This window comes from Oncorhynchus mykiss, chromosome 6 (genome assembly GCF_013265735.2).
Source record: "Oncorhynchus mykiss isolate Arlee chromosome 6, USDA_OmykA_1.1, whole genome shotgun sequence".
NCBI lineage: Eukaryota > Metazoa > Chordata > Actinopteri > Salmoniformes > Salmonidae > Oncorhynchus > Oncorhynchus mykiss.
The window spans coordinates 62,990,154-63,062,242 of NC_048570.1; the positions used below are offsets into that span (position 1 = coordinate 62,990,154).

General features: G+C 42.1%; 3 protein-coding genes across 3 annotated transcripts in view; 1 reads left to right on the top strand and 2 right to left on the bottom strand.

The window, feature by feature from the left end:
* LOC110526310 (sulfotransferase 2B1-like) overlaps positions 1–1,842 on the bottom strand; it is a 6,510-nt gene extending 4,668 nt beyond the window's left edge. Inside the window, exons 1-4 of the mRNA XM_036980654.1 lie at positions 1,607–1,842; positions 1,052–1,260; positions 812–938; positions 619–716 (exon numbers count right to left, since the gene is read on the bottom strand). Coding sequence (XP_036836549.1) covers positions 619–716; positions 812–938; positions 1,052–1,260; positions 1,607–1,745 — 573 coding nt within the window. The 5' untranslated portion in view covers positions 1,746–1,842. The remainder of the gene's footprint in view (positions 1–618; positions 717–811; positions 939–1,051; positions 1,261–1,606) is intronic.
* A 13,676-nt stretch (positions 1,843–15,518) lies between these two features.
* On the top strand, positions 15,519–25,384 carry LOC110526311 (sulfotransferase 2B1). Its single transcript, XM_021607149.2, is given in 7 exon segments — positions 15,519–16,232; positions 16,545–16,753; positions 16,873–16,999; positions 17,095–17,192; positions 22,095–22,275; positions 24,778–24,833; positions 24,835–25,384. Coding segments are annotated over 7 exon segments (921 nt in total). The 5' UTR covers positions 15,519–16,093; the 3' UTR covers positions 24,946–25,384.
* Positions 25,385–42,775: 17,391 nt separating this feature from the next.
* Positions 42,776–45,589, bottom strand: LOC118936659 (haptoglobin-like). Its single transcript, XM_036980655.1, has 4 exons — positions 45,453–45,589; positions 45,015–45,124; positions 43,692–43,960; positions 42,776–43,511 (listed from the first exon to the last, which is right to left on the bottom strand). The coding sequence occupies exons 1-4, from the start codon at positions 45,455–45,457 to the stop codon at positions 42,936–42,938; spliced, it is 960 nt and encodes a 319-aa protein (XP_036836550.1). The 5' UTR covers positions 45,458–45,589; the 3' UTR covers positions 42,776–42,935.
* Positions 45,590–72,089: the final 26,500 nt, after the last annotated feature.

Sequence of the window (72,089 nt, forward strand, 5' to 3'; positions counted from 1 at the left end):
TGCCGTCAAGATAGAACTGCCAAATAATAATTATTTCCTCAATAATAATAATCGTGAATTTCAAGAAGGATTTCTCTACGGCTGGCCATGCTTTCCTCCTGGCTACCCCAGCCCCGGCCAACAGCTCCACACCCCCCGCAGCTACTTGCCCAAACCTCCGCAATTTCTCCTTCACCCAAATAGCAGATGTTCTGAAAGAGCTGCAAAACCTGGAGTTGTAAATGAGAACTTGTTCTCAACTGGCCTACCTGGATAAATAAAGGTGAAGTAAAAAAAATAAAAAAATCTGTGAATCTCTACAAAGCATTTATTTTTCCTAAAGCTATGTTCACGTAGTATTTCATAATGTCACTTAAAATAGCATCTCACAAAGGTCTATTTATAATCTATGACTAATATTTTCATGTCTGAAGGATAGCCTATTTCTGTAGTTACACAACCTCAGAGACTCATGAGACTGTAATACAAGTGTTGTGTTCTGATGCGCTTAAATGGACACGTCTACAATATGGTTACGGGTGACTCAACTGCAATGACGAAGAGAGAATGTAATGGGATGTTTGCAATTGATGACAACAACAATACATAGCAGACAGTGATAGACAAGAGTTATCCTACCAGCCACATCTCCTCATAAGAGATATAAAGAACATTTGCCAAGACTCCTGCTTGACTCGTCCAGCCTTTCACATGATCGAACCAGGACCCATAACTCACTGTAAAAAGGGTAAATGTTGGATTAGATCTGACTGTTAACAGTAGGATTAAATCCCAGAAATGCTCAAGGTACAAATCATTAGTGTCAACTCACCTGATCCCTCCAGAAAACTATCCAGAAACTCATCAAATGAATTGGGTTCTGGGAGGAACTTGGCCATTTTATGGAAGTGGTAATATGACACAGCAACATCTTTGGGGTTTCTGGTGACATAGATAACCTGAGAGATGGGGTGGAGATAGTGTCACTAACTACCAATATATTTTTTCCATAGAGTTGCTTTACAAAAGAGGAAATGTCTCACAGCTTTGAGAATAGTCTCTTCAATCCTACCTTAGCTTTGGAACCCTGAAGCGCAGAAGACAGCAGGTTGTAGGGCAGGTGAGTGGTGATGATTCGGTCCCCCTGGGTGGCCTCCAGCACCTTTGCACTGCCATGCTGTTCCAGCCAGGGGGCTCGTGCCCAGTTGGGCACAGTTTTGGAGAGTTGTGGGTCCCCTCTGTTTTTCACAAGAGTGACAATCTCCTGCATCCAGGTAGTCCCTTTAACCAGAGATCACAAAGGGAAAGAAAGAAGAGTTAAAGGGAGAGAACTGTACACCTAATACCTCTGTCTTCATTGAATCCCTGCCTAAACCACTACTTCCATAAAGAAAGATGGTCTCAGAGAAGTGGATCTTGAAAGCAATTAATCATTGACAAGTTAAACCAACAGTAACAATACAATAACCTACTGGAGTCTGTGCATATACAGTTATTAAAACCCTGACCGTTTGCTTCAACTGCAAAGTGTGTGAAAGAAGGAAAAGTCCTGCAGTTGGCTAGTGTTGCAGCATGTCTAATGTGTTGTGACACCGAGCAGGGGTGTGACAGAGCTGTCCTGTCTCACCTGATTTGGGGTAGGTGGCGATGACAGTGTCCCTGTCCTGAAACTGGAAGTGGAGGGCATAGTTCAGGGAGTCCTGGGTGTGAATGTGCCCAGGGAATGAGATGTGATGGAAGGTCTCTGTCACGTCCAGCCTGGCCATGTCTGTCTGCTTGTCTACCTAACTGCCTGTCTCTCTGTCTGTTTTTCTGACTGACTATCTGTGAGGAGGGAAGTATGAGATGATCTGGCTTCCTACAGACCTTAAATAGCCAAGCAGTATGTCATGACGTTGGCCTGTGGGTAACACCAGCCTTAGTAAAGTTGAACATTTATTTTGAGGCCTTTAACTCTACAGCTAAAGCACTCACCAGTTCTCTTCTCAGAAGTCCATAGGTCATCCCTGTAGACTGCCCAAAACTAGTGCCTTACAGCTGTAGACTTATCATATACAGTGGGGCAAAAAAGTATTTAGTCAGCCACCAATTGTGCAAGTTCTCCCACTTAAAAAGATGAGAGGCCTGTAATTCTCATCATAGGTACACTTCATCTATGACAGACAAAATGAGAAAAAAAATCCAGAAAATCACATTGTAGGATTTTTAATGAATTTATATGCAAATTATGGTGGAAAACAAGTATTTGGTCAATAACAAAAGTTTATCTCAATACTTTGTTATATACCCTTTGTTGGCAATGACAGAGGTCAAATGTTTTCTGTAAGTTTTCACAAGGTTTTCACACACTGTTGCTGGTATTTTGGCCCATTCCTCCATGCAGATCTCCTCTAGAGCAGTGATGTTTTGGGGCTGTTGCTGGGCAACACAGACTTTCAACTCCCTCCAAAGATTTTTTATGGGTTTGAGATCTGGAGACTGGCTAGGCCACTCCAGGACCTTGAAATGCTTCTTATTGTCATGCTGAAAGGCCCAGCCACATTTCATCTTCAGCACTTTTGAAATGTACAGCGACAGAATTCAGAACATGGGCCGTTCTTAGTGTTCTCCCTGTACACAAAGTCAGAACCGTAGGCCAAATAAAGGGGGCATATAAGCAGACAATGAAAGCTCTTACAATATTCTATGATTACATTTCTCTAAAACAGATTATAGGCTACATGTGCACCACCAAGTCAGAACACTTGGTGAAATTACAAATGGAAAATATGCCAAATTATTAGGGTGAGGCACATGGGCTACTAACAGTTTAATACACAACATACACTTATATTACTTTATTAGCTACAGTATACATATCCCAAATTACAGCATCCAACTATGATATACATAATACACGTATTATGTAAAGTGCACACTTTATCATCAAGTTTGTAAATATCAACATCAATAACGACATAATTCAACAAGAAGCCATTTGACAGGAAGAACATGATTATTTACCTCTTAATGGAAAAAGAAGCCTTATCATATAAGATAAAAAAAGAGCCTATAGACTGACTACAAGGGTTATGTACTAGCGTTCAGATATCCCACTGCTATATTGATATACAGAGACCAGATTCACTGCCTGTCATTTGAGAAAAGGATTAACGCTGAAAGCCAAATCATTTGATTTATTGAAAATGACAATTCAAAGCAGAACACATACAATTTGAGTTGTGTACATTGCACCTAGTTAATTATCTAGGAGCTGTATGAATTAATTATCTTTCTCATCAAAGGTTAGAGAGCTACCATGAAGCAGAAGCTGTGCAGAGACAGCATAGCAAAGCAAAGTCTGGTTAAATTGTGGCCTAAGAGGGATAAAAGCAAGAATGACAAGAATGTTCCTCTATATTTATAATTTTCACTGAGGGTGCAGAGTTTAACCTTGTGTGAATTGAAGAATTGTGTGTATACTCATGAGCATAAAAAAAGTTTACATTTTTACTATGTTAATTTTGTATATTTTTTCTTCATATTTGTAATTTAGCAGATGCTCTTATCCAGAGCAATTAGGGAAAAGTGCCTTGCTAAACTACACATTGACAAATGTTTCACCTAGTTGGCTCAGGGATTCAAACCAGCAACCTTTCGTTTACTGGCCCAACACTCTTAAACACTAAGCTACCTGTTGCCCTGCATTGTAGAAATTCATACTGAGAGAGACTTTGTCATTTCTTCAAACTATCATCTTTATTTAACATTGATTAATTATTGCAGTAATGAGACTAGTCAACCCAGCAGTCTTGACTTTTCGGCCCAGTAGCCTAGCCTTTACAGACAATGCAGTTTCTATATAGTTGTTACTAAAGATGCTTCACTGCCTCTGGTGTTGTTTCTCAGATGCACGAATGAATAGACACAATAAGGGTTTTGTTCTATACAATAGAATAGAATAAAACTTTATTGTCCATCCAGGATGGACATTTTTCTTTGGCATCACCTTCATTAAAATAATCACATACACTCTCACACATTTAAACCAGTCAGTCCATCATCGGGAGATTGGGAGATTAGGAACCTATCTGGGCTAAAGTGTCTAACCACTAGGCAACGGGGCGGCAGGTAGCCTAGTGGTTAGAGTGTTGGGCCAGTAACTGAATGGTTGCTGGATTGAATCCCTGAGCTGACATGGTAAAAAACTGTCGTTCTGCCCCTGAGCCAGGCAGTTAACCCACCGTTAATGTTGTTGGATGGCAGCCCCCTGCACCTCTCTGATTCAGAGGGGTTGGGTTAAATGCAGAAGACACACTTCAGTTGAAGGCATTCAGTTGTACAACTGACTAGGTATCTCCCTTTCAAGCCAACTTCATTATTATTATTATTAAACAGGATAAATCTGAGGAGGCATGTGCCCCTGTGCATAACGCCTGTGGTTCTGCCCTGGTTTCATGTCAGTCAGTCTGTCTGTCCATCTTCAGAGGCAACAGGTGATAATCCTACTGTAAATTGTACTGTAAATTGTATTGTACTGTACTGTAAATTGTACTGAAGGATATGATTGATTGTAATTTTTCTTGATATCAAAAAATGGTTGTGTAGCAGTGGCAGCTCCCCAGAGGAAGGGGAGGACGTTCCTTCTCAGTGAAATTTCATAAAAATGAAAATAGTGAAACATTTAAAAAGTTATCCTTTTTAGATAAAACTATACTAAATATATTCATATGTCACCAAATAATGTATTAAAAAACACTGTTTTGCAATGAAGGTCGACAGTAACTTCAACAGCACTGTCTGGGGTAGCACCATGGTTTAGCCGGAGGACAGCTAGCTTCCGTCCTCCTCTGGCTACATTGACTTCAATACAAAACCTAGGATGCTCATAGGCCTCACCCCCTTCCATAGATATACATGGTAATTATGACCACGTCCGTGTTCAGTTAGTGTAATTTATTTAAATTTGCTTGCAAACTTCAGTAGCTAGCTAGCTACCAGCACAAGTGTGCAATTTTCTCCGGCAGAATGTTAGAATGGCCAACACTGCCAAAATTTTGTGGACATTTTGTTGAAGAACCCCTTTCATTCTCTGGGATGCAAGGAAAATGTGAGAATTAAAAGTGAGGGTCGACCTCTGCCTGAGATCAGTTTCATGAAGACAGATTAAAAGATGAGGGCATTCAATACTAACTTCAATCACAATTATTGCTGGTTAACAGGGAGCCTTTCACCAGACCGCCTGTATTGCTGGGCTTGCCTGCTTTTTGGAAAGTCTCAGCCTTGGTCGAAGGGGGTGCAGTGACCTTAAAAACATCAATCGTTCAGCTGAGCATTTTGCGTGTGCTCAGGTAGGCTTTCAACGTTCCTCCGTTATTTATTCAGCAAAGATAACACAATCACTCCGGACATACACAAGCAAAAACTCATGACATAAATGTTGCAGCAGCCTAGGCTACACCTAAACATTAGAAATCTGACATGCTGTATCGGATGAAAACGAGCCGATTTTTCAGTCTGATCAACTGTTAAAAATTACCCAACTGCTCTGGAACTAATGGTGCCACCATTCTGCTTGCAGTTGTTATTGTCAGGTATGTTGATGATCAGGGCTTTATCAGGAATGTTTCTTGGGCCACTTTGATGTGTGAAGTGGGCGAGATGCGCAGTCTGTGTTTGACTTTATGAATTTTGAGATGTCTGAGTTTAACTTCACAGAGAAACTTGTTGTTCAAACCTATGATGGTGCAGCTGTAATGGAATGTATCTACTATTTGTATTTACATTTCTCCTGTTCCCTTATTAAGAGGTGATGACTATTCCACTCCACTACCATTGTCAACTTTCTCCTGACATGAACTGAAGCCTCCTCTCATGTGCCCACTCATCCACTGGCACAATGAATATTTCCCCTCCAAGTACTGTGAGTACCCATATCAATTGTCTCTCATTATTGTATGTAGAGTCAATGTTACAAAAACTCACACTCACATTATCACAAATCAATGATTTTACTCCTTGCTCAGCTTTTCACCAAAATGTCTCGAAAGCCTAGCTTGATAGGAGCAATACCTCCCCGTTGTTTAGCAATATACAAGAGACAGCATTTAGGCTAGTATTGTGAGATATCAAATTCTGAACTAAATTGAGCTTCTTGATGTTAGTCTAGAGGGAGACACAATAGGTGCAATATGAATATGTCCATTTGGCTCCACAGTAGGATGTAATATTCTGTAAACTCATCATCACCTACTGTTGAGAACTGAGGAGAACAGAGGAGAGGGCCATTTTGACATAATGAAATTCCAAGAAGGAGGTGCGCTCTTCCGCTGCCACATGTACAAAAATGACTCGCTGTGGTTCTTGGTACTTCAACATCTATCTCTGTTGACAGCAGGTTGTCCAATTCCCTAAATTAAACAGTGGGGTGACGGAACCATTGATCTCAGGAGAATAGAGTAGCTTACCTCAACCCAGAGGCTGTTATGACAGATGGGAAGATTCAATTCATACTTGATCATTGAAAATGTACTTTAGCCACTCTTCTATAATGTAGCTATTTCATTACAAGTGCATGTGCATAGCAACAGGAAATGGTTAACCAATCCTATTCCACTACCAGAATGACTCAACACGATTTCGAAGCCATTTGTCAATGAAAACACAACCTTCATGTTTGAGGATTAAGAAGGCATTTTTAAAGCAATCGGTAACAGAGTGACGTGGTGGGTGCACCTCTGTCAAGTTAAAATATCAATGTCCCTGTCAGGGTACAATACGCTCTACTAGTCTCAGTGTGTGCTTCATGTTCCTGCTGTGCTAGTTATATTAACAGTCCCTCGCCCCCGGATCAAGGGCTAGGCCTCATGGTTTCTTGCAGCACATTGGCGCTTAGACTCCATAGCTTGTTCGTGTCATCACCTTATCCAACACATAGTCTAGCCTAGTCCGGGTTCCTCAGGGGCCTACTGATAAAGTGCTCTCCCTCATCATTGTTACTACGAGACTTGCTCTGTACACTTGACATCTGTGTGATCTTTTGTAATTGTGTTGTCTTTTCTTGCAAGGATACACTGACAAACAACTGCAACACTACAAGTGATGCAACTATTATAAAGAGAACATCAGGCATAATTAGTACTTTGTGTTAAAGTTTGTACCCATTTTAAATACACATTTAAACACAGACAGCAAGTTCTGATATAATCACAGTCTTCTGAACAACTCTGATCTCCTTCATGGTCAACAGTGGAGCCCTTGTGTGCAGCGGTTGGCTTACCATTAGGCAGAAGAGGCAGTTGCGTCAGGCCTCACATATTGTATCATCAAGGGTGAGCTGGGCATAATTGAAAAAATACATTACTTAGGTAAGCAGATATTTTAGTTATCTAATTTCTTCAGTAAAAAGACAGGTGCTGTTGATAATACTGCCATAGTCGTCGAGGCAGAGGCCATGTGTCTGATGCTGTCTGGCCAAAACGAGCACGGCATGTCAAACCTCAGACTGGACTCTGCCTGGAGCCTCCAAATCACCTAGTCCCCCCTGCTTGCATTCAACTCTTTGAGGGAAGGTTCACAGTTCCATACATTACCAATCATGAACTATTGCCCTCTCGCACACAGTTGAAAGCACTACCTCCTACACTTCTGATCCACTAACTGGCCTCTATAACCTTACACGACCTAGAGGGACCTAGACCACAGGGAAGAGTGGGTTTAAAGGCTACTGACACTCACTAGTTTCAATACCAGCATATCCCCACTTTTATAATCAGAGGCTAAGCAACCAAGAGAATTCCTGTGTGTTAAGTATCTGACAATTTGGCCCTGACATTTTTAGACACTGAACAGTGAGTTTTGAGGGTTGAGAAAAGTTCACCAAGTTTATATACAGTGCCTTCAAAAAGTATTCATACCCCTTGACTTATTACACATTTTGTTGTGTTACAGCCTGAATTCAAAATGGATTTAAAAAATAATAATTCTCACCCATCTACACACAGTACCCCATAATGATAAAGTGAATGCATGTTTTTAGAAATGTTTGCAAATGTATTGAAAATTAAGTACAGAAATATTTCATTTACATAGTATTCACACTCCTGTGTCACACCCTAATCTGTTTCACCTGTCTATGTGATTGTCTCCACCCCCCTCTAGGTGTCGCCCATCTTCCCCATTTTCCCCTGTGTATTTATACCTGTGAAGTCTGTTGCCAGTTTGTCAAGTCAACCAGTGTTTTTGTCCTCACCTCATGCTTTTCCCAGTCTCTCTTTTTCTCGCCCTCTTGGTTTTGATTCTTGCCTGTCCTGACTCTGACCCTGCCTGCCGACCTGTCCCTTTGCCCCACCTCTGGATTTTTGACCTCTGCCTACCCTGACCTTAAACCATTGTTTATTCGATGTGTCTGCATCTGGGTCTTACCTCCATACCTGATATCCTGAGTCAATACATGTTAGAATCATATTTGGTAGTGATTACAGATGTTAGTCTCTAAGAGCTTTGCACACCTGGATTGTGAAACATTTGCACACTATTTTTAAATTCTTCAACCTCTGTCAAGTTTGACCTTAGTTTAAAATGTTTCTTCGACCTGTAATATAACTTTTTGAAGTTTTTGTCCGAAGTAATGCTCGACCTGCACGAGTGTTTGGATATGTGTACCTAACGCCCTAAAAAAAGTAGCTACTTGGACATAAATAACGGACATTATCGAGCAAATCAAGCATTTATTGTGGAACTAGGATTCCTGGGAGTGCATTCTGAAGAAGATCATCAAAGGTAAGGGAATATTTGTTTTTTCTGGTTTCTGTTGACTCCAACATGGCGGCTAATTTTATTATTTTTCTGAGCGCCGTCTCAGATTATTGCATGGTTTGCTTTTTCCGTAGAGTTTTTTTGAAATCTGACACAGCTGTTGCATTAAGGAGAGGTATATCTATAATTCCATGTGTATAACTTGTATTATCATCTACATATATGATGAGTATTTCTGTTGAATCGATGTAGCTATGTAAACTCACTGGATGTTTTTGGAACTAGTGAGCGCCAATGTAAACTCAGATTTGTTTTATATTAAATATTAACTTTATTAAACAAAACATACATGTATTGTGTAACATGAAGTCCTATGAGTGTCATCTGATGAAGATCATCAAAGGTTAGTGATTAATTTTATCTCTATTTGTGCTTTTTGTGACTCATATCTTTGTCTGGAAAAATAGCTGTGTTTATTCTGTGGTTTGGTGGTGACCTAACATAATCGTTTGTGGTGCTTTCGTTGTAAAGCATATTTGAAATCGGACACTGTGGTTGAATTAACAACAAGATTACCTTTAAAACGGTATAAGATACATGTATGTTTGAGGAATTTTAATTATGAGATTTCTGTTTTGAATTTGGCACCCTGCACTTTCACTGGCTGTTGTCATATCGATCCCGTTAACGGGATTGCAGCCATAAGAAGGACACATGTATCCTGTCCATTGTTTAGGGAAAGGAATGTTGCTACCTCGCTCTTCAACCAAAGATGATGAATTGAGGCGCAAAGTGAAGAGGAAATATTGTTAAAATAGGCCTATTGCAACCACAATTGGCCACCGATTTAACACAGGGTAATCCATTGTTAAACCATCAATTTGCACAAATCACCCGCACATCTTGTCTCAATTGCAACCAGATTTTCGGGGGGGTAACTATTTGACAATCATTTCATGCAACTGAAATAAAGTATTTCCTCATTTACCATGGAAAATCTACTGTGGCAATTTACCCTACATGTTTTATGAATGGAAAACTCTTTGGTGTAGCCGACTCTGTTCTTTTTGTTCCCATTTATGTAATCGATTTAATTATAACTTGTCTTGAAAAGTTGTGTCATTTCTTATCAAGATCGCGGGGGGGGGGGGAGATATCCCTGCACTCTCCATATTTGAAATGTGTAACTAAATCAACCCAATTGTGATTGAGTGGAATCTATTATTTTTATTAAATTAAAATGTAGTCTAACAAGGTTATTTCAAATGGCACAAATATTATTCGGTCATTTAAGATGAAACGTTTGAATGAAGTGTAAACCTACTAATCCTATACTGGTATTTTACATTCATCAACCTTACGGTTTCCGATCCCCTGATTTCAACTGGGATGGGAATAGATAGCCTAGACTAGGAAAGTTGCAGCTGCCCAGTATCAACGTGAGATCAGCTAAATCGCTGGTTTATGTATGTGGGTTTTGTGTTGCAAATAAGCTTCTTTTAGCAAGTGGTGCATGTAATCTCCCGTTTAGTATCATTTTAAGGCATAATTAACGTTTGACTCAGCTATTCCAGGGTTTTCCGTGGTCTTTTCAAGACCTTTTCTCTCACCCTCTCACTGTTCTACATTGTTAGGCCTATATGGGATCTGGAAGATAGAGGGTTCAGGTCAGGAACATTCAGACATGTTGAGTTTACACATGGAAACTTTTACTGCTAAATAGCACATGACAGGTATTCCTAATAATTCTAAATAGTAAGCCTTAGACAAGTAAGCTTTGTCCAAGCCAGAACGACACATAGGGACAGGAGCAATTACACCCCATGGACATGACGCTAGTCGGTCGCAGGACCTCAACCCATTTCCTTAATGCAGAGTGCCAAGCAGAGAGGCATGAGGTTCAATCCCTGGTCTGACTTGACCATGGATGGAACCCCCAATCTTCCTATCTCAGTGCAGACACTCTAACCACAAGCCCACTGTGTTGGTTTAGTCATTTATGACTGAATTCAGAATATTTATGGATACCATTAGCTTATCACCCTGATTATTGTGAGGATCATCCCATAATAGTCTCTTATTAATGGTTACTTAGAAGTCTACTCTTAAGATAAGTGTTTGGAGGTAAAAGATTCATTTGAATCAGATTACAGTCAGCTCTCTATCAGGAGCAGTAAAGAGAGCCTGGTTTGCATTATGATAATCAACTCTTAGATAAAACATCCTTAGAGCGCCCTCAGGACACTTCGCTCATCATCAACAACTCTCGTCCCTGAGTCAATTAAACAGTGGCAAAAATAAAACTCAACACTAGTATAATCAGGGACCCCAGTCACCCGCGTCATGAATCAAGCAAATCCTGCAGTCTGGCAGAGAGTACTGTAGTATTAAAGCTAGAATCCTTAATGGAAACAATAACAAAGTGGCCACCATGCCTGTGTTTTGGTAAAAATCTGAAGGATGGGCTTGGAGAAATGTAACCACTTTCAAATGTATAGACAGAGCTATGAATGCAAGGATGCATGATATCAAAATGATAGTTTTGGGCTCTATTCAACTTGTATTGCTGAAGCATTACAGATTGCGCAATATAAATGTAAAGGTCATTTCCGATTGTGCCGACATATGCAGTATTTACCGTGAATGCTGTCACCGCTAACGCAGGAACATCACCTTAAATTTCAATCATTCTGTAACACTGAATTTCCACAGAAAGGGTTGAAAAGAGGAGCCCTTAAAGGTCCAATGCAGCTATTTTTTATCTCAATTTAAATCATGTATTGATTACAATTAAATACCTTACTGTGATTGTTTCCTTTTGAACATTTTAATTTAAAACAAAAATAGCTTCTAAGCAAATGGCAAATTCTCAAGCAAGAATTTTGCTAGGTGATGTCACCAGGCAGGTCAAAACTCCATCCCAGCAAAACAGGCAGAGATTTCAGGTGGTCTTTTCAAACAGCACTTACACTTAAAGGGCATTATCATCATTTCTACAATTTCACAGTATTATTCCAACCTCATAGTGTGGAAATATATATAAAACATAGGGGGGAAATATTTCTGCACTGGGCCTTTAACCATGTTTTGAGGCTATATAGTGTTTGTAAACAATGTAAAATAAACCTGTATTTTGGGTTCTGATGGGGTAGGACAGTTGAACTAAGCTCATGATGTCACGCCCTGACCTTAGATATCCCTATTTTTCTATATATTTTGGTTAGGTCAGGGTGTGACTAGGGTGGGTACTCTAGTTTTTGTACATTCTATGTTTTGTATTTCTATGTTGGCCTGATGTGGTTCCCAATCAGAGACAGCTGTTTATGGTTGTCTCTGATTTAGGATCATATTTAGTTAGCCCTTTTCCCCACTCTCTGGTGTGGGATCTTGTCTATATTGAGTTGCCTGAGTGCATACCAGTAACGGCAGGGTTCATTTGTTCTTTATTGTTTTGGTGAGTTTCAATTTCATTAAAATTATGTGGAACTCAACATACGCTGCTCCTTGGTCTCATCATTACTACGAATGTGACAAGATCCCACCACCAACGGACCAAGCAGCGTGCCCCGGAGTGGAGGACTTCATGGACATGGGAGGAGGGAATGGCAGGACATGAGAGTCTGCCGTGGAAACAGGCGGATTCAGCGAGGGAGGAACGCGGCAATACCAGGTATCACAGCACAGCAAGAGAGGCAGCCTCAAAAAAAATATTTTGGGGAGGCACACGGAGTGGTAGGCAGAGCCGAGGGCTGAACCAGAGCCAGTCAGGGAGACGAGTGAGGAGCTGACGCAAGATTCCGGAGAGAAGTGCTAGCATTGAGAGCACTGCAGAGCGGGCGTGCTGAGGAGCTTGACACCAGTCCGGTGTCATGTGCACTGGGTTCATGCATCTGGCCTCCAATGGCCTCCCCAGTCCGGTGCGTCCTGTGTCTCCTCCGCACGCTCGCCCTGGGGTGTGTGTCACTGTTCAGGCATCATGTTATGCGGTTCTACGCACCGTGTCTCCAGTGCGCTTTCACAGCCCAGTGTGTCCTGTTCCACCTCCCCGCACTCGCCCTGAGGTGCGTGTTTTCAGTCCGGTGCCACTCATCAGGCCTCCATTCCGCCTCCACAGTCTAGTACGTCCTGTGCCTCCTCCCCGCACTTGCCCTGAGGTGCGTGTCATCAGCCCGGTGCCACCTGTACCGGTCCCACGCATCAGGCCTCAGTCTGGAGCTTCCGGCGACGGTCCCCAGTCTGGAACCTCCGGCGACGGTCCCTAGTCCGGGGCCTCCGGCGACGTTCCACAGAAGCGGAGGGATCAGTATAGAGAGTGGGGACTGCGTCCCAAACCGGAGACGCCACCGAGGGTAGATGCCCACCTGCACCCTCCCCTATAAGTTCAGGTTTGCGTCCGGGAGTCTGCACATTTTGGGGGGGGGGGGGGGGGGGTGGTACTGTCACGCCCTGACCTTAGATATCCGTGTTTTTCTATGTATTTTGGTTAGGTCAGGGTGTGACTAGGGTGGGTACTCTAGTTTTTGTACATTCTATGTTTTGTATTTCTATGTTGGCCTGATATGGTTCCCAATCAGAGACAGCTGTTTATCGTTGTCTCTGATTGGGGAGCATATTTAGGCAGCCCTTTTTCCCACTTTCTGGTGTGGGATCTTGTCTACATTGAGTTGCCTGAGTGCATACCAGTAGCTATACGTTTAATTTGTTCTTTATTGTTTTGGTGAGTTTCAATTTAATTAAAATGATGTGGAACTCAACGTCTCATCATTATGACAAATGTGACACATGAGGCATTTATAAGTTATATTCTTTAAGCATCATTGAGTATATATTAATTTCAAGTCCAAGTCCCGTAGTACCAGTACCTACTGAACAGTAAAAGTTTTCCTGGGAAATTCCCAGACTTTGAACGATTTCTACAGCAACATTCACTCAGCTTTTCTCCCACGAATTCCTCTTACAGTTCCTGTTGTATCGTAATTGTCGTGTCTTTGGCTATGCCGGATTAAGTGATATGACATGCTATTCTATGAAATCCTTTCTCTGTAATTAATATTACCTGATTGAGCTAATCATGTAATTAACTCGAAAGTCGGGGCTCCAATGAAGAGTGTTTATATAGCTGTTAGCTTCCGAATAAACTCTTAAAGACCTAGTAATATTTTACATCAATAGCAGTCAATATTAGTCAACGCCTTATTTCAGTCTCATCTGAAAGTTGTAAATTCTTGGTTATCTTCACGAACCCTGGCTAACAAGTTGAATCCGCAATACAAAATTGGGTTTATTTATTTACTAAATACCTAACTAATCACACAGAATTACATATACACAGAATGCAGATGTCATAAAGAAAAGGTCCCTAGTGGACGGAGCCGACATGACTGCTGGTTACACAAAGGAAATGGGGTTGGGTTTGAGTGAAAGAGCGGGAAGACTGAGGAACAAAGGGAGAAGCCAAGCTATCGTGAATACAGTATCTTAGGCATACTAAATATACTACCCATTTGGAAAAGGAAAATGTAATAAATATTTACTCTGAGCTGCGCTTCGGTAGGTTGGTCGTAGATTCTGGCCGTGTTGACCAACAGCGATCTTCCTGTCCTCGGAAGAATGTCTCTGGTGGTAAATTGAATACGTTGTAGTATCGTCGTGTGTTAGACTGGATACATCGTCTGTCCTTTCCCACGTATACAGCGGCCGCTGCTAACTCAATGGCTAGGAGACATCACTTCTGTAGTGAATAAGAGTTCAAAGCTCACGCTGAGGTTGGCTTCGTTCTGTAGTTATCTGAATCCTTCTGACATCGGACCGTCGCCCTAATGAACCCGGAACAGAAAGTTATTTGCCCTTTTAACGCAGAGGCTACTCGCGTACTCGGAACCGAAGGTTACCTTTTCATCAAGGGCTTATATAGTGGAGGGAGAGAAGGATGTGTTTCATAGTTTATAACCCATGTCTCTTCACAGGGGCGGGCCACTGATTGAGCAGAGCTCTAACCTTATGAAAACCCAATTCTCTCATTTGGAAGCTAAAATTACATTGAATCTTTTCGCAAATAGTGTCATATTCAAACATTTAAATTCCAAAACAATTCCATGTGAATCTGATAACTAGAATGTGTAGACTTTCCCAGATACAGTTTGTCATCCTGTCATCAGTCATAATGTCTCAGATGACAACCGAACTGACATCATATTCATTAAGTACCAACGCATATATTCAACTGGTTCTATTACCAAAATATGGTTCCTTTCCCAAACTCTCTATGTTTAACAAAGGCTATTCAAGAGTCCTTCAGAAGAGTCAAGAGAGAGAGAGAGGAGAAAGGTATTTATGGGGGGGTCATAAACCTTACCCACAGGCCAACGTCATGACAGTTCCCCCATGTTGGGTTCAATCTTGCGATTAACCTGCATGTTGCAAACCAACATAAAAATGACCGTGGGTTGTCCTGGTTGTGGACCATCGTTGTGGTCCCTATCTGGTGGTCGACCGGGGTAGGGTTTCTGCGAATAAAGAGGTGCACTCCATGGTTGGGCAGCAGATGTCCAGTTGGTGATCGCTGTTGCAGTCCCCCCTCTGGTGGTGACCCGGGTAGGGTGTCTGCAAATGACGAAGTCCGCTCCATGGCTCGGCAGCGGATGTCCGGATTGGGATTGCCGTTCCGGACCCGTCGTCTGGTCGTCCAGAATGGAAGATCTGGGCAGTAACTTAGGCAGATGTTAACAACGCACACACACACATTCATGTTCAAATACACATTCATGTTCACACACACATTCATGTTCATTCATGTTCACACATTCAAATATATCATTACATTTCCTCCCAAACGAGCGACATTGTGGCACTAACTGATGGTTGTATGGGGGAGTTGTTTATGGCTCTATCACTTTGTACGTGCTGAAGAAAATGAAAGCATAAATCAAACAAAATATAGTTATGACACCGTAATCATCTAATTGGACTGTATTCTATCTATGTCCATGGTCTTGTCAGAATGACCCTATCATGGCATTGTCTGATGTCATATCTAGGGATTTCCTAATTTGCGGGGTGTTGCTTAGGGTACTATCCTAAGTTGATAACTATATGATAAGTCTACAGCTGTAAGACACTCGTTTTGGGCAGTCTACAGGGATGACCTATGGACTTCTGAGAAGAGAACTGGTGAGTGCTGTAGCTGTAGAGTTAAAGGCCTCAAAATAAATGTTCAACTTTACTAAGGCTGGTGTTACCCACAGACCAACGTCATGACATACTGCTTGGCTATTTAAGGTCTGTAGGAAGCCAGACCATCTCATACTTCCCTTCTCACAGATAGTTAGTCAGAAAAACAGACAGAGAGACAGGCAGTTAGGTAGACGAGCAGACAGACATGGCCAGGCTGGACGTGACAGAGACCTTCCATCACATCTCATTCCCTGGGCACATTCACACCCAGGACTCCCTGAACTATGCCCTCCACTTCCAGTTTCAGGACAGGGACACTGTCATCGCCACCTACCCCAAATCAGGTGAGACAGGACAGCTCTGTCACACCCCTGCTCGGTGTCACAACACATTAGACATGCTGCAACACTAGCCAACTGCAGGACTTTTCCTTCTGTCACACTTTGCAGTTGAAGCAAACGGTCAGGGTTTTAATAACTGTATATGCACAGACTCCAGTAGGTTATTGTATTGTTACTGTTGATCCACTTCTCTCAGACCATCTGTCTTTATGGAAGTAGTGGTTTAGGCAGGGATTCAATGAAGACAGAGGTATTAGGTATACAGTTCTCTCTCTTTAACTCTTCTTTCTTTCCCTCTGTGATCTCTGGTTAAAGGGACTACCTGGATGCAGGAGATTGTCACTCTTGTGAAAAACAGAGGGGACCCACAACTCTCCAAAACTGTGCCCAACTGGGCACGAGCCCCCTGGCTGGAACAGCATTACAGTGCAAAGGTGCTGGAGGCCACCCAGGGGCACCGAATCCTCACCACTCACCTGCCCTACAACCTGCTGGCTTCTGCACTCCAGGGCTCCAAAGCTAAGGTAGGATGTGGCTATGTTGAAGAGACTATTCTCAAAGCTGTGACATATTTCCTATTTTGTAAAGCAACTCTATGGAAATAATATATTGATAGTGTCACTATCTCCACCCCATCTCTCAGGTTATCTATGTCGCCAGAAACCCCAAAGATGTTGCTGTGTCATATTACCACTTCCATAAAATGGCCAAGTTCCTCCCAGAACCCAATTCATTTGATGAGTTTCTGGATAGTTTCCTGGAGGGATCAGGTTGGTTGACACTAATGATTTGTACCTCGAGCATTTCTGGGATTTAATCCTACTGTTAACAGTCAGATCTAATCCAACATTTACCCTTTTTACAGTGAGTTATGGGTCCTGGTTCGATCATGTGAAAGGCTGGACGAGTCAAGCAGGAGTCTTGGCAAATGTTCTTTATATCTCTTATGAGGAGATGTGGCTGGTAGGATAACTCTTGTCTATCACTGTCTGCTATGTATTGTTGTTGTCATCAATTGCAAACATCCCATTACATTCTCTCTTCGTCATTGCAGTTGAGTCACCCGTAACCATATTGTAGACGTGTCCTTTTAAGCGCATCAGAACACAACACTTGTATTACAGTCTCATGAGTCTCTGAGGTTGTGTAACTACAGAAATAGGCTATCCTTCAGACATTAAAATATTAGTCATAGATTATAAATAGACCTTTGTGAGATGGTGACATTATGAAGTGACATTATGAAATACTACGTGAACATAGCTTTAGGAAAAATAAATGCTTGCGTTGTAGATATTCACTGTTTTTATTTTTATTTTTTTACTTCACCTTTATTTAACCAGGTAGGCCAGTTGAGAACAAGTTCCGACCTGGCCAAGATAAAGCAAAGCAGTGCGACACAAACAGCAACACAGTTACACGTGGAATAAACAAACATACAGTCAATAACACAGTAGAAAAAGTCTATATGCAGTGTGTGCAAATGGTGTGAGGAGGTAAGGCAATAAATAGGCCATAGTAGTGAAGTAATTACAATTTAACACTGGAGTGATAGATGTGCAGATGATGATGTAGAAGTAGAACTACTGGTGTGCAAAAGAGCAAAGTAAATAAAAACAATATGGGGATGAGGTAGGTAGATTGGATGGGCTATTTACAGCTGCAGCGATCGGTAAGCTGCTCAGATAGCTGATGCTTAAAGTTAGTGAGGGCGATATAAGTCTCCAACTTCAGTGATTTCTGCAATTCGTTCCAGTCATTGGCAGCAGAGAACTGGAAGGAAAGGCGGCCAAAGGAGATGTTGGCTTTCGGGATGACCAGTGAGATATACCTGCTGGAGCGCGTGCTACGCGTGGGTGTTGCTATGGTGACCAGTGAGCTGAGATAAGGCGGAGCTTTACCTAGCAAAGACCTATAGATGACCTGGAGCCAATGGGTTTGGCGACGAATATGTAGAGGGCCAGCCGACGAGAGCATACAGGTTGCAGTGGTGGGTGGTATATGGGGCTTTGGTGACAAAACGGATGGCACTGTGATTGACTGCATCCATTTTGCTGTGTAGAGTGTTGGAGGCTATTTTGTAAATGACATCACCGAAGTCGAGGATCGGTAGAATAGTCAGTTTTACGATTGTATGTTTGGCAGCATGAGTGAAGAAGATTTTGTTGCGAAATAGGAAGCCGACTCTAGATTTAATTTTGGAATGTAGATGTTTAATATGAGTCTGGAAGGAGAGTTTACAGTCTAGCCAGAAACCTAGGTATTTGTAGTTGTCCAGATATTCTAAGTCAGAACCGTCCAGAGTAATGGTGCTAGTCGGACGGCGGGTGTGGACATTTAGTTTTACTAGTGATTTAACAGCAGTTGGAGGCCACGGAAGGAGTGTTGTATGGCATTGAAGCTTGTTTGGAGGTTTGTTAACACAGTGTCCAAAGAAGGGCACGATGTATACAGAATGGGGTCGTCTGCGTAGAGGTGGATCAGGGAATCACCTGCAGCAAGAGCGACATTGTTGATATATACAGAGAAAAGAGTCGGCCCGAGAATTGAACCCAGTGGTACCCCCATACAGACTGACGGGGGTCTGGACAACAGGCCCTCAGTTTGACACACTGAACTCTATCTGAGAAGTAGTTGGTGAACCAGGTGAGGCAGTCATTTGAGAAACCAAGGCTGTTGAGTCTGCCGATAAGAATACAGTGATTGACAGAGTCAAAAGCCTTGGCCAGGTCGATGAAGACAGCTGCACAGTACTGTCTTTTATCGATGGCGGTTATGATATTGTTTAGTACCTTGAGCGTGGCTGAGGTGCACCCGTGACCAGCTCGGAAACCGGATTGCACAGTGGAGAAGGTACGGTGGAATTCGAAATGGTCAGTGATCTGTTTGTTAACTTGGCTTTCAAAGACTTTAGAAAGGCAGGCCAGGATGGATATAGGTCTATAACAGTTTGGGTCTAGAGTGTCATCCCCTTTGAAGAGGGGGATGACCGTGGCAGCTTTCCAATCTTTAGGGATCTCGGACGATACGAAAGAGGTTTAATAGACTGGTAATAGGGGTTGCAACAATGGCGGCGGATAATTTTAGAAAGAGAGGATCCAGATTGTCTAGCCTGGCTGATTTGTACCGGTCCAGGTTTTGCAGCTCTTTCAGAACATCTGCTATCTGGATTTGGGTGAAGGAGAAATTGCGGAGGTTTGGGCAAGTAGCTGCGGGGGGTGCGGAGCTGTTGGCTGGGGCTGGGGTAGCCAGGAGGAAAGCATGGCCAGCCGTAGAGAAATCCTTCTTGAAATGCTCGATTATCGTGGGTTTATCAGTGGTGACAGTGTTTCCTAGCAAATTTCTGTTTGAAAAAGCTAGCCTTTGCTTTCCTAACTGACTGCATGTATTGGCTCCTGACTTCCCTGAAAAGTTGCCTATCGCGGGGACTATTCGATGATAGTGCAGTCCACCACAATATGTTTTTGTGCTGGTCAAGAGCAGTCAAGTCTGAAGTGAACCAAGGACTGTATCTGTTCTTATTTTTTTTTTTAAAGGGGCATGCTTATTTAAGATGGTGAGGAAATTACTTTTAAAGAACGACCAGGCATCCTCGACTGTCGGGATGAGGTCAATATCCTTCCAGGATACCCAGGCCAGGTCAATTAGAAAGGCCTGCTAGCAGAAGTGTTTTAGGGAGCGTTTCACAGTGATGAGGGGTGGTCGTTTGACTGCGGACGCAGGCAATGAGGCAGTGATCGCTGAGATCCTGATTGAAAACAGCAGAGGTATATTTGGAGTGCAAGTTGGTCAGGATAATATCTATGAGGGTGCCCATATTTACGGATTTGGGGTTGTACCTGGTGGGTTCCTTGATAATTTGTTAGATTGAGGGCATCTAGCTTAGATTGTAGGACTGCCCGGAGTGTTAAGCATATCCCAAATTAGGTCACCTAACAGAACTAACTCTGAAGATAGATGGGGGGCAATCAATTCACATATGGTGTCCAGGGCACAGCTGGGAGCTGAGGGTGGTCTATAACAGGCAGCAACAGTGAGATTCTTATTGCTGGAAAAATTGTTAAAAATTAGAAGCTCAAACTGTTTGGGCATAGACATGGAAAGTATGACATAACTTTGCAGGCTATCTCTGCAGTAGATTACAACTCCTCCCCCTTTGGCAGTTCTATCTTGACGGAAAATTTAGTAGTTGGGGATGGAAATCTCAGAATTGTTGGTGGCCTTCCTAAGCCAGGATTCAGACACGGAAAGGACATCAGGGTTGGCCGAGTGTGCTAAAGTAGTGAGTAAAACAAACTTAGGGGGAGGCTTCTGATGTTGACATGCTTGAAACAAAGGCTTTTGCGGTTACTGAAGTCAACAAATGAGAGCGCCTGGGGACACGCAGAGCTCGGGTTAACCTCCACCACCCGAGGAACAAAGGAGGATTAGGATACGGCTAAAGGCTATCAAAACTGGTCGTCTAGTGCGTTGGGGACAGAGAATAAAACAGAGAATAAAACATAAAGCGAGGCATAAAGCAATCACAGGTGTTGATTGGGAGAGCTAGCAAAGACGACAACGGGTAAGACAACAACAGCTAATCAGCTAAGACAACAACAACAGGTAAAAAGGCGATGAATGTGTAGAGAGGGTCAGTTAACTAGACACAGGTCCTGAGTTCGAGGCTGGGGCTGACAGATAAAGAAAATGGAGTACTGTGATTAATGAACAGTCCAGCAGGCATCAGCTAAGTTATCATAGGGTTCAGTTAACAGCAATTGATGAAATATGGAAGCCGCTAGGTAGTCGTTACTAAGGCTAGGAAGCGGCAGAAATAAAAAATAATAATAAATAAAGTTAGCAGGCCAGGGCTAATAGAAGCGTCTCCTCCGACGTCCGGCAAAGGTCAGTTGGGGGCACAGCGGATGGAATTATGTCGGCAGACCAGTCATGATGGAACGGCGGGGCACCATGTTGACAAAGGGTCCAGGCCAGTTGGCAAATATGTATTGTCACTGGAGTAACTTTGTTTGCTAGCTGGGAGATGCGCCTAGCTCTTATGTAACTGATGCTAGCTTCGGGACAAGGTTGTTAGCCACTATAGCCACTCGGTAGCAGCTCTATAGCAGCGATGATCCGAAGGTCGAGAGCTAATGGCTGGAATCCGGTAGTGTAGTGAATTCTAGTCGTGTTAGTGAAGAGTCCGGGAGGCATCAGCTGTGTGGCCAAGTAATCATAGGGTCCACTGAGCAGGCCGGGAGATGGGCCTGGCTCAAGGCTAGCTTCGGGACTGGGCCACTCGGTGGCAGCTAGCTAGCTGCGATGATCTGGAGTAATGATCCAGAGCTTACGGCAGGAATCCGGCATTGTCGTGGAGGAAAAAAACAGTCCGATTTGCTCAGGGTTGATAACGCGCTGTGCAGGCTGGAAAGTAATTATCAAGGCTAAAAGAGTCTGGTGTCTGTGCTAAAGGTAAAGGCCGCTTGCAGTAGCTAACAATGACTAAATAGCTAATTAGCTGGTTAGCTGCTGATTGAGGTTTGGCTATAAGGTTTAAAAAATAGCGAATCTGTATCACATTGGGTGAGGCGGGTTGCCGGAAGATACATTTAATTTTAAAAATCGATAAAGATAATGAACATATTTTGAAATATATACAAAAAAGACGAAAAATAAAATATGTACACGGGAGAACGACAAACAACGTCTGCACTGCTACGCCATCGTGGAGTTGCACTAACCAACTGTATCCAACCTAATGAGCGTTTGGTCTTAGTTTGCCACAAATGTTGTTGATAGACTAGACATAGATGATCAATTCAGCCTTTTGTGAAAACCACCCTCTTTGTCCACATCTATAATAAGAGCATTGACTTTCCTCAGGACCTGCAAGGCTCGATGGAGAGGATCAGCTCTTTCCTGCAGTGCCCCCTGGTGGGCGAGGAGTTAACCAACTCCCTGAGACACTGCAGCTTCAGCAGCATGAGCGATAACGCCATGGTGAACTACACTCAGATCCCAAAGGAGATCATGGACCACAGCAAAGGCAAATTCATGAGGAAAGGTGAGGCTCCCTGCTCAACAGGAGTTACATCCTGACTAGAGTTGTGTGTCAGTCAGTGTCAGAAGGATAGAACAGTACCATAGACCTCCCTGCACTCACAGTATGGTTAGAAGTGTGTAGTAAGGATGATCCTGAATGTCACTAAGTTTGTTTATGAAATTATGTATGTGTATAGCTGATAAGCACGTCCTTTAAGAAAATGCACTGCAAGGTCAAATGGTGCCCCATGGATTGATGATGAGCTGAGAAATGTAATGATTCAACATTGTGATGCCAAAAAAGTAGCAGATAAATCTGGTACTTTGTTTGATAAGCAAAGTTAATGTAAATTAAGAAATGTAGTGACCAGGCTAAACAAAGGAAACAAGAAGGGATTCTATCAGCACAACATTGATGAAGGGTGATGGGAAAAAGCTGTGGAGAACGTTGAACACTATTATGGGTAGGAATTCAAACATGTCTGCCTCTTTGTGAATCAGAGGGTATATTTATTACAAAACCACATGACATCGCAAACTACTTTAATTAATATTTTACTGCAAAGTGGACAAGTTGAGGAATGCTATGATTCCAACTGATGGCTCCATGTCATATACCCTTGTAAAGATTGTATCATGAAGGAGAGGCAATGCGGGTTCAAATTTCATCAAGTAGAAAGGCAAGAGGTAGAAAAGATGCTGTTGTCTCTTTTGGATGACAGGTCACCTGGTACAGATAAGATCTCTCGTATTTTAATAAGTGCTTGATGTATTGGGTGTTCCCAGAAGTCTGGAAAGAGTCAAAGGTTATTCCACTACCTAAGGATAAAAAATCTGCATTCACTGGTCCTAAAAGTCGTCCTATAAACTTGCTGTCTGTGTTAAGTAAATTATTGCAAAAAATTGTATCTGTACAAATCAAGGATTATTTCTCATTATTTCTCATCATCTGATAACGGGTTTCCAGCATGCATACAAAGGGCATTCTACGAGTACGGCCTTAGCACAAATGACAGATTGGTTAAAGAGTATAGGTGATAGGAAGTTAGTTGGGCAGTGTTGCTGGATTTCAGTGCTGCTTTGAAGTAATTGATCATGAACTGTTACTAGGAAAACTCAAATGTTATGGTTTTAAGGAGCTATCTATCCAGGAGAATGAAAACGTGTTCTTTAATGGTAGCTTTTCAAATAGTAAAGTATACATTGTGGTGTTCCTTAAGGAAGCTGCCTAGGCCACTGCTCTACTCTATCTTTACTAATGATTTACCTTCAGTAATGAACAAAGCAAGAGTGATCATGTATGTTGATGACTCTACAATGTGTATTGCAGCATCAGAATGTAATGAGCTAACAGATGTACTGAGCGGTGAACTAAGAATGGTGTCTGAGTGGGTTGACATGAACAAATTGGTGTTGAACATTTCTAAATCTAAATGTATTGTATTTGGTTCAAGATATATGCTTGTTGATGACCCCCAATGAATTTGTCGATGAATAGAATACATGTAGAGCAAGTGAAAAAAACAAAACTACTAGGCGTGATGTTGGGCACAGCTTTATCTTGGTCAGAACACATAGATAATATTGTTATTAAGATGGTAAGGGAATTTCTGTTACAGAAAATGTTCAGAGTATGTAACATCTAGTGCTCTGAATCAGGTCATCAATCCCTGGTCCTATCACACTTAGAGTAATGTCCAGTTGTATGGTCAATCCCTGGTCCTATCACACTTAGAGTAATGTCCAGTTGTATGGTCAATTCCTGGTCCTATCACACTTAGAGTAATGTCCAGTTATATGGTCAATCCCTGGTCCTATCACACTTAGAGTAATGTCCAGTTGTATGGTCCCCTGCAGCAAAGAAAGGATATAAAACAGTTCCAAATGGCTCAAACAGGGTTGCCAGATTCTCTTCATTGCTCTAACCGAATGAATATTATTAAAATGCATCAGAATCTCTCATGGCTTCACGTTAAAAACAAATTACTATCTAGTCTTCTGATTTCTTTAGGAATGTTATATTAAAAAATTTAAAAACACAGTACTTTTCTGTCATATTAGTACATACTAGCAACACACACAACCACCAAACAAGACAGACAAATTCAGCGCAGCTAAAAACAAATCAACCCAAGGACAAATCGCGTTAAATCTACAGTTTTATATAGAGCTATAGCTGAATGAAACTTTTACCAATCCATATTTCTCAGGCAAAAAGTAAATCCACCTTCAAGAAAAAAAATGAAAGAACATCTAATGCGATAGTCCATATGACTGGACAGCAAATAGAAAGTATCAACTGAATGTTAAATGTGTTTCCTGTCAGGTATTTTAATTATCTGTATTGTCTACTTGTTGAATGTTTGAAGTCTTGATTGTGGTTGTTTGTAATGTCTTGTTAATTGGTGTTGGACCCCAGGAAAGATTAGCTAGCGTTATGGCGTTAGCTAATGGGAATCCTAATACAAATTACAGTGCTGTGGAGAGATTGGCCATAATAATGGAGGCCTTGTTCTGTTTACAGGTATAATCGGTGACTGGAGAAACACTTTCACAGAGGAGCAGATTGGTATTTTCGACAACCGTCTACAGCTACCAGATGAAAGACTGTCCCTTGACCTTCATGTGGGAGTGTCCTCCTGAGGCCTGTGGGGAAGGAGGAGGAGGACAGGCCTCTGGGGTATCAGGATAGGGCCCTTATCCTCCATGACGCCGGAGACTGATGGATACGCTTCATACAAGTCCTGGATTCTCTCACTGATGTTCTGTGTTTTTGTGAATGTACATATAATGTACACAACACAATATAGTAAAACTATATAATGAAATTGATATGTTAATATAACAAAAAATATTTGTGTGTGACCTATTGTTGTTGTAGTTGGGTTTTTCCACCTCTATAAAAAATCTAAATGTTACAGTTAACTGAATGAGAGTGAGTTTCTCCTCCATCTTGGCTTGTGCTGCAATAGCTAGATGAAGGGACACGAGGGGGACATTTAACTCCCTGACATTGACACATTGGAAAACCTCCCAGTTTGTGGCAGTGCATCAAGCAGAAGGGATGATATATTAACTCCAGAAAGGCTGACGTGTACATAAAAAGCTGCTGTTACATCAGTCACATAGCTTGACTCCGAACAACCTGTCAGCTCATGGGAACATGAGGAGGAAGTATGCGAACACATTAACAAAAGGTCACAATCCTCCCGATCACAGTTTATATCAATGAGTGGCAGTGTGTCAAGCTGATCCAATGAGTGGCAGTGTGTCAAGCTGATCAATGAGTGTCCCCTCAGTACTAATGACATCAATCTTCATCTGTTGCTCTCAAGACTCCGGCTGCTTGATTAGTACTTACACGGCAAGACAAGTGGTGCTTCAGAGAGTACATACCTGGCAGGAATGTGATTATCAGGGGAAGGGGCCAGAGCTAGAGCACTGCACCTGGCCACCCAGTGGGTGGCACATGGTTGTGTTGCCAGACTGACTTCACTGTGGAGACTGACTTCACTGTGGAGACCTGCTGCCGCCCTCATACACCATCCAAATATAACTCTGAATCTATAGTTCAGAATAGATGGGTCCTTGGATGTATATACACTAGATGTGGACACCTGCCGCAAACATTTCATTCCAAAATCATGGGCATTAATGTTGAGTTAGTCCCCCTTTGCTGTTATAAACAGCTCCACTCTTCTGGGAAGGCTTTCCACTAGATATTGGAACATTGCTGCGGGGACTTGCATCCATTCAGCCACAAGAGCATTAGTGAGGTCAGGCACTGATGTTGGGCGATTAAGCCTGGCTCGCAGTCGGTGTTTGATGGGGTTAAGGTCAGGGCTCTGTGCAGGCCAGTCAAGTTCTTCCAACCTGATCTCGACAAACCATTTCTGTATGGACCTCACTTTGTGAACCGGAGCATTGTCATGCAGAAACAGGAAAGGGCCTTCCCCAAATCTGCTGCCACAAAGTTGCAAGCACAGAATCATCTAGAAAAACATTCTATGCGTTAGCGTTAAGATTTCCCTTCACTAGAACTAAGGGGCCTAGCCCGAACCATGAAAAACAGTCCCAGACCATTATTCCTCCTCCACCAAACTTTACAGTTGACACTGCATTGGGGCAGGTAGCGTTCTCCTGGAATCCGCCAAATCCAGATTCGTCTGTCAGACTGCCAGATGGGGGAGCGGGATTCAGTTCTCCAGAGAACATGTTTCCACTGCTCCAGAGTCCATGGTGATCTTAGGCTTGTGTGTGGCTGCTTGGCCATGGAAACCCATTTCATGAAGCTCCCGACAAACCGTTATTGTGCTGAAGTTGCTTCCAGAGGCAGTTTGGAACTCGGTAGAGAGTATTACAACCGAGGACAGACGATTTTTACGCGCTATACGATTCCGCACTCGGTGGTCCCATCTGTGAGCTTGTGTGGCCTACCACTTCACGGCTGAGCCGTTGTTGCTCCCACTTCACAATAACAGCACTTACAGTTGACAGGGGAAGGTCCTAGCTGTTGGAAAGGTGGCATCCTACGACAGTGCCACGTTGAAAGTCACTGAGCTTTTCATTAAAGCCATTCTGCTGTCAGTGTTTGTCTATGGAGATTGCATGGATGTGTGCTCCATTTATACACCTGTCAGCAACGGGTGTAGCTGAAATATCCGAATCCATCAACTCGAAGGGTGTCCCCATACTTTTGTATATATATTGTATGTTGAATTTTCATTTACATAGATATATCTATAATGTTTTGGATAAATGAATGTAAAGACATTTAGCTATTCTTAATCTAAACACTACTCATATTTCAAATGACACCAAGACTGACTTTATAGCATCTACAGACTCATCATTGTTGTGTCACAAATTTACAAATTTTAATCAATTATTTCTCATGAATAATTTTGGATTTAGACTTCAAAAGGTATTCAAAAACCTCCTTCCCCAAAGGGCCTTCATATGGTTCTATTTCAGGAAGATCCAAAACATCATAAATATCTTTGGTCCAACCTGTCATGGAATTGCACCTAGCAAACAGGTATAACTGAGTGAGGAGTAGGTCAGCAAAGGGCTAAAATCATCACAATAGCCAACCTCAAATTCACTTCATAGAAGTACCATAGCTATGCTAATGCACATTGTGCAGTGCATGTGTTATTGTAACAACTGCTAATTAAGCTATGCGCAGTGAAACAATGAATGGAAACAGGCTAAGAGGAGAAAAACTCTGTTGTGATAAGATGCTCTGGAGTCCTCCTGTTGTCCAGAGAACACCTCAGTTTTACTAGGCTCCGACTGAGACACACACACAGCGCTTGTGGGGATCCTCTTCACACCCTCCATCTGTACACTGGGCTAAGAGGAGAGAGAATTGTCACTGTGAATATCTGTCCCAACCTTTGGTGAATATAGGTACTGGTCTGCTCTGAACTTCTACAGCTTTCACTGTATGAGACTCCTCTGACTCACTTTCTTCTTTGATTAAGTAACAGACAAATTGTTGTGTGGGAGTGAAGTCAGACAAATCTCAGCAGACCTTCAGATGTAAAAACATGTCAATGTGTAGCATGACAATAGTCTCTCTAGACAGATGGGTTTGCATCCCACAATGTACCAATTTTCCTGCATACACGTCTGTAGAAGTTCCGGCTCGAGTTGTGACATGGAGGACAAGTTGGAAATGGGATGCGCCACACCGGTGACGTCACTGCCATATCTGCTTGTTGCCCTAGCTAAACATGAGAACAACTCCCGCCCACATTTTAAGCCCTGCCTTAGCAAACCTCACGATTTGTTGGGAGAGTTTGTCTGTCTGAAGAGGACTCTTCCCCAGAACCCTCCTTAGTTTCAGAGAGTAGCATGACACTGATGGTTGTGTGACCAAAGTGTTTCGTCAATGTGCACTATACTGTTTATGCAATCCATTATAATTATTCATCATGGTTGAATCAAGAGCATATTTCTCACATCCAGAGCCCTTAATGCCCTACTGAGGTCTACATGTCACCCATGTCGTTATAGACCAGACCTGGCTCCAGCCATCTTAATATTGTCACGTCCTGACCTTAGAGATCCTTTCAGGTCTCTATTTTGGTTTGGTCAGGGCGTGATTGGGTGGGCATTCTATGTTGTGTTTCTATGTTTTCTATTTCTGTGTGTTTGGCCGGGTATGGTTCTCAATCAGAGGCAGCTGTCTATCGTTGTCTCTGATTGAGAAAAAATACTTAGGTATCCTTTTCCCACCTGTGTTTTGTGGGTAGTTATTTTCTGTTTCTGCACCTGACAGGACTGTTTCGTTTTCAGTCATTCTCTTTGTTAGTTTGTTTTGTGTTCAGTTTAAATAAAAATAACATGAACACTTACCACGCTGCGCTTTGGTCCACACCTTCTTCATACGACGACCGTTACAAATATCTACATGTTTTCACATGGATTCATGTCAGGGGAACTGTGTGACATGCTCTGGGGTGTTTAGCCAACATAATACCCACCATCAACGTACCCACTGTTCCCTGGGTGATGATCCTGCGTGTGTCAGAGACAGGGAGAGAGACGATCAAGAAAACTGTCACGAGCAAGAAATTGAATGTTGTATATCAAGCGAAGGAGAGAGCAATATATGACAGAAAATGAGTATGGAACAACATGAGAGACAGAGAGAGAGTACCCCCTCTACCCATGGTCCAGCTGCCTCTCCTGTAAATAAGGCTGGGTGAGGACAAGAGAGGACAAGAGGACAATACATGCACACTATACTCATGTGCTAACAAACACACACACACAGTGCTGAGTGTCTCTGGAATACTGAATAGAACATATTGTTAGAATTAGCTGCTGGTCCATGACGTTCAGCCACAGACACAGAGGACTCTTAAAAGGCCATGCAACAGAATGAGTTTCATCTGTAATGGAGTGTGAGTGACGATGTTGGGTACATAGTCTCAATGCTGATGACCCACAGACAGACAGACAGACACACACACGCACAGTGTTTCTGTCCGGCTCACCCTGGTTGTAATGGGGCAGCTGTGTAGAGCCTGGCCTGGGCAGTAATGAGCGTTTCATTCATGAGTGGAGGGGGTGTCTTGGAAGAGCCACTGAGACAGCCAGGCTTCCTGTGCCATCTGGGACCAACGTCCCCAGTTCTTAAAGTTCCAAACCAGGCCTGCCTGTCTGCATCCCTGTCTGTTTGTCTGTTTGTCCAAATGATTATCATCATCATCACTCGGTTCTCACACATCAGAGCTTTTAGCCAGAGAAACATGTTTACATAAAATAACTATGCAACTTTTGAAAGCTTTCCATGTGGAACTCAATATGGAAAATATATAATTTACAATTGGGTAAAAAACAGACCACCCGGAGATTTGGGATGCTCTAGGGTAGTAAATTGAATCATCGGCTGTTTCCAATTCCGAATGAAGTTCCTGTAAATTGCATCAAATTATTAAAAATGTTCCGGAAGAGGTAAGATGGAACATTTAAAAAATGTGAATTAGGTGAATTATTCATTTGAATCACTACAACTTATCAGGAATAGTGATGAACGGGAGACCATCAAACCACTCCCAACAGCAGCAGAATAATTCGTATTTTGATCTTCCCTAAAAAGTCAACCTCATTGGCTATGCTACTCACTTCAGCATAGAAAGGGACTAGAGGTAAGTGTCGCGTGTAAGTTGCCTTTCCTCTCTGTGCCTCTATCCAAATTGGTCCCAATTACAACATAATCTCATCCACTTCAGGAAGTTAAGCCTTGGCCTTTTTGTTCAATCAAACTCTGTCAGCCAGAACATTGTTAAATCGGGAATGCATTACCAATTGACATCAAAGCCAATGAGCACTGCCTCTCAGACCCAAGAAGAAAAATGAATGAAGAATGAAGCAGTTGAGTTTGTGCACAGTGGCTGCTGCTCAGTTGAAACAGAACCACAACGTTTCCTGCAAGAGATTCAGACCGTCAAAAACATCATTTCATGTCTGATCTTCTCAGCCATTTGGCTTCAATATCGTATTTCAACTCCCCTCTTTTCTTATTTGGCAGCATGTTGACATACAGGAACTAAGAAGCAGCTAACAACTCTGAAATGCCGTCTCCTGAGTCAATAATTAATCATGTCCTTCATCTGAATGTATAAATAGGTTCTCAAACATAATCAAGCGGCTGAAAGCTGGTGTCCTCCAACAGAGACAGCATCATTGCAGTCATACTGGGTCTCAAATGCTACACTGAACCTCATAGTGCTTGTAATGTCAGTAGTCAGACAGAATTACACTTGGTGCAGTCAAAGGGTGAGATATGCCAATCTAGGGTCAGAAGGGAAAATCATTTGTATTCTGTTAATGATAGGATGTGCTAGTACTTATTATATTATTCCGACAGGTACAGACAAAACTAATAGCGAATTCTTGTTATTATTTGACGTGATTTGATTGTAATTCTTTTGCTGCTTATCTACCTTATCGATGTTTTGATCATGTAATGTTATATAACCTAATCTGCAAACTCAATCCGAATCGATGACAAAGGCAGAGAAACCACAGAAGGACAGATGAAACATGTCACACATACACGGTGCTGTCTGCAACACTGAATAGTAATCTATTTAAATCCAGTAACTTTCAGAGTGAAGGTTTGTTCAGCCCTTATGCACAGGCCAGGGATATAAGCAAATCAGATAATCTGCTTTTGGAGATAGTGATAACTCCCTGTCTCTATTAGTGACTTAATTCAATTATCCCCACTGTATGTGTGATATAAAACACTACATTCAACGGGAGGGGATTGGGGTTGCAGGGGGTTCGGACACATGGAAGAATTGTCAAAAAGGTGCAATATTTTCAGTTTTTTATTTAATTTTCACTAGTTAGAGTTTTCTGATGCCCTGTATGATAAAGTATTATCTTACATCATATCTCTCAGTGACTTGATCTCTGCATGCTGGTGTCTCTGGCATCCTGTCATGCAATCCTCTCAACTCCATATAAAGCTCTCTTTTCTACTTTCTCTTTATTCTGTCCACTGGGAAAACCTTACCCCTCAGCTCCCACCTGGAGTGAGGGGCTGTCACTCATACAACACCATTTAGTCTAGTAGTTTAGTCATGGGAGAGTTGGCCACAGTCACCACAACCAGTCATAACTGTCCCAGCTTCTCAGGTGTGGATGGAGGACAATAACCATTGAAGGGCTTGAAGGGTTCGTTGAGTCATTATGATTCCACATAACACCATTACCCTTACCAAAGAACACTCGACAGACACTCTTTAAGTGTGTACCAGCATTATCAAATGCGTGTTTGTATACCAGCCATATCTATAACAATTAAATATCGGACTAGTTCAATATGAATTTTCTGTGGAAGACGGGGTCGCTCTGGTAGAGTTCACAGGCTTCTGTGGATATACACTATCTCTGATATTGTTGCATGTTGAAAAGGCACATTTGTGTGGTCGGGCACTGTAAATATGTCAGCTGTGAATGTTTCCTGGTTGGCTTGGCAGATATTAGTTTCCCAGATACAGTGGAGGACATGAGACAAAGCCAAACAGCTGTTTGCACAGTGTCCTCTCCACAACGTCAGAGCGATTGAGAACAAATATTATTACAGTTTTTTTCGATTGCTAAACGACAGTGGACACAACTGGAGTCACATGTGCAAAACTCTAACTACAGTCTTCACAGCAGCAGTTCATGTGGACCAAACTCTAGTTTGTTTTTCATTGCTTGAACACAGTTTTCAAAACTCTACATACTTATCCCATGACTTTAACCGCAACCTGCACAACACTGTGGATTTACAGCACTTTGTTCAAATGCTAACACACTGCTGTCAAAACTGTGAACCACACATTCAACACGGAATAGATTTCAGCCTTGTGCCTTTCAAACACTGCTGATTGCAATTTCAGCTGAAAGGCTAAGCAGGTGTCTTGTTTTAGACTTGTTAGTGAACACACACACATATTACAGTATATATAGGTAGAGCTCAGAAAGACTCATTTTGGAAATGGAACAAGGAAGATGGGTTCGTGGAGGGAGAAGGGTGGCAGGGAGAGGGCGGATGCATGGAGGAAGACAAAGAAGACAAAGAGCTGTTATTTCAGATGAAATAAGGGCTACACTTATAGACCATGTCATGAACCATGGTCTCTCATTGAGAGAAGCAGGGTTGAGGGTGCAACCCAATCTGCAAAGATCCACAGTGGCATCTGTAATGCGAATTTTCCATCATGCAAACAGGTGAGTTACATCCTTACAGTAAATGAAAACATTACAGGAATCTATTTTGTATTGCAATTATAGAATATTTACACTGATATATATTACAGTAAGTTTGACTGTAAAATATATTTTTACAACAGGACCCAAAGGCTGCCCCCAACAGGGGGAAGAGGAAAAATATTTTCAGATGCGCAGGAAAATGCTATTGTTGACATGGTTGTTGTCAACAATGCAATAAAACTGCGGGAGATTCAAGATAGAGTGCTGGCTGATAATGATATATTTGAAAATGTTAATTCTGTCAGCACAACAACTATTGCTCGAGTCCTAAAGAAACACCAAGTTACAATGAAACAGTTATACACTGTACCGTTCGAGAGAAACAGTGAACGGGTAAAAGAGCAAAGATACCAATATGTCCAGGTAAGACGTCTGAGGTTACGTACACAGCTATACAAAATATTTACAGTAAAAAAAACACTAGCATTTCTACAGTAAAACTGTGCACTTACTGTTTTTCAGAGAGTAATGGAGGTGGAAGCACTGGAAAGACCACATTCATTTGTATTTATCGATGAAGCTGGATTTAACCTTGCAAAACACGGCGCAGAGGAAGGAATGTTATAGGTCAAAGGGCCACTGTGGAGGTTCCAGGCCAAAGGGGGGGAAATATCACCATGTGTGCTGCAATGGCCAATGATGGTTTGCTTCTCAACACACCACTCATGGCCATACAACACAGAAGGCTTATAGCTTTCCTAGAACAGCTCTATGCTCAGCTAGTGCCAGCAGAACAGGGGGAGCCAGTAAGAAACCCCCAAGTTTTTGTCATAGTTTGTGATAACGTTGCTTTTCACACCACTCTGCAGCTGTCACAGATTGGTTTGCAGCACATCACAGATTTATGGTTTTGTACCTGCCTGCATATTCAGCCTTCCTCAACCCAATAGAGGAGTTTTTCTCTGCCTGGAGGTGGAAAGTGTTTGGTCACCACCCACATGACCAAATGTCTCTTTTGGAAGCCATGCGTGTCGGATGTGTGGAGACGAGTCCAGAGGACTGCCAGGGATGGATAAGGCACTTCAGAAGGTTCTTCCCCAGGTGCATGGCAAGAGAAAACAATTAGATGTGATGTTGAAGAAAACCTGTGGCCTGATGCTAGAGAGAGGCAGGATTAGCCCTCAATTATTTGTTCGAATTACAGTATGTACTTTAGTTTCTACCTTTTTTTTCTCATTACTGTAATTCCGTAAATTACTACAGACTATTGAAGCAAACTGCTAATTTTCATTGACCTTAAAGAATTGTTATGTTCTAAAAATTGTAATAAATCATGTGAAAAGAATGTCACTCTTTTCTTTGAAGAAAATATTACTTTGTATGAAGTCACTGAAATTGTTCAAACTGTAAGATGAAAAGTTTGTATTTTCTGTATTGGTGTTTAATGCTAGTGTTTTTACTCTCAGTGTGTTCTGAGTGACAGTGTGTGTTATCTCAGTGAGGGTTGTGCATAGTGTTTGGCTGCACTGAGCGTGTTTTGAGCCATGTGTTAAGAGTTGTGTTGCTTGGAATGAGTTTTGCAGGTGATGTGAACTGTTTAGCTCAGGTGACTGTTGGTAGTGCAGACTGTAGTTAGAGTTTTGCACATGTGACTCCAGTTGTGCCCACTGTCGTTTAGCAATCGAAAAAAACTGTAATGGATTTTACTCTGAATGGCTGTTTGACTTTTATTTGTCAGTTCAGCAACATGAAAGGCTTTCCGATAAGGCTCCTTCTAAAAGCCACATTCTACTCGTCTAATAATGGTAATGATAACTCAGGCCCTATGGAAAATAAAATATATTTTACTCACATACATGTTTCTCAGAAACACACACACACAGGTATTCCTGGGGATGTAGATGAGAATGGAAACAGGAAGACAGGAAATTAAAGTCAGTCTCCCAATCAGACCTCAGAACACATTGTGATCACCCAATATCAACATAAAAGTACAAAGTGCCTCACGTTTCATTAACACGAGACAAATGTCTGGGGAATGAGCTGTGTGTGTTGTGTGTGTGTGTGTGTGTGTGTGTGTTTGTGAGTGTGTGCGTGTGTGTGTGTGTGTGTGTGTGTGTGTGTGTGTGTGTGTGTGTGTGTGTGTGTGTGTGTGTGTGTGTGTGTGTGTGTGTGTGTGTGTGTGTGTGTGTGTGTGTGTGTAGTGTGTGTGTGTGTGTGTGTGTCTGTGTGTGTCTGTGTGTGTGTGTGTCACTGTGTTGGGCACATAGCCCCAGAAGTTGCATTCAAGTCTCCAGTATCTTCTACAGGGCACTGCGATGTGTAGGTGAGACTACGAGAACAGAGAGAGAGAGACTGAGTGTCTTACGTACGTTTAAAGACTGGGCAGGTAAGTGTTAGCGATGGCTTTCTTAAAACCATACTAAACAGGAGATTACATGCACCAGCTTGCTAAAAGAAGCTTATTTGCAACACAAAACCCACATACATAAACCAGCGATTTAGCTGATCTCACGTTGATACTGGGCAGCTGCAACTTTCCTAGTCTAGGCTATCTATTCCCATCCCAGTTGAAATCAGGGGATCGGAAACCGTAAGGTTGATCAATGTAAAATACCAGTATAGGAGTAGTAGGTTTACACTTCATTCAAACGTTTCATCTTAAATGACCTAATAATATTTGTGCCATTTGAAATAACCTTGTTAGACTACATTTTAATTTAATAAAAATAATAGATTCCACTCATCACAATTGGGTTGATTTAGTTACACATTTCAATATGGAGAGTGCAGGGATATCTCCCCCCCCCCCGCGATCTTGATAAGAAATGACACAACTTTTCAAGACAAGTTATAATTAAATCGATTACATAAATGGGAACAAAAAGAACAGAGTCGGCTACACCAAAGAGTTTCCATTCATAAAACATGTAGGGTAAATTGCCACAGTAGATTTTCCATGGTAAATGAGGAAATACTTTATTTCAGTTGCATGAAATGATTGTCAAAAATCTACACCGATGATAATTCACACCAGAGGGAGAATATTTTTTCAAAGATGTTGACAGCAAGCAATAGGCTACTAAAAGTTAACACTGACATCAGGTTTAGGGAGCGGTAATTCAGTGGCCAATGATAATGATGGTTGCAATTGAGACAAGATGTGCGGGTGATTTTTGCGTAAATTGATGGTTTAACAATGGATTACCCTGTGTTAAATCGGTGGCCAATTGTGGTTGCAATAAGCCTGTTTTAACAATATTTCCTCTTCACTTCAGTTTGCACCTCAATTCATCATCTTTGGTTGAAGAGCGAGGTAGCGACACATTCCTTTCCCTAAACAATGGACAGGATACATGTGTCTTAAGTCTGTTTTTGTACATGGGGTTTGTTGTTTTTAATGTTTTTGCATAGCACAGTGTAAATTGGTGGGTGGAGTTATAGGAGAATGGGCTTATTGTAATGGCTGGAATGTTGTCAATGGAACGGAGTCAAACATGGTTCCCATATGTTTGATTGGTTTGATACCATTCCATTCCATGGGCATTGTCATGCTGAAACAGGAAAGGGCCTTCCTCAAACTGTTGCCACAAAGCTGGAAGCACATATTTGTCTAGAATTATATTGTATGCTGTGGCCTGGACCATGAAAAACAGCCCCAGATTATTATTCCTCCATCAAACTTTACAGTTGGCACTATGCATTGGGGCAGGTAGCATTCTCCTGGCATCTGCCAAACCAGATTCTTAGGCTTGTATGCCGCTGCCATTGAAACCCATTTCATGAAGTTCCTGTCAAACAGTTATTATGCTGATGTTGCTTCCAGAGGCAGTTTGGAACTCGGAGTGAGTGTTGCAACCAAGGACAGACGATTTTTACGCGTTACGTGCTTCAGCATTCGGCAGTCCCGTTCTGTGAGCTTGTGTGGCCCACATCTTCGCGGCTGAGCCATTCTTGCACCTAGACATTTCCACTTCACAATAACAGCACTTACAGTTGACCAGGGAAGCTCTAGCAGGACCGAAATTTGACGAACATCCTATGACGGTGCCACGTTGAAAGTCACTGAGCTCTTCAGTAAGGCCATTCTACTGCCAATGTTTGTCTATGGAGATTGCATGGCTGTGTGCTCGATGTTACACACCGGTCAACTATGGGGTGTGGCTAAATCAGCCGAATACACTAATTTGAATGGGTGTCCACATACTTTTGTATATATACTGTAGTGTAATTTGCATGAACTCACTGTGCAATAATAGTGTTTAACATTCTTTTTTAATGACTGCCTCATCTCTGTACCCCACACATACAATTCTCTGTAAGATCCCTCCGTCGAGCAGTGAATTTCAAACACAGACTCAACCACAAAGAACTGGGATGTTTTCCAATGCCTCACAAAGAAGAGCACTTAGAAAAATAAAATAAAAAGTTAAACTGCAAAAAATGTGGCAAAGAAATGTATTTTATGTCCTAAATACAAATAATTATGTTTAGGGAAAATCCAACACAACACATCACTTACTACCACTCTTAATATTTTCATGCATGGTGGTGGCTGCATCATGTTATGGGTATGCTTGTCATCAGGAAGTACTAGGGATTTTTTAGGATGAAAATAAACATAATAGACATTACAATAACCTTAAACTCAAAGCAAAATATACACTGGAGTTGCTTATCAAGACGACATTTAATGTCCGTGATTGGCCTAGTTACAGTTTTGACTTAAATCGGATTGAAAATCTATGACAAGAATTGAAAATGGCTGTCTAGCAATGATCAACAACCAACCTGACAGAGGTTGAAGAATTAAAAAATAGTGTGCAAATGTTGCACAATCCAGGTGTGCAAAGCTCTTAGAGACTAACAGTTGTAATCACTACCAAAGGTGATTCTAACATGTATTGACTCAGGATATCAGGTATGAAGGTAAGACCCAGATGCAGACACGTCAAATAAACAATGGTTTAAGGTCAGGGTAGGCAGAGGTCAAAAATCCAGAGGTGAGGTAAAGGTACAGGTCGGCAGGCAGGGTCAGGCAGAGTGGTCAGTCAGGCGGGCTCAGAGTCAGGACAGGCAAGAATCAAAACCAGGAGGGCGAGAAAAAAGAGAGACTGGGAAAAGCATGAGCTGAGAACAAAAACACTGGTTGACTTGACAAACAAGACAAACTGGCAACAGACTTCACAGGTATAAATACACAGGGGATAATGGGGAAGATGGGCGACACCTAGAGGGGGGTGGAGACAATCACAAAGACAGGTGAAACAAATCAGGGTGTGACACAGGAGTGTGAATACTATGTAAATGAAATATTTCTGTACTTAATTTTCAATACATTTGCAAACATTTCTAAAAACATGCATTCACTTTATCATTATGGGGTATTGTGTGTAGATGGGTGAGAATTATTATTTTTTAACAAAATGTGCAATAAGTCAAGGGGTATGAATACTTTTTGAAGGCACTGTATATAAACTTGGTGAACTTCTCAACCCTCAAAACCCACCATTCAGGGTCTAAAAGAAAAGTTGTCCAAAAATGTCAGGGCCAAATTGTCAGCTACTTAACACAGAGGAATTCTCTTGGTTGCTTAGCCTCTGATTATATAAGTGGGGATATGCTGGTATTGAAACTAGTGAGTGTCAGTAGCCTTTAAACCCACTCTCCCCTGTGGTCTTGGTCCCTCTAGGTCGTATAAGGTTATAGAGGCCAGTTAGTGGATCAGAAGTGTAGGAGGTAGTGCTTTTAACTGTGTGCGAGAGGGCAATAGTTCATGATATGTAATGTATGGAACTGTGAACCTTCCCTCAAAGAGTTGCATGCAAGCAGGGGGGACTAGGTGATTTGGAGGCTCCAGGCAGAGTCCAGTCTGAGGTTTGACATGCCGTGCTCGTTTTGGCCAGACAGCATCAGACACATGGCCTCTGCCTCGACGACTATGGCAGTATTATCAACAGCACCTGTCTTTTTACTGAAGAAATTAGATAACTAAAATATCTGCTTACCTAAGTAATTTATTTTTTCAATTATGCCCAGCTCACCCTTGATGATACAATATGTGAGGCCTGACGCAACTGCCTCTTCTGCCTAATGGTAAGCCAACCGCTGCACACAAGGGCTCCACTGTTGACCATGAAGGAGATCAGAGTTGTTCAGAAGACTGTGATTATATCAGAACCTGCTGTCTGTGTTTTTAAAATAGGTACAAACGTTAACACAAAGTACTAATTATGCCTGATGTTCTCTTTATAATAGTTGCATCACTAGTAGCGTTGCAGTTGTTTGTCAGTGTATCCTTGCAGGAAAAGACAACACAATTTCAAAAGCTCACACAGATGTCAAGTGTACACAGCAAGTCACGTAGTAACAATGATGAGGGAGAGCACTTTATCAGTAGGCCCCTGAGGAACCCGGCCTAGGCTAGACTATGTGTTGGATAAGGTGATGACACGAACAAGCTATGGAGTCTAAGCGCCAATGTGCTGCAAGAAACCATGAGGCCTAGCCCTTGATCCGGGGGCGAGGGACTGTTAATGTAACTAGCACATCAGGAACATGATGCACACACTGAGACTAGTAGAGCGTAATGTACCCTGACAGGGACATTGATATTTTAACTTGACAGAGGTGCACCCACCACGTCCCTCTGTTACCGATTGCTTTAAAAATGCCTTCTTAATCCTCAAACATGAAGGTTGTGTTTTCATTGACAAATGGCTTCGAAATCGTGTTGAGTCATTCTGATAGTGGAATAGGATTGGTTAACCATTTCCTGTTGCTATGCACATGCACTTGTAATGAAATAGCTACATTATAGAAGAGTGGCTAAAGTACATTTTCAATGATCAAGTATGAATTGAATCTTCCCATCTGTCATAACAGCCTCTGGGTTGAGGTAAGCTACTCTTTTCTCCTGAGATCAATGCTTCCGTCCCCCCACTGTTTAATTTAGGGAATTGGACAACCTGCTGTCAACAGAGGTAGATGTTGAAGTACCAAGAACCACAGCGAGTCATTTTTGTACATGTGGCAGCGGAAGAGCGCACCTCCTTCTTGGAATTTCATTATGTCAAAATGGCCCTCTCCTCTGTTCTCCTCAGTTCTCAACACTAGGTGGTGATGAGTTTACAGAATATTCCGTCCTACTGTGGAGCCAAATGGACATATTCATATTGCACCTATTGTGTCTCCCTCTAGACTAACATCAAGAAGCTCAATTTAGTTCAGAATTTGATATCTCACAATACTAGCCTAAATGCTGTCACTTGTATATTGCTAAACAACGAGGAGGTATTGCTCCTATCAAGCTAGGCTTTCGAGACATTTTGGTGAAAAGCTGAGCAAGGAGTAAAATCATTGATGTGTAATATTGTGATTGTGTTTTTGTATGTGATTGACTCTACATACAGTAATGAGAGTAAATTGATAGGGGTTACTCACAGTACTTGGAGGGAAATGTGAGCGGGCACATGAGACGAGGCTTCAGTTTATGTCAGGAGAAAGTTGACAATGGTAGTGGAGTGGTCATCACCTCTTAATCAAGGAACAGGAGGGGACTTAGCTGGAAATACAAATAGCAGATACATTCCATTACAGAAGCGTCATCAGACATCAGACATCTCAAAATTCCTAAAGTCAAACACAGACCGCGCATCTCGCCCACTTGACACATCAAAGTGGACTAAGAAACGTTCCTGAATAAATCAATGATCATCAACATAACAACTGCAAGCAGACTGGTGGCACCATAGGTCCCAGAGCAGTGGGACAATTTTAATAGTTGATCACATGGAAATATTGTCTCGTTTTCATCTGATACAGCATGTCAGATTTCTAACGTTTAGGTGTAGCCTAGGCTGCTGCAACATTTATGTTGTGAGTTTTTGCACGTATATGTCCGGAGTGATTGTGTTATCTTTGCTAAATAAATAACGGAGGAAAGTGGAAAGCCTACCTGAGCACACAATAAATGTGCCGCGTCAACCTCTCTCGTTAATGCTATGCTATGCTATGTCAAGGCTATGCTATGCTATGTCAAGGCTATGCTATGTCAAGGCTATACACTTCATCGCTGCCGACGTGAGTGCTACGGGGCGGTAAACATTTGGCAGGTTACCTTCGCTTCCTTGGGCACAGGGACTATGGTGGTCTGCTAGAAACATGAGGTATTATATGACTAAGTCAGGGAGAGGTTGAAAATGTCAGTGAAGACACTTGCCAGTTGGTCAGCGCATGCTGGCGCATGCTGGTAATAGATCTGGCCCGTGGCTTTGTGAATGTTGACCTGTTTAAAGGGCTTGCTCACGTCGGCTACCGAGAGAGTTATCACACAGTCATCCAGAACAGCTGGTGCTCTTGTGCATGTTTCAGTGTTGCTTGCCTCGAAGCGAGCATAAAATGCATTTAGTTCATCTGGTAGGCTCGCGTCACTGGGCAGCTCGCGTCTGGGTTTCCCTTTGTAGTCCATAATAGTTTTCAAGCCCTGCCACATCCAACGAGCATCAGAGCTGGTGTAGTAGGATTCAATCTTAATCCTGTATTGACGCTTTCCTTGTTTGATGGTTTGACTGAGGGCATAGCTGGAGGGGCAGCTCTAGCCTTTAGCTCGATGGGGATGTTGCCTGTAATCCATGGCTTCTGGTTGGGGTATGTACGTACGGTCACTGTGGGGACGACGTCGTCGATGCACTTATTGATGAAGCCGATGACTGAGGTGGTATACTCCTCAAGGCCATTGGATGAATCCCGGAACATATTCCAGTCTGTGCTAGCAGAACAGTCCTGTAGCGTAGCATCCGTGGCATCTGACCACTTCCGTATTGAGTGAGTCACAGGTACTTCCTGCTTTAGTTTTCACTTGTAAGCGGGAATCAGGATGCTAGAATTATGGTCGGATTTGCCAATTGGAGGGCGGGGGAGAGCTTTGTATACATCTCTGTGTGTGGAGTAAATGTGAGCTAGAGTTTTTTTTCCTCTGGTTGCACATGTGACATGCTGGTAAAGATTTGGTAGAACTGATTTAGTTTGCCTGCATTAAAGTCCCCGGCCGCTAGGAGTGTCGCTTCTGGCTGAGCATTTTCTTGTTTGCTTATGGCCTTATAGAGTTGGTTGAGTGCACTCTTAGTGCCAGCATCGGTCTGTGCTAGTAAATAGACGGCTATGAATAATATAGTTGAGAACTCTTGTGGTAGATGGTGTGGTCTACAACTTATCATATGGTACTCTACCTCAGATGAGCAGTACCTCGAGACTTCTTTAATATTAGACATCGCTCACCAGCTGTTATTGACAAAAAGACACACATCCCCACCCCTCGTCTTACCAGACGTAGCTTCTCTGTTCTGCCAGTGCATTGAAAATCCCACCAGCTCAATATTATCCGTGTCGTTGTTCAGCCACGAATCGGTGAAACATAGGATATTACAGTTCTTAATGTCCCATTGGTAGGATAATCGTAATCCTAGGTCATCCATTTTATTTTCCAATGATTGCATGTTAGCAAGTAGAATCTATGGCAATGGGAGTTTACTCACTCGCCTACGGATTCTCAGAACGCATCCCGATCTGCGTCCTCTTTTCCTCCTTTTCCTCTTTTTCTTCACGCAAATGACAGGGATTTGGGCCTGTTCCCGGGACAGCAGGAGTAAATGGTGAATAATCTCAGTTCTGATGTCCAGAAGTTATTTTCGGTCATAAGAGTCAGTAGCAGCAACATTATGTACAAAATAAGTTTTTAAAAAAGGTTACAAACAACGCAGAAAAATGAACAAAATAGCATAATTGATTACGGGCATGTAAAACGTCAGCCATACTCTTCAGTGCCATTTCTGAGATATCTCTTGTTGAAACTGAACAGATTGTGGTACAGCAGGCTGCTCCAAAGCAAGAGAGCTATTAACTAGTGTTGAGCTATGGTGACAAGCCTTTTGTCTTCTGTATTTAAATTAGTCACTAACCAGGAGTGACAGGACCTCCATTCCCCTGCTGGGAGGGATTCTAGACCCTCGTTTATGCAGCTCTATTTTAGAACAAGTTATTTCCTTCTTGGATGATTTCATGACAAATCCACTTAAAAAATCCTTGCTGGTCTCAACACAATATCCTCCTTGGCCAGATAACAATTTGTCCTTAATAATTCCATTGCTTAAATGAACTTAAAAATCGTCTCATGTCCTGGCTTTAGGCTACTTGTTTTAATGGCTCTAACATGCTCTCATATTACAGCTTGTAGAGATTATCTAAAACATGTTTCCCAGCATTCTAATATGAGTTGAAGAAAATGTGAATAAAAGTTATAAGGTGAAACATCAGAAACCAAATTTATTGAAAATCCTTTGAAACCAACATCGGAAGACACACTCAATGAAAGTCATAACTTGAGAGAGTTTGACAAGATCAAGTCAGAATATGACTTTGTTAGCAAAGGCATAATGGAGATTATGAGCCCCGTGGAGGCTACAACTGCCTCGAATACATCTCAGACATTACACTGGAGCGGAGACTGGCTGATGTCTCACTGTCGCCCCTGAGGACACTGTTGATCCAAGGCATGTAGGCAGAGAGCTTCATGTAGACAGCGTATTTCTCCACGGCACAGGTCTTATCGAAGGACAGGATCCCTGCAGCATACACTCGGCCGTCTTTGGGGTCCTGGACTGCCAGGGCACCGCCTGCGTCCCCAAAGCACACATTCTCCTGGTACTTGCTGGCTCCAGTACAGAACATGTTGTCATCTACGGTTGGAGTGCTGCTCAGTACTTGGCCACCAGGGTTGTACTCTGCCTTACAGGAGCTATGCGATGCCACAGGCAATACCAGGTGTTTCAGTGACTTAGCGGGGGTGAAGAAGACCCCCCAACCCCAGCCTGTGATGATGCCTTTCTCCTGGGCTGCCTCAGCCAGGTCCTGGCCCCTCTCAGGCAGAGGGATGGGCATCACAGCCTCGCTCAGGGTGAATGGCTCCTTCAGCTGAATCAGAGCCAGGTCGTTGTCCCAGTCTGATACGTTCTGGAAGCCTGGGTGCAGAACCACCTAGAAGGGGGAAGGGAATAATTCATAGGACCTCTTTTTGATGATCTCTTTGTGCTCTAACTACCTGTAAGACTGAACGTGATGATGTAGGTGAGAGAGCCCAGTGCAGTTCTGCTTGCTGAAAATACTGAATTGTCTGAATATTGTTTGAAAGAGATGGTAATGGTCATACTAGCTCACCTTTTCTACAGCAACTTCTTTGGAGTCATCGGCTTGGGATTGTCGCGTGATGCCTAAGTACACCTTGGGGATGATTGGTTCTTTCCCCTGCGTGTCCTGTCTACTCTTCCTGACAAACAAGTTCCTGCCAGCGGTCAGGACCCAGCGGTCAGAGATTAGAGCTCCCCCAGCGAAGCCCCCGTTCATGACGCTTTTACTCAGGTAGACCATGGCCTGCCAGGGGACATGAGGGGCCAGGGTGCCCCTAATCATACGCCTGAAGCGCAGGTCTGGGCAAGAAACACAACAACATTATTTCTATACAATCTCTATATGGTTAAAACATCCCCAACTCAGCACCACCTAGCACATACTGCTGTGCAACTCAAACACAACTGTAAAAGATTATTGCAGAAAAATGAAATGTGGCTCAATACAATTCCAACCTTAGTTTTAGTTTGAGTTTGCTAAAATCAGCACTATTCACTTGAATACACACAGCATTTGGTAATAGCTTTGTGGAACCTTTTAGCTTTGACCTGACAAAAGTTCAGTAAATTCATTAATCATCTACTATTATCTGAAAAAATAAGTGTTGACCTGACTTGAGCCAGACAAGGCTGGCTTTCACAGAATTACCTTGGAGGTCACAATACTCAGAAACCTAGATGAGGATGGAATTAGTGTCATTTCTCTTCCCAAACATTTTCCTGAAACGCTTGATGAGAGGTGGATTTTTGGAGGAATTTTACTTTTCAAGGCTTTCATGCATCTCATGTGTGTCGCTGCTGAATCGATTTTTAAGATAATCGGGATAATAGCTGTGAGCCGTGAGACTTAACATGGTTTTCACTTGAAAGTGATGGTGACATACTCATTTTGGCCACAGCTACTGTATTCTCTTCCTCTTACAGAGGCCAACAAGCTGAATAGGAACAGCTTGTGTCTGCTCAGCTCAGAGTAGCGTAAGGGGAGCCATAGTGAAGATTGGCTTCAGAACATCCGATGAGAATGACAGTGTAATTGAAATGTGAGTGATATCCTTACACGAACCAGTCACAATGGGCCAGCAGACAAATTGCACGTGCGAAAACACACATGTGGAATGTGTATGTCCAATATTTTTGGGCGATATTCTGCATCAATGGTGTCACTAATACCCACCTTAACATAGACATGAGATTTAAAAAAAGTTGTCAATGGCTCCTTGATCTTTAAAATGTACATGTTTTTGTTTGAAAACATTTCATTCCACTCACTTTGTTGACATTTCAATCTAAATCAGAAGAAGTAAGCCCGTATTGGCATAAAGCAGGGAGTTGGTTATGTGTCAGTTAGACAGACCTGAATTGTTTGGGATCTCATCAATTGATTTGGTTTTGATTTTGATTTTGATTTTGTCCTTTCTTGCCAGACAGACACAGGAGACCGCGAGGAGCACTGCCAGGGATGACCTGCGGACAGAAGGAACACATGAGTACAGTACACACACACAGAGTCAACTGACAGACAGAGCCCAAACACTCACGGGTACCACAACTAACGGTTCCTTTACTTAAGGCCTCTTGGGGCTTGCATGTTTACTTATATTTAGAAAAGGTCTCTAGATAGAGCAGTTTGAATGTTTTTTGAAAGATTTAAGTAGCTGCGTTTCCCTGCCATTTCACAAAGATCCATTTTCCAAAGACATTCCAGAGATGAATTTGGATTGGTACTGCAAAGACAACAATTGCCAGGCTACTAGGGTTTCGTTGAGGAAATAATATGAAAAGTATAACATACCACATTTTGATGGAAATATCTGTTTATGAGTTTGTATGTTGAGCTGTGTCTCCTCTGTAAAGACGATGTACTCCGTGAGAAGTTATAGGACCAAGGCCTTATATCTACTGAAGAGAGAACTCACCCCCTGTCTGCCCACCCATGGGAATTTTGCTGGACACAGCTTCAGTTCTGATTCCCGAAAATCGGAGAGATTGCAAAATCTCTGTTTATGCCAACCCGTTATTGGAATCGTGTCCAAACCCTAACCCTGGCCCCATCTGGAGTTCAGCCACTGCCAACTAGAATCAGAGAAGATCATCGGAGGGATAAATCATTTCATAGGGTATGAATTATGAAATCAGAACAGGACACAGCACATCTATAATTTGTGTGTCAATTTGGTTTATTGAAAGTAAATGAGGAGCATATAAATTCCGCATCAGAGTGTGTTATTTAAAAAATGTGGTACCATCATAATCCACAAACATTTTCTTGATTATGCTATTTGGAAAACCCCGAAAAAAATAGTTGTTGTTGTTTGTTGTTGACTCACATTTGCTGTTTCCGACTCACTTTGGTAACACTGTACTTGACATCCAGCGTCATAAAACATTATGACACAGTCATAACCATGTCATAATATGTCATAACAGCTGATATAACTTGTCAGTTATAATATGGTCATAACACTATATTGCGTTATTTTATGGCTGGTTATAACACCTACAGTGCCTTGCGAAAGTATTCGGCCCCCTTGCACTTTGCGACCTTTTGCCACATTTCAGGCTTCAAACATAAAGATATAAAACTGTATTTTTTTGTGAAGAATCAACAACAAGTGAGACACAATCATGAAGTGGAACGACATTTATTGGATATTTCAAACTTTTTTAACAAATCAAAAACTGAAAAATTGGGCGTGCAAAATTATTCAGCCCCCTTAAACCTGTCTACGATATTGGTTCCCAATTGGGAATCAACCCTCCCACGTTCAGCTGAAACGGTGGCGCATGGAACGCAAAAATATTCTTACAAATATTTAACCTCCACACATTAACAAGTCCAATAGCTCAAATGAAAGATAAACACCTTGTTCATCTAGCCAGCAAGTCAGATTTCTAAAATGTTTTACGGCGAAAACATAGCACATATATATGTAAAACCACCACCAGACACAGCTTATTTGAATAGCCAAAACATGCAATCAACAAACGCAGGATTAAAAAATAAATCGTTCACTAACCTTTTGAAAATCTTCATCAGATGACAGTAATATGACATGTTACACAGTACATTTTTTTTTCTTTCAATAATATGCCATTTATATCCATAAATGTCCATTTACAGTGAGTTCACGTTCAGAAATTACTCAAAATGCCCGCAGGAAATCTAGGTAGCGCGGCAAGATAACGTAAATAGACATCATAAACTTTGACTAAATATACATGTTCTACATATAGTTAGAAAGATACACTGCTTCTTTATGCAACCGCTTTGTTAGATTTATTTTTAACGTTACAGAAATCGCACACTATTCAATATGCTGAGACGGCGCTCAGTTCCAAGCTACATTTCTACGTAATGTTGGAGTCAACAGAAACACAGATTTAAGCATAAATATTCCCTTACCTTCGATGGTCTTCGTTCAGAATGTTCTGGAAGGCTTCATACTTACCCAATACATCGTTTGGTTTCAAGTCTTGTGTCTTTGTATTAGCTACTGCTAATAACATCAGCTGAAATGCACCCAAAACGTCCTCTGGTCCGGAAAAGTTGCGCATCAAAACTTCAAAATTACATATTATATGTCGACTAAACAGGTCAAACTAAGTGCAGAAGCAAGCTTTATGATGTTTTAGACACACAAAACAAACTTCAATTCAATCGGCCATCGTCTGCCCTTCTCTTGAGTGCTGGAACAAAGGAATGGCTGGGACCAATTCGCGCCCCTACGCACAGCCTATTTTCTCGTGGCACGCACTAATTTCACTCCCATAGGGTCAATTCTCGCGGGATTTGAACGATTCAAAGCTCTACTGAAAGAGGACATCTAGCGGAAGAGATAGAAAGTCTCCACAGAATCATAACTGGTTGGGAAGGGTGGGGGCCATGACGTCAAAGTTGCTCCAACTTTCATGGCCACAAAAACTAGTTTGGAAGAATGCCTGCCCTGTGAGTTCTGCTATACTTACAGACATAATTCCAACGGTTTTAGAATCTTTAGAGTGTTTTCTATCCAATAATAATTTTTATTTGCATATGTTAGCAATTTTTGACAGATTTTTTTTTCAGTTTACTAGGGGTACCCAATCTCTCCAAAGGGGGCATATGTCTGCCATTTCCTTAACAGGTGTAGCGCCACCTTTTGCTGCGATTACAGCTGTAAGTCGCTTGGGGTATGTCTCTATCAGTTTTGCACATCGAGAGACTGAAATGTTTTCCCATTCCTCCTTGCAAAACAGCTCGAGCTCAGTGAGGTTGGATGGAGAGCATTTGTGAACAGCAGTTTTCAGTTCTTTCCACAGATTCTCGATTGGATTCAGGTCTGGACTTTGACTTGGCCATTCTAACACCTGGATATGTTTATTTTTGAACCATTCCATTGTAGATTTTGCTTTATGTTTTGGATCATTGTCTTGTTGGAAGACAAATCTCCGTCCCAGTCTCAGGTCTTTTGCAGACTCCATCAGGTTTTCTTCCAGAATGGTCCTGTATTTGCCTCCATCCATCTTCCCATCAATTTTAACCATCTTCCCTGTCCCTGCTGAAGAAAAGCAGGCCCAAACCATGATGCTGCCACCACCATGTTTGACAGTGGGGATGGTGTGTTCAGCTGTGTTGTTATGTTTGGCGTAAAAGCGTTTTGCATTGTTGCCAAAAAGTTCAATTTTGGTTTCATCTGACCAGAGCACCTTCTTCCACATGTTTGGTGTGTCTCCCAGGTGGCTTGTGGCAAACTTTAAACGACACTTTTTATGGATATCTTTAAGAAATGGCTTTCTTCTTGCCACTCTTCCATAAAGGCCAGATTTGTGCAATATACGACTGATTGTTGTCCTATGGACAGAGTCTCCCACCTCAGCTGTAGATCTCTGCAGTTCATCCAGAGTGATCATGGGCATCTTGGCTGCATCTCTGAACAGTCTTCTCCTTGTATGAGCTGAAAGTTTAGAGGGACGGCCAGGTCTTGGTAGATTTGCAGTGGTCTGATACTCCTTCCATTTCAATATTATCACTTGCACAGTGCTCCTTGGGATGTTTAAAGCTTGGGAAATATTTTTGTATCCAAATCCGGCTTTAAACTTCTTCACAACAGTATCTCGGACCTGCCTGGTGTGTTCCTTGTTCTTCATGATGCTCTCTGCGCTTTTAACGGACCTCTGAGACTATCACAGTGCAGGTGCATTTATACGGAGACTTGATTACACACAGGTGGATTGTATTTATCATCATTAGTCATTTAGGTCAACATTGGATCATTCAGAGATCCTCACTGAACTTCTGGAGAGAGTTTGCTCCACTGAAAGTAAAGGGGCTGAATAATTTTGCACGCCCAATTTTTCAGTTTTTGATTTGTTAAAAAAGTTTGAAATATCCAATAAATGTTGTTCCACTTCATGATTGTGTCCCACTTGTTGTTGATTCTTCACAAAAAAATACAGTTTTGTATCTTTATGTTTGAAGCTTGAAATGTGGCAAAAGGTCGCAAAGTTCAAGGGGGCCGAATACTTTCGCAAGGCACTGTACATAAGAGAGTCAAAACCCAGAAAACCTACCACACAAGGCAACACATTCCATTACACCATAGCCTACATGTCAACAGTATGTTTATGTTATATAAAAATGTTTGAAATTGACCATATTCAATTATTGTAATTGCGCACACATTGATGTCAGATATTTTTTTTTTATAAAAAAATAAATAAAATCACCTTTATTTATCCAGGTAGGCCAGTTGTGAACAAGTTCTCATTTACAACTGCGACCTGGCCAAGATAAAGCAAAGCAGTGCGACATAAAACAACAACACGGGATAAGCAAAAGTAGGTGTCATTAACACAATAAAAAAAATCTATATACAGTGTGTGCAAATGGAGTAAGGAAGTAAGGCAATAAACAGGCCATAGTCGCGAAGTAATTACAATTTAGCAAATTAACACTGGAGTGATAGATGTGCAGAAGATGATGTGGAAGTAGAAATACTGTTGTGCAAAAGAGCAAAAAAAGTAAATAAAAACAGTATGGGAATAAGGTAGGTAGTTGGATGGGTGATTTACAGATGGGCTATGTACAGCTGCAGCGATCGGTAAGCTGCTCAGATAGCTGATGCTTGAAGTTAGTGAGGGAGATATACAGTTGAAGTCGGAGATTTACATACACCTTAGCCAAATACATTTAAACTCAGTTTTTCACAATTACTGATATTTAATCCAAGTAAAAGTTCCCTGTCTTAGGTCAGTTAGGATCACCACTTTATTTTAAGACTGTTAATGTCAGAATAATAGAATGATTTTTTTAAGCTTTTATTTCTTTCATCACATTCCCAGTGGGTCAGAAGTTTACATACATTCAAATAGTATTTGGTAGCATGGCCTTTAAAATTTTTACTTGGGTCAAAGGTTTTGGGTAGCCTTCCTCAAGCTTCCCACAATAAGTTAGGTAAATTTTGGCCCATTCCTCTTGACAGAGCTGGTGTGAGTCAGGTTTGTAGGCCTCCTTGCTCACACATGCTTTTTCAGTTCTGCCCACAGATTTTCTATAGGATTGAGGTCAGGGCATTGTGATCGCCACTCCAATACATTGACTTTGTTGTCCTTAAGCCATTTTGCTACAACTTTGGAAGTATGCTTGGTGTCATTGTCCATTTGGGAGACCCATTTGAGACCAAGCTTTAACTTCCTGACTGATGTCTTGAGATGTTGTTTCAATATATCCACATAATTTTCTTACCTCATGATGCCATCTATTTTGTGAAGTGCACCAGTCCCTCCTGCTGCAAAGCACCCCTACAACATGATGCTGCCACCCCCGTCTTTCACGGTTGGGATGGTGTTCTTTGGCTTGCAAGCCTCCCCATTTTTCGTCCAAGCATAACGATGGTCATTATGGCCAACAGTTCTATTTTTGTTTCATCAGACCAGAGGACATTTCTCCAAAAAGTACGATCTTTGTCCCCATGTGCAGTTGCAAACTGTAGTCTGGCTTTTTTAGGGCAGTTTTGGAGCAGTGGCTTCTTCCTTGCTGAGCGACCTTCCTTTCTGAGTGGCTTTATGTTGATATAGGACTTGTTTTACTGTGGATATAGATACTTTTGTACCTGTTTCCTCCACCATCTTCACAAGGTCCTTTGCTGTTGTTCTGGGATTGATTTGCACTTTTTGTACCAAGTACGTTCATCTCTAGGAGATTTGCACCAAAGTTTATTTGTCACGTGCGCTGAATACAGCAGGTGTAAAGTAGACCTTACAGTGAAATGCTTACTTACAGGCTCTAACCAATGGCGCAAAAAATTGATTAGGTGAGTAAAGAAATAAAAACAACAGTAGAAAGACAGGCTATATACAGTATCGAGGCTATAAAAGTAGCGAGGCTACATACAGACACCGGTTAGTCAGGCTGATTGCGGTAGTATGTACATGTAGATGTGGTTAAAGTCACTATGCATATATGATAAACAGAGAGTAGCAGTAACGTAAAAGAGGGGTTGGCGGGTGGTGGATGGCGGGACACAATGCAGATAGCATTTTGGGGCGGCAGGGTAGCCTAGTGGTTAGAGCGGTGGACTAGCAACCGGAAGGTTGCAAGTTCAAACCCCTGAGCTGACAAGGTACAAATCTGTCATTCTGCCCCTGAACAGGCAGTTAAACCACTGTTCCTAGGCCATCATTGAAAATAAGAATTTGTTATTAACTGACTTGCCTAGTTAAATAAAGGTAAAAAAAATTAAAATAACATTTTGAGGATCTCAGGACCCAAATCTTTTTAGTTTCCTGAGGGGGAATAGGCTTTGTCGTGCCCTCTTCACGACTGTCTTGGTGTGTTTGGACCATTCTAGTTTGTTGTTGATGTGGACACCAAGGAACTTGAAGCTCTCAACCTGCTCCAGCCTCGTCGATGAGAATGGGGGCGTGCTCTGTCCTCCTTTTCCTGTAGTCCACGATCATCTCCTTAGTCTTGGTTACGTTAAGGGATAGGTTGTTATTCTGGCACCACCCGGCCAGGTCTCTAACCTCCTCCCTATAGGCTGTCTCATCGTTGTCAGTGATCAGGCCTACTGTTGTGTCATCTGCAAACTTAATGATGAGGTTGGAGTCGTGCCTGGCCATGCAGTCGTGGGTGAACAGGGAGTACATGAGGGAACTGAGCACGCACCCCTGAGGAGCTCCAGTGTTGAGGACCAGCGTGGCAGATGTGTTGTTACCTACCCTAACCACTTAGCCCGTCTGGAAGTCCAGGATCAAGTTTCAGAGGGAGGTGTTTAGTCCCAGGATCCTTAGCTTAGTGATGAACTTTGAGGGTACTATGGTGTTGAACGCTGAGCTGTAGTCAATGAATAGCATTCTCACATGAGTGTTCATTTTATCCAGGTGGGAAAGGGCAGTGTGGAGTGCAATAGAGATTGCATCATCTATGGATCTGTTTGGGCGGTATGCAAATTGGAGTGGGTCTATGGTTTCTGGGATAATGGTGTTGATGTGAGCCATTACCAACCTTTTAAAGCATATCATAGCTACGGACGTGAGTGCTACATGGCGTGTTGTCATTTAGGCAGGTTGCCTTAGTGTTCTTGGGCACAAGGACTATGGCGGACTATGGTGGAAACATGTTGGTATTACAGACTCAATCAGGGACATGTTGAAAATGTCAGTGAAGACACCTGCCAGCTGGTCAGCACATGCCCAGAGCACACGTCCTGGTAATCCATCTGCACTTTAATAATAATAATAATAATAATTTTTACCCCTTGTTTCTCCCCAATTTCATGGTATCTAATTAGTTGTAGTTAGTCTTGTCTCAATGCTGCAACTCCCGTACAGACTCGGGCGAGGCGAAGGTCAAGAGCCATGCGTCCTCCAAAACACAACTGCTTCTTGACTCAATGCACATCCAACCCGGAAGCCAGCCGCACCAATGTGTCGGAGGAAACACCTTACACTTGGCAACCTGGTCAGCGTGCACTGCGCTCGGCCCAACACAGGACTCGCTAGTGCACGATGAGACAAGGATATGCCTGCCGGCCAAACCCTCCCTAACCCGGACGACGCTGGTCCAATTGTGCGCCGCCCCATGGGCTTCCCGGTCGCGACAGAGCCTGGGCTTGAACCCTGAGTCTCTGGTGGCACACCTTAGCCTTAGAACACTGCGCCACTCGGGAGGATAGCCTTGAGTATGTTGACCTGTTTAAAGGTCTTACTCACGTCGGCTACAGAGAGCATGATCACACAGTCGTCTTGAACAGCTGATGCTCTCATGCATGCCTCAGTGTTGCTAGCCTCGAAGCAAACATAAAAGTGATTTAGCTCGTCTGGTAGGCTTGTGTCACTGGGCAGCTTGCGGCTGTGCTGCTCTTTGTTGTCTGTACTGGTTTGCAAGCCCTGCCACTTAAGACGAGCATCGGAGACAGTGTAATATGATTCAATCTTAGCCCTGTATTGACACTTTGCCTGTTTGATGGTTCGTCGCAAGGCATAGCAGGATTTCTTGTAAGCGTCCGGGTTAGAGTACCGCACCTTGAAAGTGGCAGCTTTAGCTCAGTGTGAATGTTGCCTGTAATCCATGGTGTCTGGTTGGGGTATGTACGTACAGTCACTGTGGGGACAACGTCCTTGATGCACTTATTGATAAAGCCACTGACTGATGTGGTGTACTCCTCAATGTCATTGGAAGAATCGAGGAATATGTTCCAGTCTATGATAGCAATTCAGTCATGTAGTTTAGCATATGCTTCATCTGACCACTTTTTTTTTGACCGAGTCACTGGTGCTTCCTGCTTTAATTTTTGCTTGTAAGCAGGAATCAGGACGATATCAAATCAAATCAAATCAAATTAATTTATATAGCCCTTCGTACATCAGCTGATATCTCAAAGTGCTGTACAGAAACCCAGCCTAAAACCCCAAACAGCAAGCAATGCAGGTGTAGAAGCACGGTGGCTAGGAAAAACTCCCTAGAAAGGCCAAAACCTAGGAAGAAACCTAGAGAGGAACCAGGCTATGTGGGGTGGCCAGTCCTCTTCTGGCTGTGCCGGGTGGAGATTATAACAAAACATGGTCAAGATGTTCAAATGTTCATAAATGACCAGCATGGTCGAATAATAATAAGGCAGAATAGTTGAAACTGGAGCAGCAGCACAGCCAGGTGGACTGGGGACAGCAAGGAGTCATCATGTCAGGTAGTCCTGGGGCATGGTCCTAGGGCTCAGGTCCTCCGAGAGAGAGAAAGAGAGAAGGAGAGAATTAGAGAACGCACACTTAGATTCACACAGGACACCGAATAGGACAGGAGAAGTACTCCAGATATAACAAACTGACCCTAGCCCCCCGACACATAAACTACTGCAGCATAAATACTGGAGGCTGAGACAGGAGGGGTCAGGAGCTGTGGTCGGATTTACCAAATGGAGGGAGAGCTTTGTACACATCTCTGTGTGTGGAGTACAGGTGATCTAGATTTTTTTCTCCCTCTGGTTGCACATTTAACATGTTGATAGAAATTTGGTAGAACTGATTTAAGTTTCCCTGCATTAAAGTCTCCTCCCACTAGGAGCGTCGCCTCTGGGTGAGTGGTTTCCTGTTTGCTTATTTCCTTATACAGCTGACTGAGTACCAGCTTTGTGAAATCATGTGTTTTCAACTTGGCTGTTGACAGAGGGAGAAAGAACAGGTAGTCTAGTAGAGTAAAGTTGAGTAAACAAGTTGTCTGTCCTTTTGCCATGCTTCTTGGCTCAACATTAGGAAAAGTCCAGCCTTGCAACTAAAGAATTTGCTGGTGTTGGGAAAATAAATTGTAGTATTATGTGACTTTCTTCCACCGGGAAATCTGATGTATTCAATTCTGAGTTTGAATCCCAATATTACACTTTATACACGTCATAGAATACTGAATATAACAAAACCGTTAGACATAGAAACTCCGGATTTTCTGTATAAAAAAAATCTAATAATGTTGATAAATTATTAAATTATGAAAAATAAGAATTTCACTCCACCCGTGAGGCCACTAGATAATTTGACTGCAGGACAGGGCTACTACCACATCCCAGTTGAAAGCACCTTCTGACATGTATCAGTGTGCGATCTCATTCTTATGGCCACTCGTAGGAGTGGAGTAGTTCGTTCATAGCCATCCTCCCTTTTTTCTGTGCAAAATTAGTTTGCTATAGTATCGATGAAATGTAAAATGAGAGGCTTTCATTGACAAACAGAAAAAAGCTGACGTGCTTTGTAGCAAATAGGTGAGCGTACAGCGTACAGTATGTTGTCGTGTACTTATATTACTGTAGATCTAGGGATGGATACTGGCTGAACTGTATCATGTACCTCATCAGTGTAATTACAACATTTAAAACAGCCATTGTTAATAGGAACTGTGTCAGGGCTAACGAATTAGCAGATTGTCTCTCTGATGGTCTCATTGGTATCATTCATTCATGTTTTTGAAACAGATGGGCAATGACTGATGCAAGGACAGAGGGATGGATGCCATGCTTGCCTGCCTGCCTGCTTGCTTGCTTGCCTGGCACTGTAATGCTGTTGATGTCTCTGAACTGTCATGCTCTTAGTGCCTGATGTTACATAAGACTGGTAAGGTCATTGTGGCTCACTCTCACAACCACTGACTGTCCTTAGGCCTTGTGATTCCAGGCTGGAACCTGTGTGTTGTGTTGGGTATCACACTACAGGAAAGGACATGATGTACAGGTACGTGTACAGATAAAAACAGCCATCTGCCAGCAGCCATTTAATTTAGCGTTTTCACGTGTGTGTGTGTGTGTGTGTGTGTGTGTGTGTGTGTGTGTGTGTGTGTGTGTGTGTGTGTGTGTGTGTGTGTGTGTGTGTGTGTGTGTGTGCATGCGTGCGTGTGTCTAATCAAATGTTCTTTGTTACATACGCCAAATACAACAGAGAAATGCTTACTTTCAAACTCTTTCCCAAAGATGTAGAGTTTTAGATAAAAAGATTCAAAAGCATGTGAGAAATAAAACACACAAGCATGAAGCTATATACAAGGAGTACCAATACCGTATCAATGTGCAGGGATCCGTGGTAATTGAGGTAAATATGTACAGGAGGCTGGGGTCTCGAGAGGCGCAGCGGTCTAAGGCACTGCATCTCAGTGCAAGAGGTGTCACTACAGTCCCTGATTTGAATCCAGGCTGTATCACATCCAGCCGTGATTGGGAGACCTGTAGGGCGGTGCACAGTTGGCCCGGTGTCGTCTGGGTTTGGCCGGGGTAGGCCATCATTGTGAATAAGAATTTGTTCTTAACTGACTTGCCTAGTTAAATAAAGGTTAAATAAATATATAACGTGACTAGGCATTAGGATATAATAATAAGAGTGAAAAGTAGCAGCAGTGAGTGTGTGGTGGCGTGTGTACAGTCGTGGCCAAAAGTTTTGAGAATGACACAAATATTAATTTTCACAAAGTCTGCTGCCTCAGTTTGTATGATGGCAATTTGCATATACTCCAGAATGGTATGAAGAGTGATCAGATGAATTGCAATTAATTGCAAAGTCCCTCTTTGTCATGCAAATGAACTGAATCCCCCAAAAACATTTCCACTGCATTTCAGCCCTGCCACAAAAGGACCAGCTCACATCATGTCAGTGATTCTCTCGTTAACACAGGTGTGAGTGTTGACCAGGACAAGGCTGGAGATCACTCTGTCATGCTGATTGAATTTGAATAACAGACTGGAATCTTCAAAAGGAGGGTGGTGCTTGGAATCATTGTTCTTCCTCTGTCAATCATGGTTAACTGCAAGGAAACACGTGCCATCATCATTTCTTTGCACAAAAAAGGGCTTCACAGGCAAGGATAATGCTGCCAGTAAGATTGGACCTAAATCAACCATTTATCGGATCATCAAGAACTTCAAGGAGAGCGGTTCAATTGTTTTGAAGAAGGCTTCAGGGCGCCCAGGAAAGTCGATATTTTGGGTCCGTGGCCAGGAAACTCCCCAGACCTTAATCCCATTGAGAACTTGTGGTCAATCCTCAAGAGGCGGGTGGACAAACAAAAACCCACAAATTCTGACATACTCCAAGCATGAATTATGCAAGAATGGGCTGCCATCAGCCCATGTGGCCCAGAGGTTAATTGACAGCATGCCAGGGTGGATTGCAGAGGTCTTGAAAAAGAAGGGTCAACACTGCAAATAATGACTCTTTGCATCAACTTCATGTAATTGTCAATTAAAGCCTTTGACACTTGTGAAATGCTTGTAATTATACTTCAGTATTCCATAGTAACATCTGACAAAAAATATCTAAAGACACTGAAGCAGCAATCTTTGTGGAAATTAATATTTGTGTCATTCTCAAAACGTTTGGCCACGACTGCATGTGACATCAGTACGCGTGAGTGTGTTACGTGTGTGTGTTGTGTGGATAGAGACATGTGAATCTGTATATAGCCAGTTAGGTAGAGTCAGTACAGATAGTCTGAGTAGCTATTCAGCAGTCAAATTGCTTTCAAGATAGAAGCTTTCTTGGAGCCTGTTTTTCTCAGACCCGTTGCTCCGGTAGCACAGAAATCAGTCCATGGCTTAGGTGGCTGAAGTCTTTGGCAATTTCCTGGGCCTTCCTTAGACACCGCCTGGTATAAACGTCCAGGCATGGAGTTCGGCCCCAGAGAAGTACTAGGCTGTCCGCATCACCCTCTGTAGAGCCTTGTGGTCGATGGCGGTGCAGTTACCGTACCAGATGGTGAAGCAGCCAGTCAAGATGCTCTCATTGGTGCAGCTGTAGAACTTCTTGAGGATCTGAGGGCCAAATCTGTCTGTGTGTGTGTGCGTCTTTTTTGTTATTGTTTTTGTTTTAGTTGTTGAAACAGAGGAGAGGAGACTCCGGCAGCGACGTCAAAAAATTGCAGTACATATTGTGCTGTTCTATCACGCGTGCAATGATGTCAGAGGGGGAAAAAAACAGTGTTGGTTGTTTGCAGTAACTTCTTTGTGGTTGTAATATCCCAAACGGACATGGCAGTTTCACCAATTAAGGATTCCAGCTGTAGCCCTTTCCTGCAGTCAAATGACCTAGTGGCCTCAAAAAAGGAGGATGGTTATGAACAAACTACTCCACTCCTACGAGTTTCAAAGTAGATTTGTTTGACTACCAAGAAACACTCTGTGTGACGCTGATTTAGTCCTCTGCTGTAAAAGGTTTAGCTGTTAGCTGTTCTCTGTATGGTTTACACTTTGACCTTGCCTAGAGCCTATGCATTCGGGATCCTCTCTATTTTCTCTGCAGCACAAATCAGGATAGCTACGTCTGTCGATACAATGGTCTTAGTCACGAATGTTTAAAGCTATTCACTGCTATTCAATACAGGAATCAACAAAGGTTGATTCACTGATTGCCAAGGATTTTTTTTATTTATTTTACCTTTATTTAACCAGGCAAGTCAGTTAAGAACAAATTCTTATTTTCAATGACGGCCTGGGAACAGGGGCAGAACGACAGATTTGTACCTTGTCAGCTCGGGGGTTTGAACTCGCAACCTTCCGGTTACTAGTCCAACGCTCTAACCACTAGGCTACCCTGCCGCCCCGGTGAACCGCCCTTGAACTGTCCCTTTGAACCAGGTTACTCACATGCCCGAGTCATGTGATCATATAACATTCAAAACCTCCTTAGATCAACAAGTTATCACATAGTCTTGAATGACAACTACAGGAATTTCATAACTCTGGACGTCATTCATTTCTTTGATATTTTATTTTGAAAGAATATGTCCAATCCATTGCTCTGAGTCATAAGGGTTCATTGTATTTCAGTTGAATTCATTGTATTCACAAGTGATGCTCCCATTGAGGAGCCTCTCTATCTATGTAAATAGTGCAGTGTATTTTTCCAGATCCTTAATAAAAAAAAATACTCTTCTGAATAGCAAGTGGGCTGTCTACTTTCTTGACTTTTCTTGACGTCTTTTAGTTTGAATGACTCCACCAAGGGGCAAAGATATAATCCTGTCAACAGTTTAATTTACAGATTTGTTGCTTCAGAGTGAAATCATTTATGATGTTTATGCATTTGACCTTCACTGCCCTCAAACCTCTGTCAGACCACATACAAACAGACACCGAGTCATCTGTTGTTAGATGTTCGTTACAAATATCAAATATTAAATCAATGACTTTCTATATATTTCTGTGCTGGTATCGAAGCAGAGCACAGCTTGTGTGAGCAGACAAAGACACTCAGGCAGCTGTCTGGCAGTCTGCTAGCTGCTTGTCAATAACTTTTCAATACATTTATCATTTATGGATTGCCTCATGTCCTTCGTTTAACTGTTGTACCCCATCCGAATGCAAACTATACTCTTGTTTAACTCCATTGTTAGTAAACAATGTAAATGTTGTTATGGTTCAAACTGCAGATTACCATTGGCTACATCAAATTGATTATAAGACAGGAATGGCAAGAGGAGAATCTACATAGTAAAGCACTCGTAGCAAAAATATCAATAACACCACTCTCAGTACAGATGCTATGACTCTACCTGACAGCCATGTGGTTGAAAATACAGTACATTCTTACCAGGGTGCTGTACCTTTAAAGAGATAGGGTGTGCTGTGCTGTGCTGTGCTGTGGGGGACCAGGTGTTGTGTTGTCTCTCTTGTTGTGATGTGTGTTTTGTCCTATATTTATATTGTATTTATTTTTATTTTTTTAATCCCAGTCTCCCGTCTCTGCAGGAGGCCTTTTGCCTTTTGGTAGGCCATCATTGTAAATAACAATTTGTTCTCAACTGATTTACCTAGTTAAATAAAGGTTCAATTAAAAATAAAAATGATGAGAGGACACCAAGGGACTTTGCAGATCATAATGAGGTATGGGGTCATTAAGTGGGAGGGGGTGGGGAAAAGGGTGGGTGGGGTGCTGTGACCGACCGAGAAAATGGGCAGAGGGCATGGGAAGGCAATGGGAGCAGTGCTTCCCGGGTCTGACATTGTGATGTCAGCGTAGTAGTCTACCGATCAGCTCATTCCCCAGTTGTCTCTCATTGTGGGTCATATGACCATAGAATTATGAATTAGAATACTAGAATAGTTATTTAATAGGATCTCTATACATATTATTCAGCTGGAGTGGACCGATAAACTCATTAGCTAGCTACATCCCCTCATGAGAAACAGAAGTCATTTCAGAAAATTAGTCAAATTAACCGCATGGGTGAGCTTACTTTCACTCAGAGCACAATTTAGTTACATGGGGAGTTTTTCTCCTGGAATTTCTATTTTGCATCAGGCTATGTCACTACATGCTGGCCCAGGAGTGTGAAGGTGAACGGAAAGGCTCTGGAGCAACGAACCGCCCTTGCTGTCTCTGCATGGCCGGTTCCCCTCTCACCACTGGGATTCTCTGCCTCTAACCCTATTACAGGGGCTGAGTCACTGGCTTACTGGTGCTCTTTCATGCCATCCCTAGGAGGGGTGCGTCACTTGAGTGGGTTGAGTCACTGACGTGATCTTCCTGTCTGGGTTGGAGCCCCCCCCTTGGGTTGTGCCGTGGCGGAGATATTTGTGGGCTATACTCGGCCTTGTCTCAGGATGGTAAGTTGGTGGTTGAAGATATCCCTCTGGTGGTGTGGGGGCTGTGCTTTGGCAAAGTGGGTGGGGTTATATCCTTATATCCTTCCTGTCATCGGATGGGGCCACAGTGTCTCCTGACCCCTCCTGTCTCAGCCTCCAGTATTTATGCTGCAGTAGTTTGTGTCGGGGGGCTAGGGTCAGTTTGTTATATCTGGAGTACTTCTCCTGTCATATCCGGTGTCCTGTGTGAATTTAAGTATGCTCTCTCTAATTCTCTCTTTCTCTCGGAGGACCTGAGCCCTAGGACCATGCCTCAGGACTACCTGGCATGATGACTCCTTGCTGTCCCCAGTCCACCTGGCCGTGCTCCTGCTCCAGTTTCAACTCTTCTGCCTGCGGCTATGGAATCCTGACCTGTTCACCGGACGTGCTACCTGTCCCAGACCTGCTGTTTTCAACTCTCTAGAGACAGCAGGAGTGGTAGAGATACTCTTAATGATCGGCTATGAAAAGCCAACTGACATTTACTCCTGAGGTGCTGACTTGCTGCACCCTCGACAACTACTGTGATTATTATTATTTGACCATGCTGGTCATTTATGAACATTTGAACATCTTGGCCATGTTCTGTTATAATCTCCACCCGGCACAGCCAGAAGAGGACTGGCCACCCCTCATAGCCTGGTTCCTCTCTAGGTTTCTTCCTAGGTTTTGGCCTTTCTAGGGAGTTTTTCCTAGCCACCGTGCTTCTACACCTGCATTGTTTGCTGTTTGGGGTTTTAAGCTGGGTTTCTGTACAGCACTTTGAGATATCAGCTGATGTACGAAGGGCTATATAAAGACATTTGATTTGATTAGCTTTTAAAAGAGGATAATTAACTGTATTTTCTCTGTGTATTGTTTTGCTATCTTGTCTGTGTAATTCAAGGACAAGTTGACTGAGTGTGATCTTGGAGGGAAGACACTGTGCTGAAAATATAAATATAAACAGCAACTGTCAGGCCCATTGACTGTTGTATTATTCATTACATGAGCTTGAAGCCACAACAGACAGTGAAGTCATATGTTTGTCCCAGTCCATTAACAGTCAGCACGCCATTTTAATATAGCCTTATGGGTTTGTAGGTATGTGGACTCCATACCACACAAATGCATTATAAGCCAAGACAAACATGGACATGCCAGGGGGAATGCTTTGACGTTGCCAGATTATCCAAATCGGAAAGAAGAATGACCTTGTGATATTGCTATGAGATTGAGTGTGTGCATTTATATGAAGTTCATTTATATGTTGTTAACAATTATGTGGTAAGTCATTAATCGTTCACCACCCCAATATTACATCTAGTGATTGAAGAAGTGTTTTACCTGGCTATGTGGATCTACCGTTGACTGCAAACTGTTGTTATTTTATTGTGATAAATTATAAATTATTATGATTGGGTGAAGCAGCCATGCATGCTCAGTGCTTACACATGAAGTGCAGTGATAGTGGAGGGGGGAATTGACTGGGATGGTGCCTCCCTGAGGGCTACGGTAGGGCCGTGGCAGGATGTGACCCATGCCAGGGCCCCTAAGCGATATGCTGCTACCTCATCTACTGGAGCTGGGCTGACGGTCGCCAGCGTATGCTCTCTGCTCCACAAGGGCATGGACTCTGGCGGGGGATTAAGAGTGCACTGCTAGTGGTGGAAGAATGAGAGAGGAACAGAGTAGAGAGGGGAGAAAGGAGAGAAAGGGGAGAAAGGAGAGAAAGGGGGAAGAGGAGAGAGAGTGGGGGGAGAGGAGAGAGCGAGTGGGGGGAGAGGAGAGAGCGAGTAGGGGAGGGAGAGAGTGCCCAAACAAGGAAGCCAGGGGAAAGAATACAAGCCACAGAGAGAGAGAGAGCTCGGTAAGGGTTAGATCACGTGTCAAACTCATTCCACAGAGGGCCAAGTGTCTGCAGGTTATCCCTCCACCCTTGTACTTGATAGATTAATTAAGGTCACTAATTAGTTAGGAACTCCCTCACCTGGTTGTCTAGGTCTTTATTGAAAGGAAAAAAACAAAAACCCGCAGACACTTGGGAATCGAATTTGACACCCCTGGGCTAGACGTTGTTAACTGTGAAGTTGTTGACTGTGGAGTTACTGCAAAATGACTGACTGAGGGAGAAAAAAAGAGCTAGGCAGTGCCTAATTTGTAAATCAGGAGTTGCCGGAACAAGTGAGCACGAGAGGGGGGTGACCTGGGGAGCTCTGAGTAACCGGAATGCATGAGAAAAAAATATAACCTTTATAAGAAAGCATTGCATGCATATCATCACATTTAATAGTGGCATAGAGCAGTAAGTAGAGGCATTTACAGAAGTTGCCCACATGGGAAAAAAGGTGCCTAGGGTCCAAAAAATTGTTGGCCTATTTATAAACGCATTTAATGCAATTCTACGTCATTTTACGATTAGAGATTTTGGCACAATCTTTTTTAATGCTGCGTTCAAAACAACTGTGAACTCAGAGCTGGGAAATCTACTACTTCTGACTTTAGTGCGTTCAAGACAACTGTGAAATTGGGGGAAAAACGAGCTGACTGGGAACATTTGTTTTTGAATGTCATCCAATTTGAAATTCCACGTGGGGAACTCTGGCCTCTTCTAGAGCTCTGACTTTCCGACCTGAAGATCACTGACATCATGATTCAGCTTACTTTTTTTTAGAGTTCCAAGTTGTCTTGAAAGCACAACATGATCGAAATGACAGGCAATTTAGACACTGACAAACTGAGATTAATGAAAACGACTTTGAATCCATCAATTGCCTAGGTGTGTGGAGACAATTGTATGTTACAAAATGAGGAGTACATTATAGTCCTAAAAAGGCTATGTGCTAGTGTCGAAAGCCTCTCCCACTTTCTCTCATTATACTTTATAAAACATTTTTTTGGAAGACAAGTTGATCAAATATTTTGGTAGCCTACAGCTGACAGACTAGTGAATTGTCTTTTCAGCAGGAGCCATTTGCTTTCCAACCTGTGTTTTCCCACGATTGTAGACTATTTGAAATATTGGGAAAGGCCAGTTTTGTCTGCAAACTGTTTGTTCGCGGACATATTTGTTGCACGTTCCTGACGGCTATGCCTTATCTTTGGGCTACACTTCACAGCTAGGCTATTTTTTAAATAAGATATTTACGGTGTAGAAGGCTATTCTGAATTATTTAATTTATTTCTGAACAGACAGCGGTAACTATAACTTTGGCAAATGTATTTCAACCCTTTGCGCGGAGGTAGAGGTACCGGATCAGGCCAAAACGAAACTGTCCAAGGCGGAGAGGTGCCAGATCCTGTTCCGGTAGGATCCGGCTAAAATTAAGCACTGGAGTGAGGAATGGAGAGAGGGGAAGTGCTGAGCGATTAACCGAAATTTCGTTTTTTCCTCGGGTTATTCAACAACTAATTGACCGATATCGGTTCAATGACTTGAATTCCATTTAGTTCGTTATTTTTGTGATCCCAACGCGTCGTTTCTCTAGAGAGAAATCAAATCATTCACAAGAGAAATCAAGTCAAGAACTTTGTGGGACAGTGGGCTGAAGGGAGTTGTAGTTTTCATTAACCAAATATTCAACCTAGTTCAGCGCAGAAATGTCGGAATTAACTACATTAACCACGTTTTCATATACAGTTTTTAATTTGTTCGTTCGACATGGGATAGTTTTGTGTCCGTAAAATTATTTATGGGAGAAATGGCGGTGGAAACGCCTTTATGCTCAAATATTTATGTAATTTCCATCATATCGAAGTAAACTTGTCACGCGATTATATTGTGTGTGGCCCTCCCACTACGACTCAGGAAACCATGCAGTTTATTAGGCAACAGATTCAATATATTGTGATGCATTTCACAGTGTTGAAAGTGCACGGTGGTGAGCTCGGTGCTCCTTTCCAATAAATATCGAGGGTCTTATTCTGGTGACACGATGCTCAACTGCCATTTGACAAATACAAATATTCTAGATCATATCCAAAGTAATTGAATCATGTGTACTAGCCAGTGGCAACCCGTCATTCAGGGCAGGTGGGGCAGATGCATTGTCTGAGTGTTGGAATAAAAAAAACAGGAACATTGTACCATCTGGTTTGCTTAATATAAGTAATTTGAAATTATTTTTACTTTAGCAATTCCATTTATTTTTGATACTTGAGTATATTTAAAACCAAATACTTTTAGATTTTTACTCCCGAGTAGCGCAGCGGTCTAAGGCACTGTATCTCAGTGCAAGAAGTGTCACTACAGTCCCTGGTTTGAATCCAGGCTGTATCACATCCGGCCGTGATTGAGAGTCCCATAGGGTGGCACATAATTGGCCCAGCGTCATCCGGTTTTGACCAGGGTCAAAATAATAAATATTTGTTCTTAACTGACTTTCCTAGTAAAATTAAAATCTAATTACTGAAGTCGTATTTTACTGGGTGACTTTCACTTTTACTTCAGTCATTTTCTATTAAGGTATCTTTACTTTTACTCAAGTATGACAATTGAGTACATTTTCCACCACTGCAAGCTGGCTGTTCTTTCCAGCTCGGACAGAGATACACTTTTACGCCTGCTATTTTAGGTTAGATACACACAGACCACATAAACCACATGAGAGATGTACAGACACAACAACGAGAGAGGGATAGACAGTTTGTGAAAGTATGCCTTATCTCAGCCTGGTCTCATAGACTAGATGTAACATAGTAAATGTAAATCCGGGACCTCCAAATTAGTATGATGTTTTATGTTTGGTATGGTTACATAAGACAAGGTTAATTATGGCAAAAACAAAAGTTAGGTGGTTGGTCGGGGTGGATGGGTCTAGCTACCCAAAGGTTGCGTATTTGAATCTGATCATGTACAAATGTAACAGTTTTGCTAATTAGCAACTACTTTTTAGTAGTTAGCTAAACCTTCCCCTAACCTTATCCCTTTAACCAAACTCCTAACCTTAACCCTAACAATAACCCCTAACCCTATCCTCTAGCTTAGCTAACGTTAGCCACATAGTTAATGTTAGTGTTAGCCACCTAGCTAACGTTAGCCACAACAAATTTGAAGTTTTGCAAATTCAAATACATATTGTATTATTTGCAATTCATAACATATTGTACAAATTGCAATTAGCAACATATAATATGAATTGTAATTCGTAACATCATACTACATTGAACAAAAATATAAACTCAACATGTAAAGTGTTGGTCCCATGTTTCATGAGCTGAAATAAAATATCCCAGAAAGGTTCCATAAAGCTTATTTCTCTCACATTTTGTTTACATCCTTGTTAGTGAGCATTTCTCTTTTGCCAAGATAATCCATCCACCTGACAGGTGGGGCATATCAAAAAGCTGAATAAATAGCGTGATCATTACACAGGTGCACCTTGTGCTGGGGACAATAAAAGGCCACTCTAAAATGTGCAGTTTTGTCACACAACACAATGCCACAGATGTCTCAAGTTTTGAGGGAGCGTGCTGACTGCAAGAATGTCCACCAAAGCTGTTGCCAGATAATTTAATGTTAATTTCTCTACCAGAAGCCGCCTCCAACGTTGTTTTAAAGGATTTGGCAGTACGACCAACCGGCCTCTCAACCACAGACCACATGTAAGGCGTTGTGTGGGCGAGCGGTTCGCTGATGTCAACGTTGTGAACATAGTGCCCCATGGTGGCGGTGGGGTTATGGTATGGGTAGGCATAAAATACAGACAACGAACACAATTTTATCGATGGCAATTTGAATGCTCATAAATACCGTGATTCTGAGGCCCATAATGAGGTCAATATTGTTTTATGTATCTATGACCAACAGATGCATATCTGTGTTCCCAGTCATGTGAAATCCATAGATTAGGGTCTAATGAATGTATTTAAATTGACTGATTTCCTCATATGAACTGTAACTCAGTAAAATCTTTGAAATTGTTGCACATTGCATTTATATTTTTGTTCAGTATGATTGAAATGTCCCAGATTTCGTTTACTAAGTTACATCTACCCCCCCAGGCCAGGTTGGTTATCTACTTTGAAGAGCAAGTCAAATTATTTTGTCAGACAACTTTGCAACTTACTTAGGCAGGCTTTCCAAGCTGAATAGGATGACTAAAGACAGTACAATATGGGAAGAACAGAGATAACGTTGTCTGGCTAGCTGCTACTGCCTGAGCAGAGATGAGAGGATGACTTTAAGGAATTAAAAATAATAAAGCCATCAAATAAAAACTAAGTAATATACACAAGTGAAATATTGTAATATTTCATAGTAATCTCCTATTTTTCTATTGATGTCTACCAAATGTGGACCTGACAGAAAAAAATGTGAATGTTCACTGTTGTTGGCTTCAGAATTTCCATGAAAAAGCTCTAAAATCATTTGAATGCCATTATTTCATCATGCATTTAATGTTAAAAAAATTATCGTAAACAAAATTAAAAAAAATAGAAAATTGTGAACCGAAACCGAATCCGAATCGACCTCAAAAAACACTTATCGCTCAGCACTAGTTCCACGTAGAACCCTCTGTGGAAATGGTTCTACATGGAACCCGAAAAGTTTCTATCAGGAACCAAAAGGGTTTTACTTAGAACCAAAAAGGTTTAGTCAAATGGTTCTCTTATGGGGACAGATAGCACCTTTTTATATGAGTGTAGAGAGTGCACAAGACATAAGGCATATAAGTCGCTTGGAGTGGTGAGAGACAGAAGGGGGAGGGGATGTGGGGGAAAGAGACTGGGAGAGAGAAGCTGCTGTGTGTGGACTGTGGCTTGCAGCTGCAATTGTGGAAGAGCGAGAAAGCGTGCTCATGTGAGAGAGACTCAGAGACTACCAGAGAGAGAGAGAGAGAGAGAGAGAGAGAGAAAGCAAAAGAGGGTGAGAGAGAGACAGACAGAGATAGAGAAGGCTGAAACACAGAGAGTGAAGTAAATAAAGAATGCAAGAAAGACTGTACAGTGACGCAGTGCTTCTCTGTCTACTTTAGGTGTACGAATTCTGTAGAGGCAGTGTGATACAAGGACTATACATTTCCTGTCTCCTATCAGCCGGATTTACTCCGAAAAGGACATCAATGACCATTGGACCATATACTTCTCCACAATATTGCAGGCACTAAAGGTGGACTTTTAGTGCAGTGACAATGCAGGTGAGATTCTCTTGATTGTTTATATACTGTTTGTGTGTTCAACTGCATGTTGTACTGAAATTATAGTGTTTGGTTTGCTAGACTCGAAGTAAGCCTTTTGATTGAAATTAATCACTTGTGGTGCATGGCATTTCTATCTGTTTATAATCGGGAAAACTGAATATCTACCAGATGCTGAGTTATGTATATTTCATGCGCTTGCAGACTGTATGTTATGTTTGCAGTAAAAAAAAAAATATTCCACAGCTTCTGTCTGAAGCCATATGATCTGTCGACAGAAGCTGTGTTGTTTAGTTTAATTGTGGTAATGAGCTGTTGCTATGCATTTATTTATAATCTGAGATATATTTGATATGGCTTCCAGGTTAAAAACAAAAAAACAAAGATGTGCTTTGGAAAGTGAACTTTTATGATTGAGTGTAGAGAACAATGACGTACTGTATCTCTGTATCGCTCTTCTTTCCATTCTCTCATACCGTACACACAGATACAGTCACACTCACAGTATGTGTTGCTTTTGTTCATTAAGTCCTGTGCTGCTGTCTCTCCCTAGAGCTGTAGACAGCAGGACAGTTGATGGAGTAACGTGCTCTGGGTGGGGTGCCTGTTCGTTAGATGAGTGTGATTGAGACCACAGTATATTGACAGGGAGTAGAACAATGAGACTACTGTACATGATTAACAAACACAACAAAGATCAACAGAGCAAGCGGGGAGTTACCTATAGATCAACGGATAGCTAGATTCAGGAATAAAGCGCTTTTCACAATGCTCTTCACACATCCTGTAACAGCAAAATAAAATGGATTGATAGAGAAAGTAAGAGGTAGATGAGAGAAGGTGTGGAAAGGGAAGGCTGGGAAGAGATGTGCAGTATGGGGAGTCTTCATAGATTGGGTGGACTTTGGAGAAGGGTAGAAAGGAGAAAAGGAGGAGAGGGAGTGTGAGAGAGATGAAGGAGTCACTGCTGTGTTCTAGTACAGCTAGGCCATGACAGTAAAGACAGCCCTGGCTTGGGGGGACATCGAGTAGAGATGGCCAGTCCATTATTCCTGCTCCAGGGTGGGAGCCCTGACCTAGCCCCTAATCCAACAGCCTTCTCCACGCCTTGCCTCTCACCCAAGGAGACCGCCACACAAACAAATATACATCCACTGCATGTATGACAAACACGTGGTCAGCCAGCCCTCCTTACCCAGCTAGCTACCACTGCTCCTCAAAGGTTCACCACACACTTCTGCCTATCCCTTAGGCATTTCACTTTGCACAGACGCCTGTATATCCATTTTAATTTGTATCAAGGACATTTGTTCGTCTATTGTTATACTGCTTCTCCTTTGTCATTTGCATTGGTTTGGAGTTTGTGAGATTTTTGTTTTGTTGTAAAACGAAAAGATTGCGTGGATGAAGTCATGTCTTGCTGTGAGGATCAGTTGTGTATTTGTTGTGACAGTGTCCCCCACAGCCTCAGGCATTGCTATGGGCACACAGGGGACATTTCCGCCTGTCATCTCCACTTTAGTTACAACCAGACGGTTAACAAGGGTACAGATCTTGTACCTCCCCGAAGCTCAAAAGATAAATCTGTATGTCATCAAACAAAATGCTTCTGTTCTTTCGTTCAGCATTTTTATTTCAAGTCTTAGTCGTGCTTAATCCTCATATAATTGAGATGGAATGCTTAGTGTAAGGCTCAGTTTAATTTATAATAATAGCTGTAATCAGATTTTCTCTATCCCCACCATTTTGATTTGGTCCACTCAGGGATCTTACCGGCTATAAATCTCAGTTATGTGCAGTGGTGGGAAAAGTAATGAATTGTCATCCTTGAGTAAAAGTAAAAATACCTTTTTTAATAAAAAATTACTCAAGTAAAAGGGAAAGTAAAAGTCTAAAAGTATTTGGTTTTAAATATCAAAAGTAAATGTAATTGTTAAAATATACTTAAGTATTAAAAGTACAAGTATAAATAATTTCACATTCCTTATATTAAGCAAACCAGACAGCACATTTTTTTTAATGCCTTTTTTTACAGATAGCCAGGGGCACCATTTAAAAACAAGGCATTTGTGTTTAGTGAGTCTGCCAGAGGCAGAAGGGATGACCAGGGATGTTCTCTTGATAAGTGTGTGAATTTGACCTTTTTCCTGTCTTGCTAAGCGTTCAAAACGTAACAAGTACTTCTGGGTGTTAGGAAAAATGTATGGAGTAAAAAGTACATTATTTTCTTTAGGAAGTTAGCGAAGTAGAAGTACAAAATGGTCAAATATAAATAGTAAAGTACAGATACCTCAAAAAATGACTTAAGTAGAACTTGTAAGTATTTTTACTTGAGTACTTTACACCACTGGTTATGTGTCATTATATAAGACCATTACATATTGCAGGTTGAGCTTCCACCTCCCATTATGGCCTGAAGAGTAAATTGCTACTCTTAGTTGAGCTATTTAGTCATGGTGATTGGTCTATAGGCATGGTCCATAATGAACAAAACAATGCAGCCTCTCTGTCCATATTGGATTCATTAGCTTCATTCAGCCTGTTGCACACACACATACGTCTGTGTTCGAAGATTGCATGGAGAGAAAAAAAACATTTGAATGTGCCGTGAAGGTTAAGGGCTCCATTATTTTGTGTGCATTATCTTAAACATGTGAGGCGTGTCACTTAGGCTGGTCCTGCTGGGACATACCGGTAGTTCCCATGGCACTCATCCTCGATGTTAATAAAAAAATGCACTCTGGTTTGTGAGGTGAACTAACCTTCCTACCTGGCTTGCAGAGACAAGGTGCTCTCAATTTAACCTTTTATTTTGACTAGGCAAGCCAGTTAAGAACAAATTCTTATTTACAATGACAGCCTACCAGGGAACAGTGGGTTAACTGCCTTATTCAGGGCAGAATGACAGATTTTTACCTTGTCAGCTCAGGGATTCGATCCAGCAACCTTTTGGTTACTGGCACAACGCGCTAACCACTAGGCACTAGGCTACCTGACGCCCCAAATAAACTAGATGTAATTAGCTTGAAGAATACTGTCAGTCCCTGGAGAACCCTTGATCTGTGTCCCTAACGTAAGATGAAGTGGGAGTGCTGCTGCCTGAGGAGCTGCAGCTGCAGTCAATATTAACTGGGCTATTTTTACCCCATTTTGTTTTTCCACTGAATTGGTCTTTTAACCCAAATATATATGAATTCTAGTCAATGGACACATTAAGCAAAAATGTGTGAGATGTTTGAAATGATTCCCTTAGTTTTGGGCAATGATAATGTTTGAAATGATTCCCTTAGTTTTGGGCAATGATAACTAGGACTGTAAATGTAGGAGAATTGTGAGTTGTTTTCACTCAGTTGGATTCACAATTGTTCTTTTACACATTTCCACATTCACTTTTTTTTTACTGTTTTCTTGCTTTCTGCTCACTGCAGTCAGTGTAAAAATCCATGGTCTTGTTGCGCTGATCTGTCAGTGTTCCCTCCAATCGCCTTTTTCTTGCTAGATGTCTGTCTCTCTTGACATCTTCATGCACACCAGTCAAGGGGATATTGTGTAGGAGATTGAAAGGCTTTTATTTGTCATCTGAAACCAAAATCTGGTTCTGAATATTGAGTACTCTTGAAAATGTTACGCAATAACAAGATTTAGAAGGAACATTTGGAACATTATATTATTTTATACTAATGCAAGTGCTCAGAGGAAGATATTTTGTTTAACAAGTAATAAAAGAATACTCTAGCATCCTCCCCTTGCGAGGATAACAGCACAGCCTTAAACATTTTTTGGAGAACACATTGGGAGTGATCTTAGACGACTCCTCCATACAGAATATTTCCAGGTCCTTGATATCCTTCGTCTGCGTTTATCGACTGCCCTCTTCAATTCAAACCACAGGTTTTCAATGGGGATCAAATCCTGAGACGGCCATTTCAAAATGTTTATTTTGTGATCAATTAACAATTTTTTTTTTGATTTTGATGTCTGCTTGGGGTTATTGTCTTGCTAAAAGATCCACTTGCGGCAAAGTTTCAAGATGCCTCCCAATGTGTTCTCCAACCTTCTAAAACATTTTCAAAAAAAGCTGTGTCGTTATACCTGTATTGAAAACAGGGGATTCAGGAGAAAGATATGATCCCATATTGATGTCACCTGTTAAATCCACTTCCATCCATGTATATGAGAGAGAGGAGACAGGTTAAAGAAGGATGTTTAAGCCTTGAGACAATCGAGACGTATTGTGTATGTGTGCCTTTCGGAGGGTGAATGGGCAGGACAAAAGGACATCCAGCCAACTTGACACAACTGTGGGAAGCATTTGAGTCGACATGGCCAGCACCCGTTTGGAAAGCTTTTGACACCTTGTAGAGTCCATGCTCCAACGCATTGAGGCTGTTCTAAGGGCAAAAGGGGGCGGGGGGATCCAACAACTGAAAAAACACATTTTGCCCAAGGGATCCGTGGAAGTTTAGAGGGTGTAATACAATGTAATATTATTAATCTACAATTTATGTTATTAAACCTTGGGCAACATGGGCCTATTGGTATCCACAGTACTCCACCTATTACACATTTTTCATCTCAATACTTCAATACTATATATTTTTTTTACATAAATGCACTGTGATTTAAATAAATTGTTCAGTGAAAATCTAACTTTTAAAAGTTGATGTTCTGTTAACTCATACCCAAATAATTTTGACTATACTCGTATTTGTGGCCGACGCATTAATTAGAGACAAA

Excerpts from the sequence above, each read along its gene's own strand:
- LOC118936659 (XM_036980655.1), bottom strand. Across the intron at positions 43,961-45,014 it reads TGAGATCCCAAACAATTCAG|ACCTGCGCTTCAGGCGTATG; the intron begins GTCTGTCTAACT and ends TTTCTTGCCCAG. Across the intron at positions 43,512-43,691 it reads AAGAAGTTGCTGTAGAAAAG|GTGGTTCTGCACCCAGGCTT; the intron begins GTGAGCTAGTAT and ends TCCCCCTTCTAG.